A 72089-nucleotide genomic window follows, 5' to 3' on the forward strand; every position below is an offset into this window, starting at 1 on the left:
GCATATTATTATTATTATCAGAGCAGAGAGGGAGAGAGATCGCAGAAAGTGAATGTCATTGTCACGACTTCGGCCGATGCTGCCTCTCCTCCTTGTTCGGGCAGGCTTCGGCGTTCGTCGTCACCGGCTTACTAACCACTGCTGCCCCAATCATCATCACAATTGTCTTGTCTTGTCAATCACACACACCTGGTTCCTATCCCCTAATTAGTCAGTGTATAAGTGTTCCCTCTACCCCCTTGTCCTTGTGGGGGATTGTTAATGGTGAGAGTAGTGTAGCTCGGTGGAGCTACTCATAACATTGTGTTGCCAGGGTAGATTTCCCCCCTGTGCCTATGTATTATTGAATTCCGTTGCAGTGTATTTGCCAGGGATGTTAGTTTGCCCTGTGCCTGTTTCGTTGATCGCTATTGGAGCGCATTTGTGTGTCAACGAAGGAATAAACTCTGTATTCGGTGATTACCCTCCTGCGCCTGCCTCCTTCCACCACACACATCACAGTCATTCTAGTTATGTGAGAGATACAGGCGTGCTTCTCACACAGCCACCGTCACGCGTCGGCCACGCGTCTGTCTCCAACATATACTATGCCCACATACTCTAGTGTAGCTGTGGGGCTTACAAGTCTGAATTTCTTACAGCCTAATTTTCAAGACATCAATATACAGCAACATTTTTAGGTGTCACTGCAGAACACCCTCCATATGCATATGAACACATACTCAGAGGTGGGGCTTACAAGACTCACATTTCATATACTCAGAGGTGGGGCTTACAATACTCAAATTTCATATACTTTTCAAGACATCACTGTAGTACAAACATTTGATTTGATATCAGAATATACTTCAAATAAAATAAATCAATGTAGGCTACAGCAGAACATATATTATAGTATATAGGCCTCCTGCCTATGTGATAATATGAAGCGCATATTCAGATTAACTTCACAGTACAGAACAAGTTTGTAAAGTTTTCCAGAACCTCCCACAACACGGCCATTTCCTGGTGAGTCTTCTCCTCCCTATCTCTTGTTTTGCTCCTGGTGTCTGTGACACATCTGGGTCCATTAGCAATCCATGACCTCACATAGGGGACTGGGTTGAATTTGGTCAGGGGTGGGCCAACAAGGTTCAGAAAGAGTAGCCCTGATATGGTGGAGGTATGCAGAGAGGCGCGGGTTGAGGTGCAAATCAGATTCATTTGAGAAAATCCCTGCTGGCCTTCTGCACTGGAGATGAGGATGGTGCTGACCACCATCAACATCTCTTTAAGTCCATCTGGAGATGGGGATGGTGCTGACCTCCATCAACATCTCTTTAAGTCCATCTGCAGATGGGGATGGTGCTGACCTCCATCAACATCTCATAAAGTCCATCTGGAGAGTCTCCTTTATCATTACCATCAGTGTCCCTGTACTGCCTGTAGGCCCGTATGACCGTACGTGGACTGTCAATGCCAAACCTCTGGCAGAGAGATTATATCACTGTTTCTCCATACAGTGCTCCTGAATCCTCTGGCCAGTATTGAGCATAAAGCACCTTCAGCTCCTCTATGAACTGGCTGTATCCTCTATTGTCCACTGGTGACTGCCCTGTGTGCAGTAATAACACCCTCACTTCCCTGGTGACTGCCCTGTGTGCAGTAATAACACCCTCACTTCCCTGGTGACTGCCCTGTGTGCAGTAATAACACCATCACTTCCCTGGTGACTGCCCTGTGTGCAGTAATAACACCCTCACTTCCCTGGTGACTGCCCTGTGTGCAGTAATTACACCCTCAATTCCCTGGATCCTGCTATGTGTGCAGTAATAACACCCTCACTTCCCTGGTGACTGCCCTGTCTGCAGTAATAACACCCTCACTTCCCTGGTGACTGCCCTGTGTGCAGTAATAACACCCTCACTTCCCTGGTGACTGCCCTGTGTGCAGTAATAACATCCTCACTTCCCTGGTGACTGCCCTGTGTGCAGTAATAACACCATCACTTCCCTGGTGACTGCCCTGTGTGTCTCTCTTTTGGAGCTCGAGTGACAATTCAGATATGTGCGATGCACTTCAACAACTAAGACCTAGATTGTTAACAAACGCATGCGAGGATATCCGCATGGCAAGGCCACTATAGCTCTGACGGGTCACGCCGTCGCGGGAGGCATCCTCAGATCATCATTATTTGGTCCGTAAAGGTTAATGAGCCATATTTGTTTATGGTCCAATAACATATTTAAAATAATATATCTACCTTGCGTATCTGTTTGGACAATTTGCACATTCAGATCGAAATTACTGTTAATTAATATCATCACCCCTTTTGAGTTTCTTAGCTCATGGGAGAAGTATATTTCGCCCCCCAGTCCTTTTTCCACCCAACTTCATCTAGAATTGTTGAATGGGTTTCTTGTAAACAATAGATATTATATTCCTTCTCTTTGAGCCATGTAAATATTGTTCTTCTTTTGTTAGTATCTGCTAAGCCATTACAATTATAACTGGCTATTACAATTATAAGCTTTGAATGTTGCTTGACAAGCCAGGGGTTATACGTTTGTTTGGTCTTGAACTGAGCCTCTGTCCAAATTGCACCTGCTCCGGGCACTGCCCCCCCGGGCACTTCGTCGGTGGATGGACATATGTAGAAATAAGAGAGCAGGTCTGAAATCAATGGGGAAGGATTAGGATGATTGCACAGAAGGATCAACGCGCTTTTACATGATGGTTTTTCTGGGAGGCTGGAGAAATAACCAGGAGGCAACTTGATTTAACTCTGATCGCTTTTTTAAATGTTTACAGTGCAAACAGTAAACAAATTGTATAAATAATGCGTGAGGTACCGGAGCCGGGCAAATAGGTGCTGGAACAAATGAGGTCAAATCTGAGAGGTGCCAGATCCGGCTCAAATTAAGCACTGGAACCCAGGTCTGGAGTATATGACGTTGGTGTATTGGTACTGAATATACCATAGATGGAGACAAGACTGATTGGAACAGAACCAGTGAGACCCAGACCAAGACTCAACCACTAGAGACCTCTAGACCCATGTGTCCAACCTGTAAGGAGACCTAGACCAGTTTAAATGTGTCTCACCTGTAAGGAGACCTAGACCAGTTTAAATGTGGACAAATGAGTCCCAGAGTGTGAACATTAATGCTAGTGTGATGATGATGCTGTCAGTACAGCATAGTGTGGTGAGTTTCAGAGTTGGTCATTAGTCCTCATAGGGGATGGTTTCATTCTATGGAGTAGCAGTGGTCTTCATGACATTGTGCATGTTTTAGATCAAATCCATTGCAGTCAACTGCACAGACTCACTCATCTACAAATCCCCTTGCATCTTAAATAATGACTTTCACACTAAATTGGTTTGGAGCTGGGGTTTTTCGAACTTGTTTGGACTGGTGTGAACACTATACGCACTCGGGAGCACACCAAACAATGCACCTAGGTTGGCTCAAAAGGAGTGGTCTCGTTCCGTTTCCATTCATACCCCTTGGTGCTGTAGTACCGTGGTGTGATTTGCTGCAGGTGTCAACGCAGTCCGGACCAAACACAGGAAAAGATCCAAGCGTACAGTATTATTGGTTGTTTGACTGTGAGCATTTGATTAAATGCACGCATTATAATATCTTGATATCTCTGAAACATGTTGTGAATAGCAGTACATTTATGAGCGCATCTGTAAGGGGCTTAATACAGTTGTATTCCTGACACTAGGTGGCAGCCCATGGGGGATAAAGAAGAAAAGTTAAAGTGGACTGGGGGAGAGGAAGAAAAACTAACAACAAATGCTGTTACAGTATCTCACAAAAGTGAGTACACCCATCACATTTTTGTAAATATTTGAGTATATCTTTTCATGTCACAACACTGAAGAAACGACACTTTGCTACAATGTAAAGTAGTGAGTGTACAGCTTGTATAACAGTGTACATTTGCTGTCCCCTCAAAATAACACAACACACAGCCATTAATGTCTAAACCGCTGGCAACAAAAGTGAGTACACCCCTATGTGAAAATGTCCAAATTGGGCCCAATTAGCCATTTTCCCTCCCCGGTGTCATGTGACTCGTTAGTGTTACAAGGTCTCAGGTGTGAATGGGGAGCAGGTGTGTTACATTTGGTGTCATCGCTCTCACACTCCCTCATACTGGTCACTGGAAGTTCAACATGGCACCTCATGGCAAAGAACTCTCTGAGGATCTGAAAAAAAGAATTGTTGCTCTACATAAAGATGGCCTGGGCTATAAGAAGATTGCCAAGACCCTGAAACTGAGCTGCAGCACGGTGGCTAAGACCATAGAGCGGTTTAACAGGACAGGTTCCACTCAGAACAGGCCTCGCCATGGTCGACCAAAGAAGTTGAGTGCACGTGCTCAGCATCATATCCAGAGGTTGTCTTTGGGAAATAGACGTATGAGTGCTGCCAGCATTGCTGCAGAGGTTGAAGGGGTGGGGGGTCAGCCTGTCAATGCTCAGACCATACGCCGCACACTGCATCAAATTGGTCTGCATGGCTGTCGTCCCAGAAGGAAGCCTCTTCTAAAGATGATGCACAAGAAAGCCCGCAAACAGTTTGCTGAAGACAAGCAGACTAAGGACATGGATTACTGGAACCATGTCCTGTGGTCTGATGAGACCAAGATAAACTTATTTGGTTCAGATGGTGTCAAGCATGTGTGGCGGCAACCAGGTGAGGAGTACAAAGACAAGTGTGTCTTGCCTACAGTCAAGCATGGTGGTGGGAGTGTCATGGTCTGGGGCTGCATGAGTGCTGTCGGCACTGGGCAGCTACAGTTCATTGAGGGAACCATGAATGCCAACATGTACTATGACATACTGAAGCAGAGCATGATCCCCTCCCTTCGGCGACTGGGCTGCAGGGCAGTATTCCAACATGATAACTACCCCAAACACACCTCCAAGACGACCACTGCCTTGCTAAAGAAGCTGAGGGTAAAGGTGATGGACTGGCCAAGCATGTCTCCAGACCTAAACCCTATTGAGCATCTGTGGGGCATCCTCAAACGGAAGGTGGAGGAGTGCAAGTTCTCTAACATCCACCAGCTCCGTGATGTCGTCATGGAGGAGTGGAAGAGGACTCCAGTGGCAACCTGTGAAGCTCTGGTGAACTCCATGCCCAAGAGGGTTAAGGCAGTGCTGGGAAATGATGGTGGCCACACAAAATATTGACACTTTGGGCCCAATTTGGACATTTTCACTTAGCGGTGTACTCACTTTTGTTGCCAGCGGTTTAGACATTAATGGCTGTGTGTTGTGTTATTTTGAAGGAACAGCAAATTTACACTGTTATACAAGCTGTACACTCACTACTTTACATTGTAGCAAAGTGTCATTTCTTCAGTGTTGTCACATGAAAAGATATACTCAAATATTTACAAAAATGTGAGGGGTGTACTCACTTTTGTGAGATACTGTACATAGTACTGACATTATGAAAATTAAAGTAAAGAGTACCTTTCGCGTTGGAGTTTATAGAGAAAGAAAAACAAACAAAAATGTAGAGCCATAGTAAAGCCCAGTATGGACTATCAATACAGGTACTGTATGTAGAACCATAGTAAAGCCCAGTATGGACTATCAATACAGGTACTGTATGTAGAACCATAGTAAAGCCCAGTATGGACTATCAATACAGGTACTGTATGTAGAACCATAGTAAAGCCCAGTATGGACTATCAATACAGGTACTGTATGTAGAACCATAGTAAAGCCCAGTATGGACTATCAATACAGGTACTGTATGTAGAACCATAGTAACGCCCAGTATGGACTATCAATACAGGTACTGTATGTAGAGCCATAGTAAAGCCCAGTATGGACTATCAATACAGGTACTGTATGTAGAACCATAGTAAAGCCCAGTATGGACTATGAATACAGGTACTGAAAGGTGTTGAGTAGAGAGAGAGAGAGAGAGAGAGAGAGAGAGAGAGAGAGAGAGAGAGAGAGAGAGAGAGAGAGAGAGAGAGAGAGAGAGAGAGAGAGAGAGAGAGAGAGAGAGAGAGAGAGAGAGAGAGAGAGAGAGAGAGAGAGAGAGAGAGAGAGAGAGAGAGAGAGAGGGGACATCAGGTAAAGTTCTGGAGATGAGGGAATATGTGTGCAGAAAGAAATCCTCAAGTATGGTTAAGCATAGTTAGGCCCAGTATGGACTATCAATACAAGTGACCATTTAGAATGTGACCCAGTTCAATGGGTCTTAACAGAACTGGGGTATGTCAGCCATTAAGTTGTCTAAACACAACCGGAATATAATTTGTTTCTGATTCATTGTTAATGGATTTTCCATTAGGAACACAGGGGGAAAACCTAACACAACAACACACAACACACAACCAGTGGCGGCTCCTGAAAAAATTCTCAGGAGGGGCAATTTTTCTGATGATTTAGGTGACCTACACACATTTTAAAAAAGATATGTCCAGCAACAACATGAAGACAGGGGCAGCATATAAGTCAATACCAGAAGCATTTATTGACTGATCTGGGGAGATGGATTCCAGTTTCTGTGACAGATTATAAATAATCTCTGATGCCTTTGTTATATTAGCTTTTGGTTGAATGTACTGTCGTAGTAAATATATAATGTTATAGCTTGGTCTGACTAAAATCTTGTGCATGACCCATTTTGTGTTGGGCCTTTGTATTCAATACAATGAACAAGAGTCCTATCTTGTCAGCCTTGTCAGCAGGTGGCTAAGGATAACACCCACGCCATAGGTCTCTCAGTTCTTCCAACTCACGAGTTCTTGCCCTGAGGACACACACACACACACCCACACACACACACACACACACACACACACACACACACACACACATCATCACTGATAAACACACACACACACACACACACACATCATCACTGATAACAAACACACACACACACACACACACACACACTGATAACAAACACACACACACACACACACAAATCCTCTTCTCTTAGGCTGAACATCTGAAGACAGAGAACCCGACTCAGAGCCAATGCAACAGTGACACTAGCCTGGAGGTGACCTCGCCCAACTCATCAGGACCAATCAGAAGATCAGAACTACTAGATTCAACCTACTTCATTTTATTGTATAAAATGTCAGCACACAATGTTTAGGGGCTCTTCTGATAAACTCCCTACGAGTTTGACGAACGGGTCCGTGCACGCGATTCCAGATATCTTTACCTCTGAATAAACTGCCTTATATTATACAATTATCCACCTTGTCCAAAAGTCTCTACTTGGTCTCCGTTCTCCAGTAAACTTGTTTTATCAACAATAGTAAGGTTCAATGACACAGAAAGCAGTTCAATGTCGGGGTACAGAGTCGCTCTCTTACCAGGATCGCGGTCCGCTCTGACCAGGGTGAAGCCGGCGGCTCCACCTCTCTGTCCGGGACTCTGTCATCCAGCCAAGTCTCCCAGCTGTATTGGGATTCCGCTGCCAGCAGCGTTTTCATTATTTAGTCCGTTCGTAGCGGGTATGTACACGATCAACAAGATCAGTCCAAAACCGAAGATCAGTCCAAAGCAGAATGTTTGCAGAATGTTTGTAAACTAAGTCTACAAATTAAAAACATAAAATAACGCCACACTGCAGGTCGCAACATAGACGCTGCTAGCCGCCATTGTCTTAGTTACGTTCAACGTTACGTCACGTATGACGAAAGCGCATAAGTGCATGCCCACAGACACCCATAGAGAATGTATTGAAAGCTTTGAAATGTGAACAAAATAGATTTTACATGACAGGCTATGAGAGACTTCTGGGCGATTTTCAACCTGACTGAAATCGCCCAAAAAACGGGCGGGGCCATTTGAAGCACGACTTTAGCCTGATTTGACATTTAGTGGCTGGCAGATCAGACGTGAACACTGATAACTGCTGTTGCCGTGATATAATTGATTAGAAAAAAAATCCCTTCCTTTTCCCGTTTGGCAGTGCGTCGCCCATATCGCCCTATTGAACAAGCCGTCCCTGCACACAACCAATAAAAACAAAGGGGGAGGAAACCACTAAAGTCATTACCATATTGTCATTTTCTAATGACAGGGAGAAAACATGTAAAATCTAGAAGACTACTTTAGATCTGGTCAGAAGAAGCCTAGTGCACTATGCAGGGAACAGGGAGAGATTTGGGACAGAGACAGTAACTCCTGTATGGAAATCTTCATTCTAATGACAGTGAGCAAATCTCCACCCTATTCCCTATGTAGTGCACTACTTTAGATCTGGTCAGAAGTAGCCTAGTGCACTACGTAGGGAACAGGGTGTCATTTGGGCCAGAGTCAGTAACTCCCCTGGGTATGAATTCTCTCTCTATCTTATCTGTCTTCTATATTATGTTCTCCTCTCCTCCTCTCTTCTCTCCTCTATTCACTCTATTCTATCATCCACACCACATGCCAGCTTCAACACAATCCATTTACAAGTTAAAGACACACCTTGGAATAAATAGCAAAGGAAAACTACTACTAGATGGATTTTTTATTTCCCATCACCATGAATCATATTTAATAACTGAACAGTAGCAGACCTAACTTAATCTGTTCCTGACTCTGGGTAGGGGATTAAAAAGACCATCAATCTCCAATGATATTAAAGTACAATTCTGAACATTACTGATATACTGAGTGACAAGTCAAGATAGCTGATGTTTTTATTGTTTGGTTAATAGCACCACCTGCTGGACAGGTTTAATGTTGCTTGACTGAGCAGTACGAGAGAATAAAAGATGCCAAATTTAGGGCCGGTTTCCCGGACATCTCCATTGAACATGCTTTTTAGTCTAGGACTAGGCTTCATCTGTGTCCGGGAAACCGGCCCATATAGTTCAATTAGCAAGTAAGTAACACTACCTGTTCCATGATACTGAGGAAAATTACATTGAGACAGAGAACCAATTGAGAAAACATTTCAATGGTTCTGAATGACAACCAACATACATTAACAGCATACATCATGATTAATGTGAATATATAAGATTAAAACATTGCACTTACAAAAAATATGAACGCATTGAATTGTAATTCATAACATCTTCTGAAGATCAAATCAATCAAATCATTGTACATAAAAACAGAGCAGAATGAATCATCACATCTGGGGACCATCACCACCAGCATAACTAGTATCTATGTGGACCCTACTACAGTTTAACCAGCTCAGCTATAGACTACACCAGCATGACTAGTATCTATGTGGACCCTACTACAGTTTAACCAGCTCAGCAGTACCATTGAGAGAAACCCCAGGATAGAGGGGCTGAGTAAATGTGGTCTGGACTCTGTGGAGGAGGGTCATTGTGTCAGAGACACTGTAGAAGGACAGAGTACCTGCCTTGTGATCCAGGTACACTGCTACTCTGGAGGACTGAGGGCCTGATACTTTAGTCCTAACACTATTGTGTATGAACAAATAACCACCTCTATAACACAGTAAACTCCAGGACTTGTCATTGTATCCAAATGCACCATCTGTCTCTGTTCTGCTGATGTCTTTATATGAGACTGCTGTAACAAACCCCCCCCCCCACTCCACTCCACCTCCCAGTAACAGCGTCCAGACAGACCCTCTCTACACAAAACCATCAAGTAGTTTGTGAATCTGTCTGGATGATATGGTTGGACTTGGCCTGTACGTTTCACCTTTCTGTTCCCTTCAGACAGAGAGAGGCGTGTGTGTGCTGTGTTTGGGTCCAGTGTGAGCTGACAGGAATCTGGGAGAAGAGCAGAGCAGAGACCAATTGTCACGCTCGTCTAGAACAGGAGACCAAGGCGCAGCGTTGCGAGTGAACATAGTATATTTATTAAATGCTCACACGAGCAAAACAAACAACGAAACCGTGACGTCTGTGGTACAACACGCACACACACGAACACAATCCCACAACCCGAAAGGAAAACAGATAGATTAAATATGGCTCCCAATCAGAGACAAACAGCCGACAGCTGACACTCGTTTGCCTCTGATTGGGAGTCACACCGGCAAACATAGAAAATAAACCACCTAGAACACCCACCAGAGAAACCGAAAACATAGAATGAACACACCCTGGTTCAACATAATGAGTCCCCGAACCAGGGTGTGACAGTACCCCCCCCTAAAGGCGCGGACTGTGACCGCGCCTAAATACGAGCAAAACAGGGGAGGGCTGGGTGGGCATTCTTCCTCGGCGGCGGCTCCGGCTCCGGGCCTGATCCCCACTTCCTCTCCAACCCCCCAAAGTACTCCTGGTCCTGTCTAGCCCCGCTGGCCGGAGCCGGACTGACGACACGCGCCCCTGGCTTGGTGCGTGGAGCAGGAATGGACCGGAATGGGCTGGCGACGCACACCACTGACTTGGTGCGGAGAGCAGGGACGAGCCGGACAGGGCTGACGAGACGCACCACAGACTTGGTGCGGGAAGCTTGGATGGGCCGGACTGGGCTGGCGACGCGCACCGTATCCCTGGTGCGAGTGGCCGGAACAGGCCGGGTCGGGCTGGCGACGCGCACCGTATCCCTGGTGCGAGTGGCCGGAACAGGCCGGGTCGGGCTGGCGACGCGCACCGTATCCCTGGTGCGAGTGGCCGGAACAGGCCGGGTCGGGCTGGCGACGCGCACCGTATCCCTGGTGCGAGTGACCGGAACAGGCCGGGTCGGGCTGGCGACGCGCACCGTATCCCTGGTGCGAGTGGCCGGAACAGGCCGGGTCGGGCTGGCGACGCGCACCGTATCCCTGGTGCGAGTGGCCGGAACAGGCCGGGTCGGGCTGGCGACGCGCACCGTATCCTTGGTGCGAGTGGCCGGAACAGGCCGGGCTGGGCTGGGGACGCGCACCACAGGCTCCATGCGAGGAACAGGAACAGACAGGACCGCACTGAGGACACACACCCCTGGCCCTACACGGGGATCAGGAACGGGCCGGACCGGACTGGTAACACACCCCAGTACCCTTGGCCGTGCCTCTACACCTTCCTTCCCCTTCGTGACCAGTGGCCCCCTTAACCTGGCGGCCCTATCTGCCAACCTCCTGCACTCCTCCAACCCGTACACCTGCTGCCCCGACGTCGTGAGCCCCCCCCTAAAAATTTCCTGGGGGTCTCTCCCCCCCGTGGACCAGGCCTCCATCATTCTCGCCCACTTCTCGCTCCTCTGTTTCCAATTATCGCCCTTCAGCTCCTGTACACGCTGCTTGGTCTGGTCTTGGTGGGATTTTCTGTCACGCTCGTCTAGAACAGGAGACCAAGGCGCAGCGTTGCGAGTGAACATAGTATATTTATTAAATGCTCACACGAGCAAAACAAACAACGAAACCGTGACGTCTGTGGTACAACACGCACACACACGAACACAATCCCACAACCCGAAAGGAAAACAGATAGATTAAATATGGCTCCCAATCAGAGACAAACAGCCGACAGCTGACACTCGTTTGCCTCTGATTGGGAGTCACACCGGCAAACATAGAAAATAAACCACCTAGAACACCCACCAGAGAAACCGAAAACATAGAATGAACACACCCTGGTTCAACATAATGAGTCCCCGAACCAGGGTGTGACACCAATGAGGGGAGTTAGAACAATAAGTTAAGTCAGATACTGTATCTACCCTGTCTTTGATTAGAGCACAGCAGAGATCAAATCAGAGAAATATGAGGAGTCAGATAGATACCCAGTCTTTGATTAGATCAACTATTGCTATATATTTCTAGAGGGATTGTTAGGAGTGTCAGTAAAAAGAGACTGTTAGTTACTTCAGAATAAAGAGACTCACATTGTAAGAACTGTTCTCTGGTCTTGGGCTCTGGAGGCAGTACAACCTCCACTATATTCACTACAGACACACAAACACATTCACAGAGAGAGGGAATGTTATCATCACACCATATTCCACATGTATATGACTAGTAGGGAACTTTCAATGGTCTAAAGTTGATGTTCTTATTATTTTCAACACACCTGTAGTGGAGATCTTGGTCCATTCTCCTTTAAGGACGTCTTCTAGTTTTTCTCTCAGTTCAGACACAGTCTTACTCACATCTCCAAAGTACTGAAGAGGACGGACAACGATGCTGGGTAAGTCTGAAGATACACTGGTACTGGAGAGAGACTGATAACCCTGGAGAGAGAGAGAGAGAGGGAGAGAGAGAGAGAGAGAGAGAGAGAGAGAGAGAGAGAGAGAGTGAGAGGGAGCATAACCAAATGATTGAGAGTTTTAATTTCATATCACATGTATCAAGGCAGTTTAGTTACCTGGAGGAAATGGATGTGATCCTCTGTGTGTGAGAGCTGCTCCAGCTCAGTGCTTCTCTTCCTCAGCTCAGCTATCTCCTGCTCCAGTTGCTCCAGGAGTCCTTCAGCTTGACTCACTTGAGCCTTCTCTTGGGCTCTGATAAGCTCCTTCACCTCAGAGCGCCTTCTCTCAATGAAGCGGATCAGCTCGGTAAAGATCTTATCACTGTCCACCACTACTGCCTGTGCAGAGCGCTGTTAAGAGAGAGAGAGAGAGAGACTGACTTGTCTTACTTTAATGAGCCATCCTCATTACACTAACACCCCCACCCCTAATAACACATTGCGTGCCACCACAACCTCCACAAAATCAAATTCTCCAGTACCCAACACCACAGTACAATACACCATCCAGCACCACATTACAACTGTACATCCATAATTTCCCAGACCTTCCAAAAGAGACGGCAGCTGATAGTTTGTGAAAGGCCAGGGAAATGTCAATTTGATTTCTCTGTGACAGAGAGAGTTTGGAAAGGTCTGTGAGCAGAACCTGAGAACACCCAGGACCACAGAGTTCTGCCCTCTATAAATCAGAGTACAACTCCACAGCCGCATCTCCCCACAACAGAAGTTACCCACCCATCAGGCTCCCTCATCTCCCCACAACAGAAGTGACCCACCCATCAGTCTCCCTCATCTCCCCACAACAGAAGTTACCCACCCATCAGGCTCCCTCATCTCCCACACAACAGAAGTTACCCACCCATCAGGCTCCCTCATCTCCCCACAACAGAAGTTACCCACCCATCAGGCTCCCTCATCTCCCCCACAACAGAAGTTACCTACCCATCAGGCTCCCTCATCTCCCCCACAACAGAAGTTACCCACCCATCAGGCTCCCTCATCTCCCCCACAACAGAAGTTACCCACCCATCAGGCTCCCTCATCTCCCCCTCAACAGAAGTTACCCACCCATCAGGCTCCCTCATCACCCCACAACAGAAGTTACCCACCCATCAGGCTCCCTCCTCTCCCCCACAACAGAAGTTACCCACCAATCAGGCTCCCTCATCTCCCCCACAACAGAAGTTACCCACCCATCAGGCTCCCTCATCTTCCCATAACAGAAGTTACCTAACCCATCAGTCTCCCTCATCTCCCCACAACAGAAGTTACCCACCCATCAGGCTCCCTCATCTCCCCCACAACAGAAGTTACCCACCCATCAGGCTCCCTCATCTCCCCACAACAGAAGTTACCCACCCATCAGGCTCCCTCATCTCCCCCACAACAGAAGTTACCCACCCATCAGGCTCCCTCATCTCCCCCACAACAGAAGTTACCCACCCATCAGGCTCCCTCATCTCCCCCACAACAGAAGTTACCCACCCATCAGGCTCCCTCATCTCCCCACAACAGAAGTTACCCACCCATCAGGCTCCCTCATCTCCCCCACAACAGAAGTTACCCACCCATCAGGCTCCCTCATCTCCCCACAACAGAAGTTACCCACCCATCAGGCTCCCTCCTCTCCCCCACAACAGAAGTTACTCCCCCTTCTGCTGTCCCCACCTCTCCCAAAAGCCTTGAAAGCTTGAGCAAAAAGTGACATCTTGGAAGAGCTTTACATGGAATTTCCAATAGGACACCTGCCTGGGCCCTGGTGAAACAGAGAACTGAGCCCTGTACTAGGTGCAGACACATTTTGGAAAGCAAAGACAAGGTCATTGATTTTGGCTCTAACCACTAACAACCTACCCTTACACATCTCTTTTGCTACCCCTGCACTAAGATTTGTGCCATGGCTCAGCACCTGCGCCCCCTTACACCAGACCCCCAATACACTTAATTAATCACATCACTGTCACGGTCGTCTATGTCGTCTAAGTATGACCAAGGCGCAGCGTGTCCAAGAAACATGACTTTATTAATTAAACGTTATAGAACTACAAAACAAAAAGACGACTCAATGAAGTCCACGGTACACTGACCGAAACGGAACAAAAACCCACAACACCCAAAGGAAAACATACAGATAAATATGGCTCCCAATCAGAGATAACGAGCCGACAGCTGACACTCGTTACCTCCGATTGGGAGTCATTGACCAAACCTAGAAATGAACCCCACAGAAATGCAAACATAGAAATACACCCAAATACCCAACATAACCAAACCAAAACCCAACAAAACAAAATACACCCTGGCTCAAATACAAACGTCCCGGAGCCAGAGTGTCACAGTACCCCCCCCTAAAGGTGCGAACTCCGGGCGCACCAGCATACAGTCTAGGGGAGGGTCTGGGTGGGCGTCTGTCCACGGTGGCGGTTCTGGCCCTGGTCGTGGTCCCCACCCCACCTTAGTCACTATCCGCTTCCGTAGCCTCCTACACATGACCACCCCCCAACTAAAACCCACTGGATTAAGGGGCGGCACCGGACTAAAGGGCAGCACCGGACTAAGGGGCAGCACCGGACTAAGGGACAGCACCGGACTCAATGGCGGATCCTGGCTGGCTGGCTCTGGCGGGTCCTGGCTGGACGGCTCTGGCGGATCCTGGCCGGACGGCTCATGGCTGGCTGAAGGATCTGGCTGCTCATGGCTGGCTGACGGATCTGGCTGCTCATGGCTGGCTGACGGATCTGGCTGCTCATGGCTGGCCGACGGATCTGGCTGCTCATGGCTGGCCGACGGATCTGGCTGCTCATGGCTGGCTGAAGGATCTGGCTGCTCATGGCTGGCTGACGGATCTGGCTGCTCATGGCCGGCTGACGGATCTGGCTGCTCATGGCTGGCGGAAGGCTCTGACTGATCCTGTCTGGCGGAAGGCTCTGGCTGATCCTGTCTGGCGGAAGGCTCTAGCGGCTCCGGTCTGGCGGACGGCTCTAGCGGCTCCGGTCTGGCGGACGGCTCTGAAGGCTCATGGCAGACGGGCGGCTTTGCAGGCTCAGTCCAGACGGGCAGTTCAGGCCCCGTTGGGCAGACGGCAGACTCTGGCCGTCTGAGGCGCACCGTAGGCCTGGTGCGTGGTGCCGGAACTGGAGGTACCGGGCTGAGGACACGCATCTCAGGGCTAGTGCGGGGAGAAGCAACAGGGCATGCTGGACCCTGGGAACGCACATAAAGCCTAGTGCGGGGAGAAGGAACAGGGCATGCTGGACCCTGGGGACGCACATAAGGCCTAGTGCGGAGAGCAGCAACAGGACGCACAGGACTCGGGGAACACACAGGAGGCTTGGTGCGTGGTGTAGGCACTGGTGGTACTGGGCTGGAGCGGGGAGGTGGCGCCGAAAATACCGGACCGTGCAGGCTTACTGGCCCCCTTGAGCACTGAGCCTGCCCAACCTTACCCGGGTTGATGCTCCCCGTCGCCCGACCAGTACGGGGAGGTGGAATAACCCGCACCGGCCTATGTGGGCGAACCGGGAACACCATGCGTAAGGCTGGTGCCATGTACGCCGGCCCGAGAAGACGCACTGGTAGCCGGATGCGTTGGGCCGGCTTCATGACATCTGGCTCAACGCTCACTCTAACCCGGCCGATACGTGGAGCTGGAATGTACCGAACCGGGCTATGCCTGCGTACAGGAGACACCATGCGCTCTACTGCGTAACACGGTGTCTGCCCGTACTCTCGCTCTCCACGGTAAGTCCAGGGAGTAGGCGCAGGTCTCCTACCTGACTTCGCCACACTCCCTTTAAGCCCCCCCCCAAGACATTTTTGGGTAGTACCCACGGGCTTCCAGCCTTGACTCCGTGCTGCCTCCTCATACCGCCTCCTCTCGGCTTTAGCTGCCTCCAGCTCTTCACGAGGGCGGCGATATTCTCCCGGTTGTGCCCAAGGACCCTTTCCAGCCAGTATCTCCCCCCATGTCCATGAATCCTTAGGAGCAGGGTCCTGTTGCCGCTTGACACGCTGCTTGGTCCTATGATGGTGGGTTTTTCTGTCACGGTCGTCTATGTCGTCTAAGTATGACCAAGGCGCAGCGTGTCCAAGAAACATGACTTTATTAATTAAACGTTATAGAACTACAAAACAAAAAGACGACTCAATGAAGTCCACGGTACACTGACCGAAACGGAACAAAAACCCACAACACCCAAAGGAAAACATACAGATAAATATGGCTCCCAATCAGAGATAACGAGCCGACAGCTGACACTCGTTACCTCCGATTGGGAGTCATTGACCAAACCTAGAAATGAACCCCACAGAAATGCAAACATAGAAATACACCCAAATACCCAACATAACCAAACCAAAACCCAACAAAACAAAATACACCCTGGCTCAAATACAAACGTCCCGGAGCCAGAGTGTCACAATCACTGTGTGTCTCTTGCAAAAAAATCACGTTTAAATATTTTTGTTTGACATATTCCCCCAGTCTCTGCTGCCGTTCATGTTAAGGAAGTCTAACCGTGAAATCTCCATAAGAGGTGGGAGGGAAATCACCACAATCAGAAACCAGTAGAGAAGCCCATAAAGCCACCATGCCAGAAAAAACCATCCATTTAAGCAGATTCTGAAGACATGCCCTTAAGAACCCATGACCCATTTTCTCAGCCTATACCGCTTCCTGGGTGAGAGGACACTAAACCCCTCATTCTTCATCACGTGTTGTACTGACCTTACAAACCTTCCAGGATCAATCAAATAAGACTCCAGCAGAACCTTCCTTTTCCCCTTTAGTCTCCATCAGGAACCTAGAAAGTTCTCTCAGCATATATACTGGGCCCTCAGCCTGACTGGCTGTCAGCGCTGGATCCAATGAGCCATCTGAAAATGAGACCGCCTTGTCCTCCTCTCCCGCAGACTCACCTCCCCCCTCTTCCTCCTCCTCCATTGGCTCGGTACCGTCCTCCTCCTCCCCAGTCTCTGCCCCCCTGCACTTCCCCCCTGATCAGTGCCTCTTCCCCAATGACAGGCAATATTTCCTGGGATGAGCCCACCAATCCTTCACCCACCGGAGTCTCTGTTACTACAGAAACCTGCCTCAGCTCATGTAGCCCAGCTGCAACCCTCCCCACCACCGCTTTCTCCACGGCCTGCGCACCACCACTTGACCCTGCTCTACTCTCCTCCTTCCTGGTACCACCACCACTTGACCCTTCTCTACTCTCCTCCCTCCTGGTACCACCACCACTTGACCCTGCTCTACTCTCCTCCTTCCTGGTACCACCACCACTTGACCCTGCTCTTCTCTCCTCCTTCCTGGTACCACCACCACTTGACCCTGCTCTACTCTCCTCCCTCCTGGTACCACCACCACTTGACCCTGCTCTACTCTCCTCCTTCCTGGTACCACCACCACTTGACCCTGCTCTACTCTCCTCCCTCCTGGTACCACCACCACTTCACCCTGCTCTACTCTCCACCCTCCTGGTACCACCACCACTTGACCCTGCTCTACTCTCCTCCCAGCCTCTGCCCCCTGAGTCCTAGTAGGCTGGACAATAGAACAAGTCAAAATTCACTGAAGGCTGTAAAACGGCCAAAGAACATTGGCTGAGCTGGAACACTAGCCTGAGGCCAAAGCGTCTTAATCTAGCGGTTAAGAGCGTTGGGCAGTAATCTAAAGGTGGCTGGTTCGAAATCCCCGAGCCGACTAGGTGAGAAATCTGTACCCTTGTACATCGTCAGATTTAGGCACTTAACCCTAGTCGTTCTGAATAAGAGCGTTTGCTAAATTACTCACATGTAAATGTAAACTAGGCCTCTGTGAAAGCGTGGCAATAACTTATTAACTTTACATTATTCCCAGACAGACTCCTCTGAAGGCAGGCAGGCAGCACACTCCTGAAAACTAACTGCTCAGCAAAGCAAAGGCTCTTTTGAGAGCTACCAGATTTATATAAAAAAAGCTTATTTTCAGTGTGTCCAGTGTCTGTTTATATGTTAAGGGAGTGTTACTTTGGCATATAATGTCACCCATCTAAATATATATATTATTTTTTAGATAATTAACTAAATGTATGGTGTTTTTGGTTTATGTCAGTTTCATTGTTTGTTATGCTATGAATTGTTATTTTATGGTTGTAAGTGATCAAATGAACTATAACATTTTATATTTAGCAATTTTGAGCAATTACTACTTTAGTAAGGATACACTTACAGTTTTTTACAATCACTTTGGCATTAATTTCAGAACCTTGACGTCATTTTTCAAAACTCTAGACACAAAACTGAAAACGGTCATCACTTGTAACACAGGCTGTCCAAAGTTCAAACATTGCATTGTGCATTCATATCTTTAAAGAAATATTGCACTTGCACAATCATTGGTTCAAAAAACTAATGTATTGTGTAATACCAATGAAACGTTAATTTAGATCACCCACACACAAGCAACCGATAGTTTCACTGTGTCATTGTTCGTACGATCATTAAATATTGTAGTACAAAACAGGTGATACATGTTTCATTATGGTACTACATGTAAATACATCCCTGTAAAAGTACTGCAGTAATAGAGAGAATACTACAGACACAGTGGAATCATTGAACAAAATCTGAAATATATTGATGAAAAACAATACAGTACTGTAAAACATCAAATGCAGTGTTCCTCATCTTGCTTGCTTATACTGTAAAAAGCAAAACATAGGAGTGATTACTGTACTTCTACATTTTCATCAACTCTGTCTTGTGGATTTGGCCACAGGTTCTCATCTACATCACAATGGATGCTTTCATTAGCCAAACATCTTGGAAAAAACCTTCGGGCATGGCGAATCCAGGCCTGACACTGGTCTGCTGTGACGTCATTGCATGCGTCATCCATGGCCTGGAGAAGAGTGACTTGTTCATGAGGGCGCCTATCATAAACCTTCCATCTCCATGTGGAGAGAAATTCCTCAATCGGGTTAAGGAAAGGAGAGTATGGGGGTAAATACAGGGTGGTAAATTGTGCATGGGCCTGAAACCATGCTTGCACCATATGAGCATGGTGGAACCTGACATTATCCCACACAATGACATAGGTCACACCATCAGCTCTACAGACCTGATCGAGCTCATCAAGGAAGGTTACAAGGAGAGCTTCATTATATGATCCAATACGAGGTCTGCGTCCCACCACACCATCTTCTGATATAGCCGCACACATGGTAACGTTGGCCCCACGTTGTCCAGGTACTTGGATGGTTGCCCGCTGGCCAATGAAATTCCGACCTCTTCTCATTGTCTTGGCCAGGTTAAAGCCTGCCTCATACAAATATATGAATTTGTGATGGTTGTCATCAGCATCCAGCTCCATCACCCTCTAAAAATACATTTTGGAAAGAGATTTACTGATTACTGTACAATGTAGAATTATTAGGGAATTTTATTACAACAGCCATCTTGAATCTGAACATACCTGAACATACTCAGTCCTCATTTGCTTCACTCTGTCTGCATTTCTTTCAAAAGGTACACAGTATAGTTGTTTTAAAGACACCTGGTGCCTTTTCAGCATGTGTGCAATGGTCGGCAAACATATGGATTCCACATTGTTGAACATGTCTTCATTGTCTAAGATATGCTGCCGATTTTCTGTAAGGCGAATATCATTTCTGGCCCGAAACAAATCGACCACAGCCTGCTCTTGTTGGTCAGTCAGAATTTTGCCTCTGCCTCCCCTATTTGGCCTAGTCTCAATTCTACAGGGAACATTACAGTAAGAAGACACTTGGTCACATCACCTACTCTGTGATACACATTGGTATGCAGTCATTTGACAATTGAGAGTAGCATAATGTTTAGTGCATGCTGACGACTTACCGGTTCTCATTGCGGAAAGTTCTGATTATTGAGGCCACGGTTGACCTTCTGAGGTTTGGTTGTATCATTGTAGCCGCCTCAGTCATTGTCATGCCATGATTTATGACATGGTCTACAACTATTGCTCGGATTTCATTGCACTCTTTACTGTTGCTGCCACTGTCTTGGTCCGTGGCCTTGTCCTCTACCACGTTCCCCCACACCTCTCAAACGAGGCCCACGAACACCTCTCAGAAGTGGTGCTTGTCCCCTGCCATTCCTTTGACCAACACGTCTTCCTCCCACCACTGCTTGACCTCTATTGTGACCTGGATCACCTGCCGGCTCCATGTTACAGTACGTATCGCTATGTTGTTGCAAGTGGATCCCAATCAATTCTTTATATACTCGTTCCACAAAGTGAACTCAATCATCAGTAACGAGTTGGCAGAATTGGATAAGCAATTACAAGGGCCTGCATCCATACAGTGCAGTACTGTCAATACTGTAAATAGTCTGAAAAGGTGGTACATGGGACCATAGAAACAGTGTCTGATAAAGAATGATGATTAAATATTACATCCATAGATAATGTAGTCTAATTGGTTCATGCTCCACGCTAATTGGTGACAATGAATCTTGTTACTTTGAAACTTTCATGATCTAAACATGGAATATTGTTTGTCTGTTTCCATACAACTATGCATTAAGAGTAATGCAACAGTTACTTATCATTTTGAGCAGTTGTATCAATTGATAGTTGGATAATTGTAATGAAATGAATAGACACTCATCTGAAATGTAATGTGTGAATTGCCTTTTGAAATAGTAGTACTTTGATGTTAAGTTGTGTCATATTGAACAGGTGATTTTTGTTAAATGAACAAATGATCTTAGTTTTATGTGTATTGTATCCAAGCAATTGAAAAATGTGCATTTTGATCATTGGTTGTGAGTTTTGTGTCTAGAGTTATGAAACATGACGTCAAGGTTCTGAAATTAGTGCCAAAGTGATTGTAAAAAACTGTAATATTCTAATGAGGCAACCACTAACATTACAGTATGATATTCTAATATGCTAATGAGGCAACCACTAACATTGCAGTATGAAATTCTAATGAGGCAACCACTAACATTACAGTATGATATTCTAATATTCTAACGAGGCAACCACTAACATTACAGTATGATATTCTAATGAGGCAAACACTAACATTACAGTATGATGTTCTAATATTCTAACGAGGCAACCACTAACATTACAGTATGATGTTCTAATATTCTAACGAGGCAACCACTAACATTACAGTATGATATTCTAATGAGGCAACCACTAACATTACAGTATGATGTTCTAATATTCTAACGAGGCAACCACTAACATTACAGTATGATGTTCTAATATTTTAATGAGTACCACTAACATTACAGTATGATATTTACATTTACATTACATTTATGTAATGTGGTGGCACAGGAATCCTCATCTCTCCCAAGTGGACATTCTCAATTTTTCCCCTAACCCATCTGTCTATCTCCTCATTTGAATTCCATGCTGTCACAGTCACTAGCCCATTTAAGCTTAATATCCTTGTCATCTATCGCCCTCCAGGTTCCCTTGGAGAGTTCATCAATGAGCTTGACGCCTTGATGAGCTCCTTTCCTGAGGATGGCTCACCCCTCACAGTTCTGGGGGATTTCAACCTCCCTACGTCTACATTTGACTCATTTCTCTCTGCCTCCTTCTTTCCACTCCTCTCCTCTTTTGACCTCACCCTCTCACCGTCCCCCCCTACTCACAAGGCAGGCAATACGCTTGACCTCATCTTTACTAGATGCTGCTCTTCTACTAATCTCACTGCAACTCCCCTCCATGTCTCCGACCACTACTTTGTGTCCTTTTCTCTCTCGCTCTCCTCCAACACTACTCACTCTGCCCCTACACAGATGGTAATGCGCCGCCGCAACCTTCGCTCTCTCTCTCCCACTACTCTCTCCTCTTCCATCCTATCATCTCTTCCCTCTGCTCAATCCTTCTCCCTCCAATCTCCTGATTCTGCCTCCTCAACCCTCCTCTCCTCCCTTTCTGCATCCTTTGACTCTCTGTGTCCCCTATCCTCCCGGCCGGCTCGGTCCTCCCCTCCAGCTCCGTGGCTTGATGACTCATTGCGAGCTCACAGAACAGAGCTCCGGGCAGCGGAGCGGAAATGGAAGAAAACTAAACCCCCTGCCGACCTGGCATCTTTTCACTCCCTCCTCTCTACATTCTCTTCATCTGTTTCTGCTGCTAAGGCCACTTTCTACCACTCTAAATTCCAAGCATCTGCCTCTAACCCTAGGAAGCTCTTTGCCACATTCTCCTCCCTGCTGAATCCTCCCCCCCCCCTCCCCCCCTCCTCTCTCTCTGTGGATGACTTCGTCAACCACTTTGAAAAGAAGGTTGACGACATCCGATCCTCGTTTATTAAGTCTAATGACACTGCTGGTCCTACTCACACTGCCCTACCCTATGCTTTGACTTCTTTCTCCCCTCTCTCTCCAGATAAAATCCTGCGACTTGTGACTGCAGGCCGCCCAACAACCTGCCCGCTTGACCCCATCCCCTCCTCTCTTCTCCAGACCATCTCCGGTGACCTTCTCCCCTACCTCACCTCGCTGATCAACTCATCCTTGACCGCTGGCTATGTCCCTTCCGTCTTCAAGAGAGCGAGAGTTGCACCCCTTCTCAAAAAACCAACACTCGATCCCACTGACGTCAACAACTACAGACCAGTATCCCTTCTTTCTTTTCTTTCCAAAACTATTGAGCGTGCCGTCTTTAGCCAACTCTCTTGCTATCTAATATTCTAATATTCTAATGAGGCAACCACTAACATTACAGTATGATATTCTAATGAGGCAACCAATAACATTACAGTATGATGTTCTAATATTTTAACGTGGCAACCACTAACATTACAGTATGATATTCTAATGAGGCAACCACTAACATTACAGTATGATGTTCTAATATTCTAATGTGGCAACCACTAACATTACAGTATGATGTTCTAATATTCTAACGAGGCAACCACTAACATTACAGTATGATGTTCTAATATTCTAATGAGGCAACCACTAACATTACAGTATGATGTTCTAATATTCTAATGCCAGTGAGCAAATCTCCAATCTCCACCCTATTCCCTATGTAGTGCACTACTTTAGATCTGGTCAGAAGTAGCCTAGTGCACTACGTAGGGAACAGGGTGTCATTTGGGCCAGATTCAGTAATTCCCCTAGGTATGAATTCTCTCTCTATCTTATCCGTCTTCTATATTATGTTCTCCTCTCCTCCTCTCTTCTCTCCTCTATTCACTCTATTCTATCATCCACACCACATGCCAGCTTCAACACAATCCATTTACAAGTTAAAGACACACCTTGGAATAAATAGCAAAGGAAAACTACTACTAGATGTATTTTTTATTTCCCATCACCATGAATCATATTTAATAACTGAACAGTAGCAGACCTAACTTCATCTGTTCCTGACTCTAGATAGTGGATTAAAAAGACCATCAATCTCCAATGATATTAAAGTACAATTCTGAACATTACTGATATACTGAGTGGCAAGTCAAGATATCTGCTGTTTTTATTGTTTGGTTAATACCACCACCTGCTGGACAGGTTTAATATTGCTTGACTGAGCAGTATGGGAGAATAAAAGATGCCAAACTTAGGGTCGGTTTCCCGGACATCTCCATTGAACATGCTTTTTAGTCTAGGACTAGGCTTAATCTGTGTCCGGGAAACCGGCCCATATAGTTCAATTAGCAAGTAAGTAATACTACCTGTTCCATGCAACTGAGGAAAATTACATTGAGACAGAGAACCAATTGAGAAAACATATCAATGGTTCTGAATGACAACCAACATACATTAACAGCAAACATCATGATTCATGTAAATGTAGCCAATTAAAACATTGCATTTGATAAAAATATGTTAAGTTTTAATTACACTAAAACTTAAATCAGTCAGACAAAAATAATTGTACAGAAAAACAGAGTATTATATCTGGGGACCATCACCACCAGCATGACTAGTATCTATGTGGACCCTACTACAGTTTAACCAGCTCAGCTATAGACTACACCAGCATGACTAGTATCTATGTGGACTCTACTACAGTTTAACCAGCTCAGCAGTCCCAGAGAGCCAAAACCCAGGATAGAGGGGCTGAGTGAATGTGGTCTGGACTCTGTGGAGGAGGGTCATTGTATCAGAGACACTGTAGAAGGACAGAGTACCTGCCTTGTGATCCAGGTACACTCCTACACTGGAGGACTGAGGGCCTGATACTTTAGTCCCAACATTATTGTGTCTAAACCTATAACCACCACTAGAGCACACTAAACTCCAGGACTTGTCATTGTATCCAAATGGACCATCTGTCCCTGTTCTGCTGATGTCTTTATATGAGACTGCTGTATCAACATCCTCCCCACTCCACTCCACCTCCCAGTAACAGTGTCCAGACAGACCCTCTCTACACAGAACCATACTGTAGTTGGTGAATCTGTCTGGATGAACAGGATATGGTTGGACTTGGCCTGTATTGGTCACCTTTCTGTTCCCTTCAGACAGAGAGAGGCGTTTGTGTGCTGTGTTTGGGTCCAGTGTGAGCTGACAGGAATCTGGGAGAAGAGCAGAGCAGAGACCAATGAGGGGAGTTAGAACAATACGTTAAGACAGATACTGTATCTACCCTGTCTGTGATTAGAGCACAGCAGAGACCAAATCAGAGAAATATGAGGAGTCAGATAGATACCCAGTCTTTGCTTAGATCTACTATTGCTATATATTTCTAGAGGGATTGTTAGGAGTGTCAGTAAAAAGAGACTGTTAGTTACTTCAGAATAAAGAGACTCACATTGTAAGAACTGTTCTCTGGTCTTGGGCTCTGGAGGCAGTACAACATCCACTATATTCACTACAGACACACAGACACATTAACAGAGATAGGGAATGTTATCATCATACCATATTCCACATGTATATGACTAGTAGGGAACTTTCAATGGTCTAAAGTTGATGTTCTTATTATTTTCAACACACCTGTAGTGGAGATCTTGGTCTATTCTCCTTTAAGGACGTCTTCTAGTTTCTCTCTCAGTTCAGACACAGTCTTACTCACATCTCCAAAGTACTGAAGAGGACGGACAACGATGCTGGGTAAGTCTGAAGATACACTGGTACCGGAGAGAGACTGATAACTCTGGAGAGAGAGAAAGAGAGGGAGAGAGAGAGAGAGAGAGAGAGAGAGAGAGAGAGAGAGAGAGAGAGGGAGCAGAACCAAATGATTGAGAGTTTAAATTTCATATCACATGTATCAAGGCAGTTGAGTTACCTGGAGGAAATGGATGTGATCCTCTGTGTGTGAGAGCTGCTCCAGCTCAGTGCTTCTCTTCCTCAGCTCAGCTATCTCCTGCTCCAGTTGCTCCAGGAGTCCTTCAGCTTGACTCACTTGAGCCTTCTCTTGGGCTCTGATCAGCTCCTTCACCTCAGAGCGCCTTCTCTCAATGGAGCGGATCAGCTCAGTAAAGATCTTATCACTGTCCACCACTGCTGCCTGTGCAGAGCTCTGTTAAGAGAGAGAGTGAGACTGACTTGTATTACTTTAATGAGCCATCCTCATTACACTAACACCCCCACCCCTAAAAGCACATTGCGTGACACCACATCCTCTACACAATCACATTATCCAGTACCCAACACCACAGTACAATACACCATCCAGCACCACATTCCAACCGTCCATCCAACCCCTCCTCTCCAGCCGTACAGACAGCCCCCCTGAGCCCCCATTCCTCCTGAAACATCTCCACACTGTTGATCAATTTGTACAACTCAAACTTAACCCTAAGGCGTCAACAGTAATGGCATTACCCTGGCAACACAGAAAAAACATGATGAACAGTCTGTCATTGCAGAAAACGGAAACCCCTCCCCAACTCCCAGGTCAACCCGAGCCAACCAGCTATTGGTGTCCAGGGCTCCATGTAATACCCTCCACTGGAGGACCCCTGACCTTTCCAGCACTGGGAGCTTATAGAGCACCCTCCACCTATACCCTGCCATGCTCTCAGCCCCCACAACCCCCTGCCACTGATGCCCCTTCACTCCCGCTAAGCTCCTGATGTGTCTAACCTTGACACTGAGGGTGTACAGCACCTTACCCCCCACCTCCTCAAACTCCCCCAGGCTCAGAGTGTTAAAAGTCAGTAAGTCCTCCGGACTCTCCTGCCAGTCCCCAGTCTCTGCTGTCACTTGCAGTGGTGGAAACGGTGGTGGCCCCTGCTCAGGCTGCTCCAGCCCCCTCCTCACTGGGTCAGGCAGAGCCTCCTGGACCTCCCCATGACTCTCTTCAGCAGCCTAAGAGACGTTAGTCCCGCCTGCTGTGCCGACTCTTGGGGGGTTTTCCACCCCCCGGCAGCCGCAGGTCTGCTAGTCAGAGTACGACCCTACCTTACACAGAAAGCGGCACAGGTCCTAATCCAGGCACTTGTCATCTCCCGTATGGATTACTGCAACTCGCTGTTGGCTGGGCTCCCTGCCTGTGCCATTAAACCCCTGCAACTTATCCAGAACGCTGCAGCCCGTCTGGTGTTCAACCTTCCCAAGTTCTCTCATGTCACCCCGCTCCTCCGCACACTCCACTGGCTTCCAGTTGAAGCTTGCATCTACTACAAAACCATGGTGCTTGCCAACGGAGCTGTAAGGGGAACGGCACCTCCTTACCTTCAGGCTCTGATCAGACCCTACACCCAAACGAGGGCACTACGTTCATCCACCTCTGGCCTGCTAGCCCCCCTACCTCTAATGAAGCACAGTTCCCGCTCAGCCCAGTCAAAGCTATTCGCTGCTCTGGCACCCCAATGGTGGAACAAGCTCCCCCACGACGCCAGGAAAGCGGAGTCACTGACCACCTTCCGGAGACACTTGAAACCCCACCTCTTTAAGGAATACCTGCAATAGTATAATAGTTATCCTTCTACCCCCCCTTTACTACCACTGTCTTTTGTCTAAACTAACACCTGACTTATTTCACCTGCTAGCACTGACTTGTTTAAAGAAATGTACTTATTGTGATCGAGATGTAGTTGTCCCACTGGCTATCCTAAGTTGAATGCACCAATTTGTAAGTCGCTCTGGATAAGAGCGTCTGCTAAATGACTTAAATGTTAAATGTTAATGAAGAGCTGCTGATCCAGCCCCAAACCACCAGCCCTCCTCAACAGAGCACATGCTGGTTCCCTCCAGCCCACCTCCGTAGGGTACAGTAGCAACACACGTCCTGTCCAATAATTTCCCAGACCTTTTAAAAAAAAATCTGAGGCAGACCGTCTGAGAGACGGCAGCTGAGAGTTTGTGAAAGGCCAGGGAAATGTCAATTTGATTTCTCTGTGACAGAGAGAGTTTGGAAAGGTCTGTGAGCAGAACCTGAGAACACCCAGGATCACAGAGTTATGCCCTCTATAAATCAGAGTACAACTCCACAGCCGCTGCCTCATCTCCCTACAACAGAAGTTACCCACCCATCAGGTTCCCTCATCTCCCCCACAACAGAAGTTACCCACACATCAGGTTCCCTCATCTCCCCCACAACAGAAGTTACCCACCCATCAGGTTCCCTCATCTCCCCCACAACAGAAGTTACCCACCCATCAGGCTCCCTCATCTCCCCACAACAGAAGTTACCCACCCATCAGGTTCCCTCATCTCCTCACAGCAGAAGTTACCCACCCATCAGGCTCCCTCATCTCCCCAAAAACAGAAGTTACCCACCCATCAGGCTCCCTCATCTCCCCACAACAGAAGTTAGCCACCCATCAGGCTCCCTCATCTCCCCCACAACAGAAGTTACTCCCCCTTCTGCTGTCCCCACCTCTCCCAAAAGCCTTGGAAGCTTGAGCAAAAAGTGACATCTTGGAAGAGCTTTACATGGAATTTCCAATAGGACACCTGCCTGGGCCCTGGTGAAACAGAGAACTGAGCCCTGTACTAGGTGCAGACACATTTTGGAAAGCAAAGACAAGGTCATTGATTTTGGCTCTAACCACTAACAACCTACCCTTACACACCTCTTTTTCTACCCCTGCACTAAGATTTGTGCCATGGCTCAGCACCTGCGCCCCCTTACACCAGACCTCCAATACACTTCATTAATCACATCACTGTGTGTCTCTTGCAAAAAAATCACGTTTAAATGTTTTTGTTTGACATATTCCCCCAGTCTCTGCCGCCGTTCATGTTAAGGAAGTCTAACCGTGAAATCTCCATAAGAGGTGGGAGGGAAATCACCACAATCAGAAACCAGTAGAGAAGCCCATAAAGCCGCCATGCCAGAAAAAAACATCAATTTAAGCAGATGCTGAAGACATGCCCTTAAGAACCCATGACCCATTTTCTCAGCCTATACCGCTTCCTGGGTGAGAGGACACTAAACCCCTCATTCTTCATCACGTGTTGTACTGACCTTACGAACCTTCCAGGATCAATCAAATAAGACTCCATCAGAACCTTCTTTTTCCCCTTTAGTCTCCATCAGGAACCTAGAAAGTTCTCTCACCATATATACTGGGCCCTCAGCCTGACTGGCTGTCAGCTCTGGATGCGATGAGCCGTCTGAAAATGAGACCGCCTTGTCCTCCGCTCCCGCAGACTCACCTCCCCCCTCTTCCTCCTCCTCCATTGGCAAGGTACTGTCATCCTCCACCCCAGTCTCTGCCCCCCTGCACTTCCCCCCTGATCAGTGCCTCTTCCCCAATGACAGGCAATATTTCCTGGGATGAGCCCACCAAGCCTTCGCCCACCGGAGTCTCTGTTACTACAGAAACCTGCCTCAGCTCATGTAGCCCAGCTGCAACCCTCCCCACCACCGCTTTCTCTACAGCCTGCGCACCACCACTTGACCCTGCTCTACTCTCCTCCCTCCTGGTACCACCACCACTTGACCCTGCTCTACTCTCCTCCTTCCTGGTACCACCACCACTTGACCCTGCTCTACTCTCCTCCTTCCTGGTACCACCACCACTTGACCCTGCTCTACTCTCCTCCTTCCAGGTACCACCACCACTTGACCCTGCTCTACTCTCCTCCCTCCTGGTACCACCACCACTTGACCCTGCTCTACTCTCCTCCCTCCTGGTACCCCCTCCAGTAGCCTGCCCCCTAGCAGAGCTAGACCCAGCCTCTGTCCCCTGAGTCCTAGTAGGCTGGACAACAGAACAAGTCAAAATTCACTGAAGGCTGTAAAACGGCCAACGAACATTGGCTGAGCTGGAACACTAGCCTGAGGCCAAAGCAAATTAATTGAAGCGAACCATCACTGAGCCTCTTCTGACTGGAATGATCCTTAGAATTCAATTTTCCCTAAATGGCACCAAAAAATGTCTACCTTTTTATTTTACCACCACAATCTGTTCTTAGGACGAAACAGAAAAAAATAAGTTATAAATAACAACTGGTGTAGAAAGTAAACATCCACACCTCAATTTTGAGTAATTACTACTTTAGTAAGGATACACTTAGTAAGGATATACACTTTATTCAGTGCTACTGCAGTTGCTAAATAATTCCAATAGATGGCAGCATAAGACCACGAATGACATTACAGAAGATTAGTTTAGTTCTCTCCCTGGATACACCACCACTCCACCTCACAGGAAAACTCCTGCCTGAAATTTTTACTGTCCCTTTCCACACTGCTAACACAAGAGGGACTGAAAACACATTACTGTGAAGTAATATAATGATGATTCATGTTTATTATTACCTGTTTTTATGCTCATGTTTTAAAATTACACCTCATTACTATAACGATTATTAAAAAGCGCAAACATTAATTCAGTCACCTCTGGTCGACAAAAATTTATTTTTCTAGTACATTCATTGTCAAATCAACCAGCACAGAGCCACTCTGCCTTCTCGAACAAATAGCCAACTCAACAAGCCCCGAAAAAAGCTTGTGCCGTCAGCGGCAGCGAGCACTCTGCCTTCTAGCACAAGCGAGGGGCATGTTGAGGTACATTTTCTAACCGCGATGGTTGCATGATTTATTGGTGGGCTGGAATATATGAGATATTAAGATGATGTCATAACGCATTTTTACTAGGGTTGAGGTTAGCACATCTGACTAGGGATTATTTGGCCGGGGTTCAATACCTACTAGAGTTAATATTTTGTTGCTCTCCCAAAGGCAACACAGGCCTAATACGAGATATATAGCTAACTGTAAAGTAATGACTGACCTTTTTAGAAAATCATAGGACATAGTCTTTGGTTGCCTGCTATTTTATGCTTGTAGCCTATAACTGATGCTTTGTGGTCTTATGCAGCCATCTATTGGAAACATTTAGCAATTAAAAGTTATTAATTCACGTAAAGACATTGGTGAGGCAGCTGAGAAATGAAGTTTATTTTTCTAATTAATTCTGTAGATCAGTCTCAAACCTGCCCCACCTATGACATGCCAATTGCTGGACTTTCACATAGAGGTTACTATGTCACACCCAGTTCAAACCACATTTAAAAAATAAAACAAATGTGTTGTTTATCAAGTGTTCTGCCTTGCAATAATACATATAATAAAATGACTAATAAAAGGTTACATAGGTTTTATTAAAAAAATAACAATAAATGCTATTTAGTACTATAATGGTATTTACAAACATAAAATTATTACTAAAATAGTGTTCTAGGCTACCCTACTCTAGAATTAGGGTTAGGGTTTGAGTTAAGGCTAAAATAGGTTATAAGTAGGGTTAGAGTTTCTGTATAGCACTTTGTGACATCTGCTGATGTAAAAATGACTTTATAAACACATTTGATTGATTGATTGTTAGGTTTAGGGTATTTAAAGCAACAACAAAAAAAAATAATAGGTTTATAGCTCTCTTGCTCCTCCCTGTGGCCTTCTGTGGGTACTACATACCTCATTCACGACACTTGCTAGCCTCATTATCTGAGTTAGCAACTGTGTCAGATCTATAAATCAATGAGCTACACCTATCCATTTAGTTTACAACTCAGTGAACCTGCGCAGCATTCGCTCAATTCAATGCTTACGAACTTACAGATTTCGACGCATATCAAATTACCCAGCAGTAATATAGAAACAATAAATGTAAAAACAATTTTTAAAAGGTTATTTCTTAATTGAAAAAAATTTTTCTGGCTGTTTAAATCGGCCACATCTTGAAAAAGAGGATCGACATGCGTTTTGTTTAGGTTATACACCTTTTTCTGAAAGAAAATATGATTAACCGTGACCAGAAAATGTTTAATGTATGATTGCTATGCGCCAACCATACGTAGCACTGTGGGTCACCACAAGGTGTACCCAGGTGAACAGTGAGTTTGCTCACCAAGTAGTCATAACCTTGTTAATAATAAGTTACCTGAGGTAAAGCTACAACGTTAATACGGGCTGGTCTCATTACCAACAATAGTGAAGCTGGCATTGTGACGCAGAACAATGGGCTGGGAATAGAACTTTCATTAGGCGAGTTGGTGCCACAGAGCTCAATACAACTAATAGGAGCTGGCAGGGTGAAACATGCCCTATTATTTCTAAACTACGGCAAGCATCTGGGATATATGGTAATATTATGAAACTGGGCTCCATGGCGGATGTAATTAAGTAGTTTTGTTAGAAAAAGGCGTTAAAAATGTATTGTGTCCAGCCTAGTCCTAGCCCCCGCTGCCTGCTGGTCGCGCTTGTCTGCACTAACATTATGCCCTACATCCCCACACTAGAAACACCCAAAACTATCTGTGCTAGCAAACCCTGCGTTCCACCCCTCCCCTGTGTAACCTTGACGTTTGTTAAGAAACAAACACTTGTCTACGAAAAGAGACATGTTTAACGGTTTCCGCTTGGCACCCAGCCGAGAGCACACGAAAACCACTTGCAAAATTACCAAAACTAACCAACTACTTGCGGTCTGTTCGTAAGTAATAAATGGAGGCAGATTAGCCACCACAACTCTTGTCGAAAGAGGCGAAATCAGCACCAACACACCCCTCACAAAAATCCCACTCGCAACAAGACAACATTTTTATTAACACAACCACCGCCTTGTTCATTCTGGATGCAGAGTGCAGATGTTCCGCTCCAACCTGTTCGCCGACCATGAGCAAAACTTCCTCCACACCTTTCTCCGGAACGCACCCGAAGCGACAGCGTTTCTTCTCCACTCGGTTGAGGCCATCACGCCGCCCTAACAAACTACCCCTAATCCCCCCTCAACTCTAAACGATAAACAGTGGAAACCAATAAACAAACCCTCCACCATGAGAAAATTCATTCATAAAATACGCAAGAACCAAAAGAAAAAGAATAGTAGCCCTCCTCACGAACGATTGGTTACCGGAGTGTAACTCCAGTTCTATGAGTGGAGCGGAGCCCCATAGGGGAGCTCTGCTCCTAGTGGTTTACCCTCTGCCCTAAGGCAGCAACAGCCTGAGACAAAATTATGCACACACCTGCAGCCAATAGGAGTACAGGTGTCCCTATAAGAGGGGATGCCTCCCCTCAATCAGCCTCCCGAGATATTTATCTTCAGCGAGACTAGAGAGGGTCGGCAGGGCCTTAAGTCCTATGGGGCTCCGCTCCACTCATAGAACTGGAGTTACACTCCGGTAACTAATCGTTCTATATCGTGGAGCTCCGCCCCATAGGGGAGCTCTGCTCCTAGTGGTTTAAGGCGGAGCATAGCGCTCCAAAATGTACTCCCTGCCGAGCCTAACACTTCCCATTAAAAATGAAAAGGTCAGGTCTAGCAATGGCTGCAACCAATTCCCGCAGTACTGCAACTAAAAACCCATACGGGCGTCACAATATACCGCATCATCGATTAAAGACCCGCCCCACCTAGTCCAATGGCAATGCCAATGACTAGTGGGCAGATCACCAGAATAGAAGCCATACTAATCTGTACTAGCAGATAGATGTGCCTCAATATCCTGTGAAAACACTACCGACCACTAATGGAATGACACCAAGTGTCACTCTACATTGTGTACACGGTAGACCGCCTCACTCACTCAATGGATCCCAAAGATTAGTGGGCAGGAACAAAACATGGGTCATACTAAACTGAACAAGCAGATAGATGACCTCACATTCTGTCAAATCAATACATGCCTCTACTGTGCTGAACCTGTCAGTCAGGAGTCATGCCACAAGATATGCTTTCCTATCCAAAGCGGACCTGATGGAAACCTGTGTCCATAGTCCTGCTTTTTCCTCTCCTCCTAGCTCAAGATCTTCCTTCAGCTATGCTGAGTACAGACCGAGCCAAAGAGTTAGAAAGCATATCTATCAAAAACACGTCTTCCTAACCAAAGCAGACCTGATGGAAACCTGTGTCCACAGTCCTGCTTTTCCTCTCTTTCTTGCTCAAGATCTCCCTTCAGCCACGCTGAGTACAGATCGAGCCAAAGAGTTAGAAGACATATATAAGAGATAGAAACGGATAAATGGAGACGGCGTCGACCATGACGCTGCTCTACAAATATCCTCTACCCCTGTTCCTCTGAAAAGGGCAGTAGAAGCTGCTACTCCACGAGTGGAGTGAGCTCTGATACCCTGAGGCAATTGTCGCCCCGCTGCCTCGTAAGCTGTCTCAATGCCTTCACAAATCCAATGAGACAATCGCTGTTTTGAAAGTGGTCTACCTAGTGCAGCCGCACCGTGACACACAAACAGCTGAGGCGATGACCTAATCGCTGCTGTGCGCTCAACGTAGCACGCCAAAGCGCGCACTGGGCACAAGCAATGAAGCTTTTCCTCACTCCTCTCCCTATGAGGAGGGGGAGAAAAGCCCACAACTCCACGGTCTGTGATCTATATGAACTGCTAATAACCTTCGGCACAAAAGCCGGGTTAGGACGTAACACCGCTCTGCTCAGATCGCCATTAATGGCAAGGCAGTCGGGTCTCATCGACAGAGCACACAAATCACTGACACGCTTAGCGGTAGTCAAAGCGAGCAACAGTGCCGTCTTGATAGACAGCATCTTAAGGGGTATTTGATTCAATGGCTCGAACGGCAACTTACATAGCGCCTCGAGTACCAAAGCCAAATCCCACTGGGGCAGCGTAGCTCTAGGCATTGGCCTAAGCCGCCGCGTTCCCAATAAGAAACGTTTCACTAGAGGGTGGCTAAACACGTTCGTTCCGCCAAAACCCTCATGACCAGCTGAAATCGCCGCTGCAAACACTCTAATGGTGGAGGGCGATTTCTGCCTATCAAACATAAACTGCAGAAAAGAGAGCACACTCTCAACCTGACAGCTCATGGGGTCCACACCCTGTGTGTCACACCATCGTGAAAAAACGTTCCATCTGCTGGTATACATCCTAGAAGTGGAACCGGCTCGTGCACCCTGTATGGTTCTGATCACTGCATCAGATAACCCACGGTGCCTCAACCTGTCCCATTCAGGAACCAAGCCTTCAGTGGTTGGCCGATTATGGGCAACCGCCCTATCGAGCCCCCCGCCTGGGTCAACGCGTCCCGTCGATGTGGAATTGGCCAAGGTGGCACAATCAACATCTGACTCATCTCCGCAAACCACGGAGCCCCTGGTCGTTCGGGGGCTATCAATATTATTGGCAGCCCTCCTGATCTCACCCTGGCTAGCAGTGGGAGAATGCAAGACAGCGGAGGGAATGCATACAGAAGAACTCTCGGCCACGGGTAGTGCGCGAATGCGTCTCTTCCCAGTGGTGGTTTGTCCTGTTCCCTCAGAGAGAACCATAGGGGACATTGCGCGTTCACGCGTGACGCGAATAGATCCACCTCGGCTCTCCCAAACTTTTCCCAAATTTGGAGAACAATGTCCGGATGCAGACACTCGAGGACCCCCTCTTGACATGAGGTCTTCTCCTACGTTCAAGTAGCCCATAATATGTGCTGCTCTCAACGAGCGAAGGTGCTTGTGAGCCCACAGCCACAATTCCTCTGCCGCCCGGTGGAGAACAGGAGACCTGACTCCTCCCTGCCGATTTATGTGAGCTACTGTGGTCCGGTTGTCTGACCAGACCAGCACATCGCGACCCCGAAGGGTAGACGTGAAGTGGGTCAGAACCAGTCGAACCGTTTCCAACTCCAAGAGGTTTATGTGACGGCTCGATTGAGGCCACACACCTCCTATCGCTTGAGTCTGACATGTCCCTCCCCATCCAGTCAGAGAAGCATCTGTGAACACTGGAATGTAGGATGACACCTTGCCCATCGGGACTCCGTGCGTGAGAACGCTCGGATTCCTCCAATAGTCCAGGTCTGCTCTTAGCGAGAGAGGGACCACCACCAACCGATGACGTTGACGCACTGGGTCTAGTCTTAGTTGGGCGAACCATCGCTGTATTCTGCGCATGTGCAGAAGTCCCAGCGGAACCACAGAGTGGGCTGACGACATGAGACCCAAAAGTGACATGATCGACAGCACCGTCACCGTGTGATTCGGACGACACTTCCTCAGGGCTAGCAACAATGCTACCCTTTGAGGGTCCGAAATTCGAGCCCTCATCATTACAGTGTCTAGCTGTAACCCCAGGTAGACAATCTGATGACTGGGCCAGGGCGCGCTCTTTTTCCAATTCACAGCGAACCCCAGACGTGTGAGATGCATCACTGTCTGTGTCGTGTGAGTGAACGCCAGCTCTGCTGACGGGGCGAGAACCAGCAGGTCGTCTAGGTAGGCTAATAGCCAAATCCCCTGACGACGCAACGGTTCCAATGCCGCCTCCACACATTTGGAAAACGTTCGAGGTGCCAGGGCGTACCCGAATGGCATCCTCGTGAACTCGTACGCCACCCCTTGAAAGGCGAACCGCAGAAACTTCATGTGACGCGATTGTATCGGCACATGAAAGTACGCATCCTTTAGGTCTATGCTTGTACAAAAGTCTCCTTTCTGGACACATTCCAGTAGACGTTTTGTCGTCAGCATTCGGAAGGGCAGTTTGGTTATGCTCTCGTTGAGAATGCGTAAATCCAAAATCGGCCTCACTCCCCCCGTCTTTTTGGGCACTAGGAAGTAGGGCGAATATAGCCCCTTGTTCCTTTGCTCCCGGGGAACTACTGTGACCGCCTCCTTCGCCAAAAGTTCCGTAATCTCTGACATCAGAGCGGCCACTTTTTCCGGCGTTTTCATCACCGTCTCTACCACTCCCCTGAACGGGGGTGGGGTTCGATGGAATTGGAGGGCATAACCCTTCTGCAACGTCTGTTCTAGCCAGCGTGAGAGGGTACAGCTTCGCTGCCACTGCCAGCAATGCAGAGAAAGCGGGCGCGCACGAAGCTGTGGTGCATTCAGTAGGAAGGACCTGTATTCCTCTATGGCCCTCGCCGCCGCTATTCCCCAGCACTGGGTTGGTGGAATAGCCCAAGGCGGGCCCCCTTCGAAAGGGTAAGGAAAAATCAGCACTTTCTGAGAGAATCGGAGGCCTTGATACGTCAGTTACGTCTGTAACTCTAGTATTCCGGCCCTCCGTGAACGTAGCACGGATTTGAGCTGCACTGACTGAGGTATTAACCTGAGACAGAGCGCCTTCCCCGGATAGCAATTGCGTCGTCATGTCATTGTCTGACCGAGACTGCTGCTTGCCATGAGAGCCGTCCACTACAGTACTCATAATAGTCTGGAAAGTGTGGTCTCTAACTGGTACCACAAGGTGGCGCCACAATACCTATTTTTCACTAGTCTCATGAGATTGCTCAACTGCACACTCTAGGTGTGGTGAGCTGTACTCAGAGTAGTGGGTATTGTTACGTTCTGAATTAACCGGGGGCGCCAATACATAGGTTACACCTGTAACTCTAGTATTTCGGCCCTCTGTGAACGTCGCACGGGTCTGAACTGCGCTGACTGAGGCATTAGCCTGAGGCAAAGCGTCATTCCCAGCTAGCGGCTGCGTCTTCATGCCATACTTAGACTGAGACAGCTGCCTGCTATGTGAGACCTTTACTACAGTGCTCCTAGGAGTCTGTAGTGTAAGGTATTTATTTAGTGAGCTAAGGCTACGCCTTGCTGCCCTTTTCTCCTTCCTCTCCTGTGTGTGTTCAACTACGCACCTTCGGTGGGTTGAGCTACACTCAGGATGGTGGGAGAAAATCATGAGGCGTGAAGTACTCTGAACGTTTTGCAACGTGTCATGGAATAGGGGCTCTTTTGTGACAATGTCAGTAGGAGCCAACTCTTATTCAAACATGAACAATCATTTCCCTCCACGCCCTGAACAATGGGGTGGGGGGGGAACAGTGGGCTCTATTGCGTCCAGCGCCGAGCCGTCATCCGTCCTCTTCCCCTCGTCCCGTCATGGGCGTCGTCTTTTCTGGCTGCCCTTCTGGTGCTGCCAGGACGGTTTCATGACGAACTCTCTCGCCGGCGGAATCGTCGCAACCACTGTCGCCGCTGGGGGGGCCGAGCCCGCTCGCCTGCTGTCAGTGGTCGGCGTCTGTCGCCTGGCCCGTCGTCCCCCTGTAGTTCTACTGGGGGCGTTAGAGGGTGGTGGGTTAGCAGGCGCCTGGCTAGGCTTCCTTGCCAATGGCAGGTGTCTATCCAGGTGCTTCCTATACTCGTCAAGCTTAGCGAATCGCTCCGTCGCCTCTTTAACGGCGACCCCAAAGAGGCCTTCGCTAGAGAGGGGAGCGTTCAGCAGCGAGGCTCTGTCCGTCTCCTTCATGGCCGTCATAGACAGCCAGAGGTGACGTTCCATGACCACCGAAGTGGCCATGGCCCGGCCTGCGCATATCGCCGACGCTTGTGTCAGATGAAGAATAGTGCCAGAAATCCTGGACGCCTCTTCAACCTCCTCGCTGGTCAACTCAGACCTTCCCGTTATTAGACGGGATAGGGAGGCCGCGAGGAGAGCAATGTTATTTGCTGCTGACACAGCTTGGGCTCCCAGCGTGAAAGACTTCTCAGCCAGCTATGCTGTGAGTCTGTCCTTCTGCACTGGCAAGGTGGCTTTCTTGGAGGCCGCCCAGAGACTCGAACCCGGCACTAGATACGCCGCCATGGCGCTCTCGAGTCTAGGGATTCCCTTGGCAGCCCACTCATGTCCAGCCACTCTCATGAATGGGGAGTACACCCTGGCCGGCGAACGCGCCGCCAGGGGTGCTTCCCACGAGCCCTCGACATACTTACCAAGAGAAGGCATAGCAGGAGCCAGTGGCTCCGCTGCCTTTCTTGGTCGAGAGTAAGGGCCGCCCTCCATCATATCAACCTCCACAGGGGGGGGAACAGGGGGCAGCGCTATCTCCAGTCGATTAGCGGCTCTCTCAATGAGTCCAGGGAAGTCTGAACGCAGAGAGGCCGCTGCGAAGGACAGGGCTACTGACGTGTCAGAGCCTGTGTCGTCTTCGCCCAAGGAGCCATAAGACCTCTTACTCCCCAAAGGGAAGGGGGTCTTGAAGGTTGGCGTCAGAGGGTCGGAATGTTCCATTGGAACATCCATCTCTGCGTCTCTCTCCTTGTCATCCTCAGTCTGCACTGTCCGACGACGCCTCTGAAGCAGAGGCGAGTAGAGACAGCACATCCTCTAAAGGGATGCCCAACGCTGCTTCCTCTCCTTCATAGGAAGGAGGGCGCAGGAGGAACAATTAGGGGGATTGTCGGTCCCGTCCTTGGCATGCTGCGGCCCCAAACACACGAAACAGAGGTCGTGGGGGTCCGTAGATGCCATGGAGGTGCATCGGCACTGAGCCCTGAAAAGGGCTTTTGGGGGTGGAAAATCTCCAGGAGTGCTCATTTTAGAAGACGCCGATGGCTGGCTCATCGACGGCGGGTTCTTCCTGAGTCTTCTTTTCTTCGTCTCTTCTTGGCTTCTTCAGTCTAGTCCAGTCGCTGAAGATAAAGGGAGGCTGATTGAGGGGAGGCATCCCCTCTTATAGAGACACCTGTACTCCTATTGGCTGCAGGTGTGTGCATAATTTTGTCTCAGGCTGTTGCTGCCTTAGGGCAGAGGGTAAACCACTAGGAGCAGAGCTCCCCAATGGGGCGGAGCTCCACGATATAGAACCACAAATCTCTCACACAACCAACTTCTTCTTCTATGATATAATGGCGGTCCACAAACCAACGTTATAGGTGCATGCCGCCACCTACTGTGCTGGAGTGTGTGGTCAATCACGGTTTCCAACATTTCTAAATCCTACCTAACTCAGTACTTCTGAGAAAATAAAGAAGAGCCCTACTAACTTCTAATAGACCCTCCCCCATCCTCAAAATCCCTTCCAAACCCCCCCAACACCGTCCAACCTCAATGACCCTACACTTCAATCTTTCCCTCTCTTCAACATACTTACAACAATATAACAACACATGTTCCACCGTTTCATCGACCATACCTTCCAGACACAAACCATTCACATGCTTGCCAACCAGATGTAATGACGAGATCAATGTACAATGTTCTAAGCACAATCAAGAAAACACCATCTCTTCCTTTCTAATCTGACCTTTGAATCTTGGTCCACCGACCTTTCTTTGGAGGGCATATAAATGCTGGATCTCACTACTAAACCCATTCTCTCAATTCTCCATAATAACATGAATACCTCCAATAGCAGGTCACTCCTATTAGATTTACCAGATGATAAACTATTCAATACAGATAGAGAATCTGAGCATACTATAATTCTAACGGGTTGGACGTCCTCCACCCACTGGAGGGCAACTATTATCGCCAACAGTTCAACTGAGTATACTGACAGTTCATCTGTTAGTCTTCTACATATCTGCACATCAAATTCAGGAACGTAAACGCCTGCTCCTGTGAGCCCACTATCTGGGTCCTTGGATCCATCTGTGAAAAGCATTAAAAACGCATAAAAACTTTTACCAATGTAATTGTCAACCAGTTTCACTATATCACTGACTTCTGACCAATCTTTCCTTTTCTCTACCAAGGTTAGATCAACAACAGGGTCTGGGAGTAACCATGGAGGAACATCCCCTATCACCACAGAAGGGCCAACCTCCAACTCCCTCAAACCACTCTCATCAGCAAGCTTTCCAACTGTCCAACCAAAACCACTGCCTTGTCTACTAGTATATTCCCAACAGTCATCTAGAACAGTAGCAGTGGGATGCTCAACCTCACAGCCTTTCAACCCAATAAGATGATGACAATTTTTTACGCTGTATATCCAAAGGCATCTCACCTGCCTCCACCAGAAAGGCACATACAGATGTTGACTTAAATGCACCAATACATATCCTTAAAGCTATATACTGGATTATGTCTTTGCTGCTGTTCCATAAAATATACACTCATAATCAATTGTCGTCCTGATAAGAGCTCTATAAATATCCATCAATGATTGTCTGTCAGCACCCCACACAACCAACTACTGCAAAAGTGATGGAATGAGAGAGACAGAGTCATCGTTACAACACTGTACATAGCGTAATTTAAAATGTCTTCTTCTTTGGAGTTCAACGGCGGTTGGTATCCAATATGTTGCATTACCGCCCCTACTGGACTATAATATAAATCCATTTTACTTGGTGATACAACATGGGAAAAGGGGAAACTATAATAATTAAAAAAAAACACCCTTCCAACTAACCCTACACATTAAATACCCAGTACCCCATTCCTCTAATTTGACCCTATTTGCTCCTGCACCATGCCAACGGCCTGGGAGGACGGGACACCACCACTCAACACACCCTGTAACTCTTCTGAAGTCAAATCTTGTATGGCCAAATACTTCTCTGCAGCTGCCACCACAACATCAATTTTCTGTGATTTACGTTCCATTTCTGCGGTACAGTTGATAACCATTGCTATGAACGCTAAGAAGCTAACTTTACTGAAGCATATATCACTCGTTGGCCTATCCCTCTGTGCTGGCACAGATCTACTACTCACAGGGATCCTCTCAGGATCTCTCACCCTTGACCCATCCTCCTCTACTTTCTTCACTGTCTCAGCATACGACACCTTCTGCACTACTCTGACTCTAGCCACCTCAACCTTTCTCTCTCGCACCGGACACTTCCGATCCCCAGCAACATGGGCATCCCAACAGTTGACACACACAACTTTATCCACCGAAACTACACAATCCTCTATCCCATGCCCTCCTGCACACTTCTCACTTCTTGGAATCTCCCTCCTACAAACTGCTGCAACATGATCATAAACACTGCACCTGAATCAGTGCAGTGGATTCGGCACAAAAGCTCTAACAGGATAACTGATATATCCTACGATGACTTTATTGGGTAAAGACTCAAAACTCAAAAGGGCTGACAGTGACTCCTCTGTTTCACCACGCTCACCACCGGGTCTGCGTTGCACCAAACGACGGGAATCACAAACACCAGCAGTCTTCAACCTTAATTGCTCCACTTCTACACTTAACGCTACCCCAGAAATCACTCCTTTCAATGGTGCCCTGTTCCTAAGAGCAAAGCAAGAAACAGATCTTGACCCAAGTTGCATGACACGGAGCGCCCACTCCCTCTGGTCAGAAGAAACACAAACAAATATCACAAGTCCACTACAGGTTACCTTCACTGATTCAACTGCACCCAACTCCTTTCCCACCCACCCTGAAACCACAAATGAATCTGCCAAAAGGTATGGATCCACTTTCTACAACAATGTAACTCCTACTGCACCAGATTCTTCTTTATCATGTCCATTGAACCAGGCTCTGGTTCTGAGCTCTTCACCACACCTTCTACCTCACTTAACTCTCCCTCATTCATTTACATTTCACCTCCAGAACTCGGTCTGACTCACTCTGTTTTCACTTGAATTATAACATTTGAAATGTCTCTATTACTTCGAAACGTTTGTGAGTGTAACATTTACTGTTAATTTCTGATCATTGATTTCACTTTCGTTTATTATTTATTTAACCTGCTTTGGTAATGTAACATGTTTCCCATGTCAATAAAGCCCAATTAATTGAATTGAGAGAGAGTGAGAGAGAGAGAGAGCTCTGTTAATGTATAGCGGACATGAGTCACTCATGGTTACTCATGGTTATGTGATGAGGTAGCCCCACTTGTGACTTTAAAATCAGTGTCGGCCCAGTAGGGAATCTACTCTTGTGTAACATAATAATATATAATATGCCACTTGGCAAATGCTTTTATCCAAAGCGACTTACAGTCATGTGTGCACACATTTTTACGTATGGGTGGTCCCGGGGATCGAACCCCCAAGATGTTGGTTTCTCCCGCAGTAGACCCGGGTTCATATCCCGTCAGTTACATTAAGCCGTGTGTTCTCTGAAAGGGGTCCGGTTTCCAACAGTGGGGTCAGTGGGATTAGATAGAGGCCTGTCTCTCTCCCTCTCTCTGACAGGAGGAGAGAAGTGAAATGGTGTGTCTCCTCTGGTCAACAATACTCACCTTGAGAGACTCCACAGCCTGTTGGAGCTCCTTCAGCTCCTTCTCTCTCTCCTGGAATCTCTGCTGGACCTTCTGCTGACTCATCCCCAGCTGCTTCTGTGGAGAATCACTCTTCAATGAGCTATCAAGCTTTATTTGTCCACTAGATCAATAGTATAGTAATGTGACATAGGGCCCATAGAAGATAGGGATTAAAATGTTGAGGAAGAGTCTGTGTGAAATTATATTATTATGTTGTTATGTGAATGATTATAGTTTTATGGTAGGCGTACATGTATCAAGGGGTTGAGGCTGAACTTTGGACTCATAAAAGGGCATTCAGAATATGATAATGTTGTATGACTTTAGAAAATTGTGAAACATTTGGAGCAAACCCAATATACTCAAGGTTTGTGTTCATATTTGTTCTGCCGTGGATTGATTTCATTTGTATGATCTCATATTCAAACAGCCTTAGTTCCTTCTGTAATTATTATTTGTTTATTAGACAGTCATCAACAAGTAGTTCTGGTCTTACCTGTTTCTCAGTCCTCTCTGCTGCAGCTGACACTGTATCATGGCCTTTATGTTCATCCATTGTACACAGATAACAGATACACTGCTGATCGGTACGACAGTAAACCTCCAGCCGTTTGTCATGATGAGAGCAGATCTTCTCCTGTAGTTGTGCGGTGGCTTTGACCAGCTTGTGCTTCTTGAAAGCAGGAGATTCATAGTGAGATTGGAGGTGAGTCTCACAGTAAGAGGCCAGACACACCAGACAGGACATGAGGGCTTTCTGCTTTCTGGTCCCAGTGCAGACATCACACGCCACATCTCCAGGTCCAGCATAGCACAGAGCAGGAGGGGGAGCAGCCTGGAGTCCTGTCTTCTTCAGTTTCTCCACCACTTCAGCCAACATGTTATTTTTCCTCAGAGTAGGCCTTGGAGTGAAGGTCTGTCTGCACTGAGGACAGCTATAGACACCTTTCAGAACATCCTGATCCCAGCAGTCCTCAATACAGCTTCTACAGTAACTGTGTCCACAGTGGATGGTGACTGGTTCCTTCAGTAGATCCAGACAGACAGAACAACAGAACTGGTCCTGGTCCAGCAAAACTCCCTGCTGAGCCATTTGGACGGTTGTTCACTCTCACACAGACAGACGACACAGAGAATCAGATAAGTTTTGTCTCCACAGAAGAGAGTTTGTGGAGAGGAGGGACTTCCTGGTTCTGCCAGAGGGGTGGGGTTAGAGGGAGAGAGAGAGAGAGAGACAGAGAGAGAGAGAGAGAGAGAGAGAGAGAGAGAGAGAGAGAGAGAGAGAGAGAGAGAGAGAGAGAGAGAGAGAGAGAGAGAGAGAGAGAGAGAGAGAAAGAGAGAACTGTCCACAATGTTAATAGAGACAAAGATTTGTGTTCCTAGGTTAGGGCCCTTAATATGGAATAAATTAAATAGAGTGGTTAGAATATATAAAGGGTAACAGTTTCTATGAAGTACATATGTATAATGCTTTTAATGAATTGTGTAATGCCTTAAACTTATGTGCTATGACACTAACTATAACCATCCATAATAACTAATACGTGGTTGTAAAACTGTACAATGTGTTATAGATAATTAGCTACAATGGGGGAGGGGGGACTTGAAATGGATACAATGTACTGTAGCTGAAATGAATACCGTATGTATTGACTGATCATTGAGAATGATGTAACACTTTACATTACAGTGTGTTTATTGGTGTGTAATTATTCCTGTTAGTACAGTGGTGTAAAAGTACTGTGATGCCTCATTCTTACACTGTACTAGCAGCAGTAACCCTAGCCAGTAATAAGGCTACTGTAATGGAAAGTGTTACAGGAAATATAAAGGAAGGATTTATACATGTAATCTATGATATACTCTATGTAATGATATGTCTACGTCTTCTAGATGGTGTTCTATACTGTATGTAATGATATGTCTATGTCTTCTAGATGGTGTTCTATACTGTATGTAATGATATGTCTATGTCTTCTATATGGTGTTCTATACTGTATGTAATGATATGTCTATGTCTTCTAGATGGTGTTCTATACTGTATGTAATGATATGTCTATGTCTTCTATATGGTGTTCTATACTGTATGTAATGATATGTCTATGTCTTCTAGATGGTGTTCTATACTGTATGAATTCTGAGGACTTAAATATGAATTTATAATCATGCTTCCCTTTTCATGTCAATGTGTATTTGTAACATTCTAACCCTGTTTACAATAGTGCTTTGACGAAGAAGCTTTCTTCGGAACGCGTCAGCAAGTAATATCATTGAAGGGAATTAATCTGCCCTCCTGAACCTTATTTTACAATTTCACTATTTGAAGCCATTTCAAAAGCTTGATTAAACTTGTCTGGTGCAATGGAGCCAATAGAAAAGTGAGAAAAGTCCAAAACCCTGCCCACCCGACACTCCAGGCAGGCAAAAGCAAACACTCAATGTATTTGAAAGATTTCAAATAGTATTTGAACCCAACAGTGCTTAATTTGTAAATCGGGAGGTGCCGGAACAAACAGTGAGCTCGAGAGGGTGGTGACCTGGCGAGTTCTGAGGTACCTGAATGCATGAAGAAAAAAAATATCCTTTATAATAAAGCATTGCATTCATATCATCACATTTGCGTAGTGGCATAGAGCAGTAGAGTAGAGGCATTTACAGAAGTTGTACACATGGGGTAAATTTTTAGTAGCTGTTATGATGAGTTCCTCTGGTATCAAGTAATTCATGATGCAAGAAGATATTTAACACTTAGATGGAGAGTTGATGCAAAGTATTTAATTGATTACGGTACCGGGTTCGTATAACAAACGGCACATGATTTGCCTCTTGTCATCCGAACTCTGGACAAAGGACATCTCTCAGTTTATATACTTCATGTTCCACGTTTCTTCAACAACATCTGGTAACCATCAGTGGGCACTCCCCACTCTGATGTTATTACCTTGTACCCCAAGTCAGTATATTCCATCTATCAATCATTCTAAGATAAACCCTACTAAGCTCCCTCGAGATAATGGAATCCTTGGCATTCAGACTCTGTGGCACCATGTGGCACCAAGAGTTACCTATCTAACAGATTTAACATTGCTCATACAACACTATGACAAGACATTATATCAATCCCCCATTTCTTTTTATTTTGTTGTAAGTAAAATTCCCCTTGTATAACATTATTTAAATCCAACAATTCACACAAAACTTCATATTAACTAAAATGTTCCCAAATCAGTAGTATAGGTATATATGATTAGACCCTAAACTATGCTAGATACCGGAGAATTCATCCCCCTCTACTTTCAATTTCTAAGTTACATGTAAACTACAATATAGGTCTATGAATATATCCCAATAAAAACTGAATTCTTCATTTTCTTGATTCAGATGAACCCCAAGCTTTTCTCTGGTTACTTGGGGCGCTATCTGATCTACTAAAATAGTCACGTTCCCCGTTACGCATCCTGTAAACCTTATATTCAACGTCATACAATTCCCACATCACATTCCCAAATCCTCAATCAACATTATCAATGGACTCTACACTTGAATAAGATGATATAGATGATGAATTTGTACTTTTCCTCCCTGCATTAATATTGACTGATACATTTATTTTTATATTTATTTTATTTTTTATATATTAAACCAGGTAAGCCAGTTGAGAACAAGTTCTCATTTACAACTGCGACCTGGCCAAGATAAATGTCACACCCTGGCAATGGGACTCTAGTTGTTGAGCCAGGGTGTGTTTGTTCTATGTGGTGTGTTTCTATGTTGGGGGTTCTGGTTTGTTGTTTTCTGTGTTTGCCTTAGTGACTCCCAATCAGAGGCAACGAGTGTCAGCTGTTCGTTGGTTGTCTCTGATTGGGAGCCATATTTAAACTGTCTGTTTTTCATTCGGGTTTGTGGGATTTTGTTCGTGTTTGTTCGTGTTGTAACCATAGACGTCACGCATTCGTTGTTTATTGTTTTGATCGTGTGATCATTTAATAAATATAATATGTTCACCTTCGACGCTGCGCATTGGTCTCTCCATGACGATCGTGACAGAAAATCCCACCTAAACCAGACCAAGCAGCGTGTCCAGGAGCCATCGCTGGCAGATCTCCGTGGCAAACTCGACTGGGTCAAGCCTAGTGAGGAGCAGAGAGGGTGGACTTGGGACCAGTTGAGGAGGAGCTTTGACTGGGTCAAGCCCATAGAGGAGCTGAATGGCGGGAGTTGGAGACAGAGGAGCGAGAGTTGGGCGAGAACGATGGAGGCCTGGCCCATGGGGAGGAGAGACCCCCAGAATTTTTTAGGGGGGGGGGCTCACGACGTCGGGGCAGCAGGAGGCCGCGATAGAGCGGTCCAGCGGGTTGGCAGAGGAGGCCGCCAGGTTACGGGAGTCACTGGTCACCAGGGGGAAGGAGGTTGTAGAGGCACGGCGAGAGGTACTGGCGTGTGTTGCCAGTCCGGTCCGGCCTGTTCCTGATCCCCACGTAGGGCCAGTGGTGTGTGTTCCCAGTACGGTCCGGCCTGTTCCTGCCACTCCCACCAAGTCAGTGGTGCGTTTCGTCAGCCCGGTCCGGCCCATTCCTGCTCTCCGCACCAAGTCAGTGGTGTGCGTCGTCAGCCCGGTCCGGCCCATTCCTGCTCCCCGCACCAAGTCAGTGGTGCGCGTCGTCAGCCCGGTCCGGCCCGTGCCTGTTCCCCGCACCAAGTCAGGGGTGCGCTTCGACAGCCCGGCTCGGCCCGCTCCTGCTCCCCACACCAAGCCAGTGGTGTGCATCGTCAGTCCGGCACCGCCCGTGCCTGTTCCCCGCACCAAGTCAGGGGTGCGCTTCGACAGCCCGGCTCGACCCGCTCCTGCTCCCCACACCAAGCCAGTGGTGTGCGTCGTCAGTCCGGCACGGCCCGTGCCTGTTCCCCGCACCAGGTCAGGGGTGCGCTTCGACGGCCCGGCTTGGCCCGCTCCTGCTCCCCACACCAAGCCAGTGGTGTGCGTCGTCAGTCCGGCACGGCCCATGCCTGTTCCACCGGTGGCTGGTCCGGCACCGGTCAGAGGCTTCACGTCGGAGCTAGAGCAATCCGCTCCACCAGTGTTCAGTCCAGCTCCGGCCAGCAGGGCCAGACCGGACCAGGGGTACTTTGGGGGGTTAGAGAAGGAGTGGGGGTCAAGCCCGGAGCCAGAACCGCCGCCGAGGAGGTATGCCCACCCAGCCCTCCCCTGTTTTGCTCTTTTTGAGGCGCGGTCGCAGTCCGCGCCTTTAGGGGGGGTACTGTCACACCCTGGCAATGGGACTCTAGTTGTTGAGCCAGGGTGTGTTTGTTCTATGTGGTGTGTTTCTATGTTGGGGGTTCTGGTTTGTTGTTTTCTGTGTTTGCCTTAGTGACTCCCAATCAGAGGCAACGAGTGTCAGCTGTTCGTTGGTTGTCTCTGATTGGGAGCCATATTTAAACTGTCTGTTTTTCATTCGGGTTTGTGGGATTTTGTTCGTGTTTGTTCGTGTTGTAACCATAGACGTCACGCATTCGTTGTTTATTGTTTTGATCGTGTGATCATTTAATAAATATAATATGTTCACCTTCGACGCTGCGCATTGGTCTCTCCATGACGATCATGACAATAAAGCAAAGCAGTGCGATAAAAACAACAACAACACAGAGTTACATATGGGATAAACAAAACCTACAGTCAATAACACGATAGAAAATCTATAAACAGTGTGGGCAAATGTAGTAAGTTATGGATTTAAGGCAATAAGTAGGCCATAGTGCAAAATAATTACAATTTAGTATTAACACTGGAGAGATAGATGTGGAGAAGATGATGTGCAAATACAGATACTGGGGTGCAAATGAGGAAAATAAATAACAACATGGTGATGAGTTAGTTGGGTGGGCTAATTACAGATGGGCTGTGTACAGATGCAGTGATCGGTAAGCTGCTCTGACAACTGATGCTTAAAGTTAGTGAGGGAGATAAGAGTCTCCAGCTTCAGAGATTTTTGCAGTTCGTTCCAGTCATTGGCAGCAGAGAACTGGAAGGAATGGCGGCCAAAGGAGGTGTTGGCTTTGGGGATGACCAGTGAGATATACCTGCTGGAGCGCATACTACGGGTGGGTGTTGCTATGGTGACCAATGAGCTAAGATAAGGCGGGGATTTGCCTTATACATGTCTAGCTGTAATCACTGGCATGTTCGTAATCGTTAGTACAGATCTCAAAATCAATCCCCGAAATATGGGAAAACAACACCCCATAACTATGGCTACAATAATTACTATGGCAACACCCCATCACTATGGCTACAATAATTACAATGGCCACTAGGGGATCTAGAATGCTTGCCATCCATGTTCCTATTGAATTACCACTAACAAACCTTGAAAAGACTTCAACAGCGTTCAAATTGCTATATCCCCTTAATATTTTTGCATATCTATTCGTATTCTTAATTCCATCCTGTATTTCTCTAATATTTCCCTTAGCTTCCCAAGACCTTCCTGATTCTGATGGCAAGTATGCCCAACATGTATCTCCTCCTACAGTCGCACACACGCCCCCTTGAGCTGCTGTAATAGCATCCAATGCTATGCGAGTATCAATTACATATTGTCTAATGAGGGCCCTTTCAGACCCAATTGCTTGAAAACCCAATACTGTTAGTAGGTACCATGTTTAGTCTGAACTCTGTTCAACCCCGACTCCGTTCCAGTAATATTCCTTAGATAGAGACAAAGGATAACACTCTGGTTCCAGTCCCTGATAAATCAGGACTGCCTTGGATTAGTTAGGAGCGAGGAATTCAACCCGAGGTCAGATCAGATAAAGATAGAAAACAAACATTCCTCTTTCACATAGCAACCCCAGTGATATGAACCCATTAAGTTCTAACAACACATATGTACCAATGTTTAAACCTTTCAATGTAAAAATACACCTCAATCCCCCCTCTCTGGGACTTCATAGGTCCCATATCAATACATCCCAATATAATAAGGTATAGAGTGACCAAACCCAGTGAATCAACATGTTCCTGATATCAGGCACAATCCTTGCATCAACCTTACATGTTTCAAACAGTAATATTCCAAATTGTCTACTCGCGATAAATCATAAGTGTATCCTAACACATTATAACTAATGTAGCATTGTTTTAACCATAATATCTATTTAAGACATGTATCTTGCGATTGTACCAGCACTGCCAGGGCATGCTGAGAATAGTTTCAACATCTTTAGCTCACATAACTTCTTTACCCATATCACAATTAGTATAACAATCAAAATAATCAATATCTAATACATTAATTGCAGTGTCAACTTACTTAAATCACTCAGTCATCTTATAAATCATAACCAAAATCAAATTAATTATCCAACACAAATTTAGAATGACAATTCTTGGTGATTCACATTGTTCCTATCAGTCAAAGTTAAAACGCTCAACTTAGCACCCATTGACACTGGCAGAATGTACATTTATATTAAAATACAGTATAACTATCCAGAATTCTAGTATTACCTTCCTCATCATGATAACTACAGATCACAATGCATTCTTAGTCCAAATTACTATACATTTAGCAGTGTATATACCTTCTACATCAACCTCATACCCAAATTATCAAATTTAGAGAAGTCCAAATTAATTATGGACACAGCTGACCAACCCCTGTCACGGTCGTTGAAGAACGGGTCAGACCAAGGCGCAGCGTGAAATGCATACATGTTGAATAAACATACAAAAACAACAAAAGGCAATGAAACGTGACGTCGGAAAGCTATACACTAACAAGACAAACTCACAGAGCACAAACAAGATCCCACAACCCAGGCAGGAAAACTGACTGCCTAAGTATGATCTCCAATCAGAGACAACGAGCGACAGCTGCCTCTGATTGGGAATCACACCGGCCAACATAGAAATACACAACATAGAAAGTCCACATAGAAAAACACACACATGATATTCACACCCTGACCAAACTAACTAGAGTTCAATAGGTCAGGGCGTGACAACCCCGTCCTTCCCCGGCACTCAATCTTCTGGCGTTTCTTCATTATGTTCTTCAGATAGCTTTATATTTCAACTTGAATTTCCCATAACAATGTCCCAATTTCAATGTCTCATCCGAGCAGCTACAATCTCTACCCCCCATTCTGTCTCGTTCATTTGCCAACCCGTATACCAATGTAGTGTCTGAGGGTCTATGATTTTGCTGACATTTGCAAATGGTGTAATGGATGAACTCTACTCTGCTTTGCTGAAACATCTGGAAAGCATTACTACATAGGCTTCTTGGAATAGAGGACATTTGGACATATGTGGAAGCCGGGAATTGGTCTGTCAAAAACCACCCATCTTATGTTACATAGGATATAAATACCATGTTTTTAACAAAGGACGGGGAGGAATAACATATCAGAGATTTGGGTCCGGTTATTCTCCAGATATCTGCAGATGTCTGTAAATTGACGCTGGAATCCTTTGAAATAATACATCTTTATGATCAAAGTACAGCGTCAGCGGAATTCTTATCATCACAAGCATGATCAGCATCGTTGTCTCGGACACCACATAAATGGCGACGAGGATTTGGGTCGTATTACGTCTTTTCTCAGCATTCCATTCATGGGCTGCGAAGTGACTCCTGCTCAAGACGCCGTCAGATAAGGTGAGATTTCTCACAGTTTTGGGCACTGGTCAGTTTGTGTGCTTGTGTGTGTGTGCGTTCAGATGTACCGTCAAAGGACTTGTGTGTGCGCTTTGCTGTTATTTGCTGTGTGATGAGAATCCGTTCTAAATTTGTTTGCGTTGGGAACAACGCAAACAGGGGGGAATGTCTATAGGAATTATTAACACTGGGCACACATATTTGGCTTGAAAAAAAAATTAAAAGGAGTGTCCAGGAAAAGCATGAAGGAATAAGGCCAGGAAATAAGGAAAAAGTATACTTTTAGGACGTTGCTGATTTTAAGGAAGCCCTCAAACGAGGCGATCATTAAGATGGGCCATAAATCCTAGGAGAGTCATTAGATTGACTGTCAGGTCAGTTCTGGGAACTGAGTTTGTGGAAGATACATTCAATTGCACGTTACCTCTCGAAGTATAGTTGACGAAGTATATGTTCGAAGTAACCTCTCATTGAATAATCTGCAACTCGAGGTAGCACAAATTTAGGAAGGAACAATGAGAAATAAGGAGCAACGGTAGCATGCTTAGTGTATTGTCTGAACGGATGCATTCTTGTTTAAACTGTGTATGCGTGTGTGTGTGTGAGAGGAGGAGAGCCTATGTCTGTGTGTGGGAGAGAGAAAAAATACAATAAAATAAAGACGTCTCTGTTGTGTTTAAACTGTGTGTCGACTCAGGTTAGGATAATATTTAGGTTAGAGATATATACATATATATGTTTTGGTTGAGAACAGGGTTTTTTTGTTTTCATAAGGAAATATGTAAGTTAAGGTTAAAAAATCTTATGAGTCTCCGTTGGTGAGAACTTAATAATTGTTAACTATATATGAGCCCCCTGGAAGGACGTTAAGGTTAAAGATCTTATGAGTCTCTATAAACAGAGAACGTTTACTAACTATTAGAATATCATGAGCCTACAGGGCGGACTTTTTAAGAGTGTATAGAGATTATTTGTAATGATAAGAAAATAACTATAAATCTGCAGATTAGAATAATTGAAGATAAGAAACTTCGAGTTTGTGAGTTTTGTTAAGTGTTACTGTTTGTCTGTGTTGGAGGTGGAGAGACGGCTGCTCTGTCTACTCTGTTGTTTAGACTTGGAGAGAGCTGCCTGAGAGCTCCATCCACTCTGAAATCGCACTGGTGAATGAACTACGCACGCGTGGGATTTCATGAGTTTAGAGTTACGTAGAGCAAATATGCCACTCCCCTGCCTGCACTGAGCTGCTGTGACATGCAGACAGAGTAGAAAGGGAGAGACTTACATAAGATTAAAGTATTCTGTTTGTTAAAACGGCTGTTGTTTAACTATGAAACTATTTGATTGAATTGATAAATGAGAGATATGTTGACGGATTAAACATAATTAAATAAATAAATTAAATTAAATGTTATTGCGCTATTTATAATATTCCTGAGTTAAGCTGTTTGCTTATTTCTTAGCGCCAATGTGAACATAGGTATGCATAAAATACTAAATTCTTGTCTGTTCTTTGTTCTTCTGTAATATAATATAATAATATGCCATTTAGCAGACGCTTTTATCCAAAGCGACTTACAGTCATGCGTGCATTCATTTTTTTTATTTTTTTTTGTGTATGGACTTCTGTCATGTGAGAGACGAGAAGGAGGAGAGAGAGAGAGAGAGGAGGTGCTGACAAGTGCGTCACGCGACAGGGTGTGCTGCAACGGATCAAGTCCAATTAAGGCCAGTACTGTTCTATCCACAAAACCCACTCTCCCTTACAGGATATAATAGATACATTGTGTATGCATAGAATATTTCATGTTGTGACCATTTCACAGGAACTTGGCAACAGACTGATCAATTGATGTAATTGAGAATTGCACATTAGGGTTTTTGTGAATGAGTTGTTTTGATTAGAGTTGTGTTGGAAATCCAGCACTGACATTATTCTGTAAAATTAAGGTAATTGGGTGCTTATTAAGCAATTGGTTTGTGAGTGCTGTAGTGTTGCTGGATTACAGGTCTTTCTTTTTTGGATTGCTCTGAAGTTGACTACTTTCCTTTACTTTTCCTGACCGGATGTGGTAAGATTGCCACTAATCAATAATTTGGTAAAATAAAAAAAATAAAAAAAAATGGATATATTGATTAATTAATTAATTAATTAATTAATTAATTAATTAATTTGAATCAAAAGAAAAAGAACAAAAAGAACAAAAAGGAGGGAAACATATAAAAGAGTTGTTACAATGGGGAAAAAGGACATAAAAACTACAAAAGTAATTACTCCTGTTGATGTAGTACAAAATAGTAATCCTCTAGTTAATGGTATTGCGAGGTTATCTGGAAAATGGAATAAACGTTGGCCTGACATTGAACAACCATTGCCAGTGGAAGGGACTCTTAACCCAGACGTCATCAAGATAATGCAAGTGCTTGTATCCACGTATAAGGCAGATCAAAAGAAGGGAAAAAAAGGGGAACAACGTAAAGAAAAGAGACAAAGAGAGCTGGGTGTTCTTAAGCTATTTGAAAATGAAGGACAAAAACTGATAAAAGATAGAAAAGATAAAAGAGAAAGAGGTATAGAGAAAATGGCAAAAGAGGTGAAGATAACAGAAAAACTAATGGCAGAAGTCAATACACCTTTCTCACATATGGATTCAGCAAAAAGACCCCCATCTTACGAGGAAGAAGTAGAGTTTAAGGACGTCTATCCTCAGCTTCCAGTGATCATTCAGGAGGGTGATTATTGCATCAGAGATGAAGATGAACAAATAATAGAGAGAGGACAAGCAGAAACGACCATAAAGATGAATCCAAACTCCAAAAGTAAGAACAAAACGAGATGTATGGAAACTAAGGGTGGAGTGAGGTTCAGGAGGATGGACCTTGAAGATGATGATGATGATGATCAGAGTGATTCAGAAGAGATCATGGGTGGATATGATCCTGTGATCAGACAGAGGTTGGCCAGAGCGGAAAGAAGGGGTGATTGAAGTTGGAAGAAGAAGAATACAAGAGATTCGAGTTCTGATGAAAGTGAAGATGGAGACAGCGATAAAGATTTGGAGATTAAAGGTGCTTCATATTCAAAAGGATTTGATCCTACAATGACTAGCACAGAAGAAATAGAACAATATATAGATCGATGCATATCATGCCTGGATAAGGCCAATAATTTAGAAGAAGTAAGACAACTGGAAGAACAACTCAAGAAGCTGAAGATACAGAAGAAAAAACTGCTGAAAAAAGGATCCCAAGAATTGGAGAAGAAGTATACATTAAGGCCAAGACAAGGGAGCACAAGTAAGAAGATGATGCCAGTGATAATTTGAGGACAAAACCTGGAGTATAAGCCTTTGCAGAATACCGATATGTCAGATATACTTGAGAAGCTGCCTACTCTTCAAGATGGAGCATGTCCTTGGATTTCAAAATTGGAAGAAATTACGGTGGGAACACAGTCTGCCATAGGAGACATTAAGAGACTTTTGGCTAATCTCCTTGGGATTCCAGGTATGGAAGACATTTTTCAGAGAGCTGGACTTCATAGATATGTGGGGACTGCAGTGAATGACCCTGAATTGTTGGCTGCAAGTAGAAATCGGCTGTGGAGAGCACAGAAAGATACGTTTCCAACAAATGTGCATCCTGACAACATTCTGACCCACTAGGACAACAAGAAAATCAGAGAGCCTATGTGTCAAGAGTTCATCAAGTGTGGAGAAATATTACCGGAAATGATCCAGATATGAGTCAAATTGAACAGTCAATTTTGAGAGCTAAACTACAGATGGGACTGCCCTCACCAGTAAGGAGCAAACTGGCAGAGGTGGTTGGACTTGGAAGCATGACAAAAGGTGTCTATACAGATCATATAGCCCATCAAGTGGATCTGTACCGGAAAAAGGAACACAACCAGAACGAACAGGACCAAGAATCTCTCAGAAAACTCAATCAAATACAACTGGGGGAGAATAAGAAAGAGAAGAAACAAGCTTTGGTTATGCAGAATCAGGGTGCACCAAATCAACAATCACTGCCACAGCTTCAACCGAACCAGTTCCAACCGCAATTGTACCAGCCACCAATAGCGGTACTAGTTGTTTCATATCCACAGCCAGTTTCTGGACAGAGACAGAATTGGAGAGGAAGAGGACGAGAAGGCTTAGAAAGAGGAAGAGGAGGAAGAGTTAAGCCATACTTCCAGCAATCTTCAGAAGTGTGTTATAATTGTGGACAGGTTGGTCACTTTGCCCGTGAGTGTAATGGGCCAGGAGGAAACACCAGAGGGAATTTCAGAGGAAGATACAGGGGCCAGTCAAGATCATCTGGAGGACCGGTGAACCCTTAAAGGGACAAAGAGCAAGGATTCTAGAGGTGCCCAGAAGATCCGAAAGGGGGGTGTCAGCTGGTAGCACCAGTTAGGGAAAAAAGATCCAACAATTGAGGTGAAAATAAACAACGGACCATTGGAAGTGATGATGGATAGCGGAAAGGCTTTTACCTGTGTTCAGCCTGAAGAGGTTACACATCTCACTATGTCAAATCAACTAATTAGGACAATCGGATTTGAGGGACGAAACAGCTGATTCCTCTTACGGAACCAATTGAGCTCTGCTATGAAAATCAGAAAATTACAATACCCACACTGGTATCAGAACATACACCTATTGCATTGTGGGGAAGAGATGCATTGTGGAAGTTGAATTGTACAATAAGATGTACACCAGACGGCTGTCTGGTAGAAGTGCCAAAGGAAAATGTTTACCAATTGTTAATGATGGAAGACAATTTGGGGGATTTGGAGGAGTGAAGATCAGCGATTTCTGAAAATGATGATTTTGGCTCAAGGACAAGGAGAGTCATAAGCTGTACGGATGAGGCATGAATCTATTTGCAGTGTGAAGATGGATTGAGAATCTATTAAAGAGGAGATGTTGCAAAAAGTTCAAGAATGTTTGTGATATCAAAGTAGTACTGATATTGGACTTGTGAAATCAGCCCAATTGAGGTGAAAGTTGAACTTCAACCAGGAGGCAGACCTCCTTGGAAGAATCAGTATCCATTGAAAGATGAAGCAATCCAAAGGATCGAACCACAAATTGAAGGACTTTCAAAAGCAGGTGTTTTGAAGACAATGAAAAATCCTTAGAGTAGCAATCAATTCTTGTTTTGGGAGAAACCATGAGAGGTTGATAGTAGCGCCTCTAGACCTATTAGGTCTGATGATTCAGGAAGCACATGGGTTAGCTAATGTTGCAAGGGGGGAGGTTAGGAGAAAGATCACAAAGGAGTATGGTTTTTGGGAACCATATTTGCTTGAATAGGTTGATTATGTCATAGGCAGGTGAACAATCTGTCTGAAAAATAATGTTCGCAGGGGTATGACTGTTATTCTTGGTTACATTCCTACACCAAGAGGTGCATAAGATGTCCAACTAAGCTAAAAGATGCTCAGTCGGTTGCAAAGTTCTTGTGTAAAGAAGTCATTAGCAGGTGGGAATTTCCCGATTTAATATCCTCAGAAAATGGGAAAGGGTTTTGTGGATAAATCAGTGAAATGGTTTTTGAAAAAATTGGGAAAAAGTCAGACTAAAATGTTATGAAAACTAGGGTTGAAGTAACTCTAGGAAATGTTCAACATCTGATTGTGTGATAATTTTTACGTCTTTACATATTATTGTGATATTTAGTATTTTCTTATGAATCAAAGGGGGGAAATGGAATGTGATTCATATGTATATATATCATTTTTAGTTGATATTGATGTTTTAATTTGAATGTGTTGTTTTGCAAAAGATACTGGTTGGTGTTTTCTTTTCTTGCAGAAGTATATGGGAATGTGTAGAGGGGATTCAAATACTCAAACATGGACAATATGAATGGACTGGAGGAAGTGGAACAAGGAAGGTGTGGAAATGTTCAGATTCCATCATCAACGTTTCATTGGAAGTCGACACTGCTGAGGAGATGAAGTGTAGTGGACTACATTCCAGTGTCTGCAATGATAAATAGACATATGTGTAATACATAATTTGTGTTATATTCTTTCTGTATTAATTTTTTGAAGAATGATGTTTTCTGTTGTTGGGTACATGTGGGGACCTCAGATGTTTTTGTTTATTTAGTTGAAGCTTAGGGATATTGGGTCTAGGTAGGGACAGAGAGAATCCACAGGAGGGTCCGATGGGTCGACCAGCCTGAATGTGGACATTTTTGATTGTATTTTGTTTGCTGAGGTTTTCATGTGTATTCAATTGCATCATAGCTTAAAATGCATTGATAAAGATGTATGAATTGATCTGGAGTACTTAGGTGGTTGCCTGGGGCAGAGGGGCCGTGAGATAATTTTCCTGTCTTGATTGATTGATGGATATTTGGAATGAAAGCTGCCAGACAGGTTTTTCGCTCTTACACTCCATAACAATTTATTTACATTCCATAACAATTTATTTACATTCCATAACAATTTATTTACACTCCATACAAAAATGTGTCTATATCAACATGTGTTTACTCTCCATAAATTTTGGTTTATTGCTGAAGTTACTCAAGAACAAAAAATGTAATTTGTCATAATCCTATTCTTTTTGTTTTCAAGACTTAATTAGTCTCGAAGGGGGGAAATATGTAGTGTCTGAGGGTCTATGATTTTGCTGACATTTGCAAATGGTGTAATGGATGAACTCTACTCTGCTTTGCTGAAACATCTGGAAAGCATTACTACATAGGCTTCTTGGAATAGAGGACATTTGGACATATGTGGAAGCCGGGGATTGGTCTGTCAAAAACCACCCATCTTATGTTACATAGGATATAAATACCATGTTTTGAACAAAGGACGGGGAGGAATAACATATCAGAGATTTGGGTCCGGTTATTCTCCAGATATCTGCAGATGTCTGTAAATTGACGCTGGAATCCTTTGAAATAATACATCTTTATAATCAAAGTACAGCGTCAGCGGAATTCTTATCATCACGAGCATGATCAGCATCGTTGTCTCGGACACCACACCAACAACATGAGAAATGTTGTATTTGAACGGATCTCTCTCCATGCCCACTCCACATGGACTCCAGTCACACTCCATATGGACTCCTGTCACACTCCACATGGACTCCTGTCACACTCCACATGGACTCCTGTCACACTCCACATGGACTCCTGTCACACTCCACATGGACTCCTGTCACACTCCACATGGACTCCTGTCACACTCCACATGGACTCCTGTCACACTCCACATGGACTCCTGTCACACTCCACATGGACTGCTGTCACACTCCACATGGACTCCTGTCACACTCCACATGGACTCCTGTCACACTCCACATGGACTCCTGTCACACTCCACATGGACTCCTGTCACACTCCACATGGACTCTTGTCACACTCCACATTTACTCCTGTCTCCCGTGAGAAAAGCATGAGATAAAAGACAGTTGATAGCTTCTATTGGATGCTGTACATCGGCTGCAGGTAGAAGTGGTGCTGTACAGGAACGTCTTCAACGCCTCTGATGCTCATCTTCAGCCGGTTTAGAGGGGTTTTGAGGTTCACACTGTTCTTGACCTAATTATCTCTGCTATGCATTCCAGACGCCATCTGTAGTTACCTCGAGAGAGGACAGATCATAACAGTTCAGCTGAGTTCATTTCTAATCCAAGAAATCCATATAAGCGTTGACTATATGACACATTATTATGTTTTACCAATTATTCTTAATACCAATTTCTAATATTCTCTCCTTATCACCCTGTGGAATCAGCCAGAGCACGTAGCTCATCATTAGCCTTCCCATTGCCATCGTCTCCCATCTCCCGATTCTGATCATCCCCAGCATCCTCATCTTCCTCCTCTCCAGATCGTCGGTTTCCTCGTGGTACTCTGGTGCAGTGGTTTAGATGATACCAGGTCGATCTCCCCTCTATCCGTACAGCCGTTGGTGTGGCCTGGATGACGATGTACGGTCCCTTTAGCTCTGAACCTTCTTCCGTCACTAGGGTCTCGGATCAGTCAGAGTCCCTCTCAATCCACCGACATCGGTCTGTGGATAGTGTCCTTCTGGCAGCATACCAATAGGGAAGCTGAGAGTCACTACTGCAAAGACACACAGACACATACAGACACACAATAAAATAACGCTACCCAATGGTGAGGCCATCTTCCTCTTCTGGGGTTGGACCTCTCCTACAGTGAGAGACATGGATCTAGGTATCTCTCTCTGCTACTTTCCCCTCCATCGAATTAGCCAGCAACACCTAGTACTGACCTCTCCACCTAGGGTTCGTCCATCTCTTAATTCTGTAATCCTTTACCGCCACAAAGCCTCCAGGGTGGCAGAAAATGCCCAGATTCTCCTGTTAGGTTGGGCAAAGTTGCCTTCACCCATGGGAAGAAAGTCTTAAGAACATTGTTAGGTGAGACACAGTATGCTACTGTACCATGTCTTCTCCTCAGTCAGGAGAAACCTTGAGATTAAGAAGTGCACATCCTTAAAGCCCGTTATAGTCCACTAGTTTCAGACACAGGCCTCCTCTACACCCTGCCTCCTACCACAACTACACTTGCACATAAACATATTATCTAACCCATAACACATTAATAACTACTGCTCACATTCTTAATACAATTTGCATATTTACCAAAAAGGCCCCAGGAGACCAGTAATTCCTCCTCACATAGTGATTCATGTGTTCAAAAAACAAAACAACAACATTGCCTGTTAAACCAAAATAATAAATGAAATTAAAATGACAACCTTTGATAATATCTTAACTTACTTGTATCCCATAAAGTAATTCAAGAATAGTAAAATTGACTAGCGACAGGTATCTCTCATTCAGGGCTAGCACTCCCTCTCTGTCCTTGTCATAGTCCGAATCATATATACGATTATGAACCATAACCTTCGTCATAATTATCAGTATTACAAATTACCCTCAACTCGTTATAATAAATGACCTTAAATTCACCATCCTATGTCTCTCGGGTTTCCAGTGTGGGTGATCAAATCACACTAGAAAGTCAGGACAGAGGTCTGAGGTCAATCAAATCCTTCAAAGAAGTGCTTCATTCTATAGTAGACTAATCCTTAACAACAGTCAAAACATTTCATACATATCGTATCCCCAGTGTACAGTAAGACTTCATTACAGTTCTTATTAAAATAAATCACATATGTTTAATAAAAATTCCATGTGTGTGTCCCTTTAAGACATCATTTCTAACCTGTGAAAACCCCTCAATGAAATTAAATAGTCCACTCAGTGAGACCACATTCTCGAGAACATCTGAAAAAGATAATGAAACCCCCTTCTCCTGGAACAGAAAGTTGACTTGTTGTTAACATTCAGTTATAATCAGCAATCCCCAAAATAGTAATTACACACAAAACATGATGCAGATAATTCCACTGTACTACCTCATATCACTAATTGTTCGTTTCAATCCAATTCCTCGTTTCTACTCCAGAATAAGATGACCTAAAATCTCTCACAAGATGAAAACCACCCAATGTTCTCTGAGTTTGCAATGAGTATTTTCAACTGAGTACCCTTTAGATTCCACTTTCTGTAATTCTCGCAAGGATTATTCCACCCCAAAATCGGCTCCATTTGCTCCCATATGAAATGATACTAGTATCATTACTTGATCAACAACATAGGAAATATCTGTTTCCCCTTATATTGTTCCTGTCACCCCTCTAAATGACATATTTTATTCAGTCGCCAATATAACCAATTACTCCGCGTAAGGAAGCCGTGATATTTTATCCCAGGCATCTATTAAACAAGTTGTTTGAGACGTTGTCTCCTACTTTTCCTTTAACATATACTGGAGGGGCCTTCCATCAATCCTGGAGAAAAAAAAATCCCACTCAAGACACATCAGATAATAACACGTTTCATTAATTGGAATAAACCTATAACCCCTTTCCGTTAATTTAATCATCGCTATATGTTGCATTGATTTAGTAAAAATATAAACCTGTTGACCAACAAATCTAGAACCTTCAAAAAGTTAGTGCTGCCAGATCAGCGTAATAGTCTAAACTACCTGCCATCCCCTAATTTCAACATAACAGAAATAGATGATCGTTTTTAGAATTAATTAACTGTCTACATAACTCACTGGTGTTGCGCAAACTATAGAATTGAATAATAATAATTAAAAATTGTCAAAGAACGTTTCCTATTCACCTATTCAGATCTCTGCTTCACATTACCCTCTGAGTCCTATACATCCTGTTATAGCCCAACGAGCACGACTCTCTTTCACCCGTGGACTAAATCATGGCATTAGTCAATTCTATCCACAAACCACTACTACCTAATAACATATTTGCATTCACATTACTAGAAGGCATTATTTTAATACCAGTCTACTCAAACAATCCAATTCGACATGTCTCATTTCCCAATTAACCTACTTACTTTTTAACCCAGAAAACCCTCTTTTATTTTTATATTATTCTCTACTGCTGTCTTTCCATCCACTGTTACTTTAGCAGGTGACAAATTATTGTTAAATTATAGTCAAAACAAACAAAACTTCTATTCACAGTGAATCCACTTTAATTACTAGGTTATCCTAGGCCGCCATGGATTGGTAGGACAATCCCTTTCCTATAATCTAACCACAGCAACCAGTGCTCTGGGTCAATAGCATCAATGTAACAGTTTTGCTTCCGTCCCTACATGGGCTTGAACCAGGGACCCTCTGCACACATCGACAACAGTAACCCTTGAAGCACCGTTACCCATCGCTCCACTAAAGCCGCGGCCCTTGCAGAGCAAGGTAAACAACTACTTCAAGGTCTCAGAGCGAGTTACGTCACCAATGGAAATGCTAGTAGTTCTCACCGCTAAGTAGCTAGCCATTTCACACAGGTTACACTCACCCCCCCTTTGACTTCCTCCTTTTCCGCAGCAACCAGTGATCCCAATACACCAAACTGAACCCATTATGTCCCTTATAGCCCCCTGTAGTTCAGCGAGCCCCAGTCGCTAACACCCGCAGACAAAACCATGGAAACTCTTCCATTCTTACTAGTACACAAAAAAATTTAACCCATTCTCAAACAGCGTTCTGCGTTTACCTCTATCGTAAGGTTAAAAACTAACTTGACAACTTTCACAATCCTAGATTGCTGTTGTATCTTTATGTTTTGGTTCAGTGTCTCTGTTAGGACGCAAGGTAAATGACTTCTGTTAGCTTTCTCAGCAAAAAGTGTTTCTAGCCCTCAGTTAATGGTATCTCTCTCCCTAATATATCTTCATACTCTGCTTCTTTTCAACAATGAGTTTTTATCCCTTGTGTTTTTAATAGTCTGTTTATTCTCTTTGTCCCCTTGCTTCACTTCCCATTAAGAAAACACACTCACTTTCCTGTGCTTTGGTATTACATTCTTTATTTATCTTATCTCAAACCTATAAAACCACTTTCCTCTCCTGTGCTTAGGTATTTCCCCAATGATTTATTCAGCTTCGGGTCACTAGACCCCACCCTATTTTATCAAATATTCCTCCGTTCTGTTTTCTATCTGTGCCTACTTGCATCCCCATTACTGTAGCTCGTTTCAGAATAACCCACCTCAACACTACAGCCACTGCTTTATATTCTGCCCCTTCCCTAGAATGTTACCATGGCTACAGCTCTATCGCAATTGCCAGTCCCCTATTATTAGAAGTCAGTAGATTTAGGTAACTGTCCCATCTAATTAGGCTACAGGTAGTAAAACGAACACCTACTCTTTTTCGACGATCATACATTCAATTTATATCTACAGTGAGGGAAAAAAGTATTTGATCCCCTGCTGATTTTGTACGTTTGCCCACTGACAAAGACATGATCAGTCTATAATTTTAATGGTAGGTTTATTTGAACAGTGAGATACAGAATAACAACAAAATAATCCTGAAAAACGGATGTCAAAAAGTTATAAATTGATTTGCATTTTAATGAGGTAAATGTATTATTAATATTCAATCTATTGATTGACATTACGACGCCATTTCTCAGTCGTTTAAGCTAGCAAACCATTAGGCAACTCAAAAAAATGACTACCTCGAAATCGTCACGCTATTTCTGTGGCATAAGTGAGTCTTTCAATTTGAACCAAACAAGCTGCTAAATCTTCCAGTCTACATCACAAAACAAACACTGGCTGCAGTATATGTCTAAGCAACACATACCGACAGTTGAATTACACTCAGAAACCCAGATTTTACTCTATGCCATTGACCCAATGCTATTGAAATGACAAAGAAATCCCGCAAATAGCCCAATTACAATGGTTTGTCGTCTTAACATCTGATCCATAATGAAATTCCTTCACTTCTTCACCATAGCTCCTCAATGATAATATACACTGCTCAAAAAATAAAGGGAACACTAAAATAACACATCCTAGATCTGAATGAATGAAATAATCTTATTAAATACTTTTTTCTTTACATAGTTGAATGTGCTGACAACAAAATCACACAAAAATTATCAATGGAAATCAAATTTATCAACCCATGGAGGTCTGGATTTGGAGTCACTCTCAAAATTAAAGTGGAAAACCACACTACAGGCTGATCCAACTTTGATGTAATGTCCTTAAAACAAGTCAAAATGAGGCTCAGTAGTGTGTGTGGCCTCCACATGCCTGTATGACCTCCCTACAACGCCTGGGCATGCTCCTGATGAGGTGGCGGATGGTCTCCTGAGGGATCTCCTCCCAGACCTGGACTAAAGCATCCGCCAACTCCTGGACAGTCTGTGGTGCAACGTTGCGTTGGTGGATGGAGCGAGACATGATGTCCCAGATGTGCTCAATTGGATTAAGGTCTGGGGAACGGGCGGGCCAGTCCATAGCATCAATGCTATCCTCTTGCAGGAACTGCTGACACTCCAGCCACATGAGGTCTAGCATTGTCTTGCATTAGGAGGAACCCAGGGCCAACATTTTCATATATTCACATAATCCATGTAGAACGTTAGAAATCCTTAGGTACTCACATCAAACAATCCCTTCTTTTTTTAAACGATTCTCAACTGACACAAATCAACTTCTCCAAACATACTCCCAGCGGAACCAAAAAACAGACTGTAGTTTTCAGGACCCTGCCCTGCCTGTCATGGGATCCTCCCAGAAAATACAGACTTTTCCACAACTCTCTAAAATAACCTCACGCTCTCCATACCACTCCTTGATATTCTATGACCTAACTCTGTGATATATCGAAACTTCTTATCCAAACTTATATCAAATTATCATACACATTTATATAATTTATTATGCACCCTTCAGATTAAAAGTACTTTCTGCTGTTTGTTCATAAAATAGCCTATGTTGTTCCATTCCACTACTTAACTTCGTTAGCCGACTTTTCCTCCTAATTCATTATATTTCCAGGTCATCGTGCGCTCATTAAATCACATGCTTTATACGCCTCTTTCATATCATCTAAATCCCATTTCGAGTTGCTTACGGCGATATTGTCAATGATATATTTTCACGCCATCTGTAATTGATCCCTTTTAAAAATCCCTTCTTGAGGATACTCATTATCTGTCCATGCTGCTACATCACTGAGATGTGGTTCCCCATAGACAAATCCTAATTTACTTAACATCCATTCGCCCATTCACTGATTTTCGATACTTTTAGTACAGACTTGTTTAAAATACTGATTTGTCTGTAATAATTTCGTCATTTCCTTTCTCTCTCTCCGAGTTAAATGAAGCTATGATTTATTCTTGTGATTGTCTTGCCAGATTCCAGTCTACTGAGTTGACGCTATAGTTTTTATTATTAGTTCATGCAATATTAGTAATCAGATACTTGAATCAAATCCCCAACTTGATCTTTATTAAAATTTTGTTTGCCTGTTTTGTCATTGGTGCCATGATTCAACATGCTCGTTTTGAGTAATTCACAAAGGACTAATTCTGTACTTATTCTTATGATGATTTACCACACCAAAGGCCCGTAACCTATCTCTTTATAATGTCTCTATACACTAAGGGATACCTGCGCCCAATCTTTTTATAATGTACTTTAAACATAATGGAATAACACCCACTCTGTTTATAATGCCATTACACATTAAGGGAAGTCCTGCGCCCACTCATTCATCCTCTGTTGCTTTTTTACTCATTACTCTGAACACACCCTATTTTGAATCATAGCACCATGTCATTGTCTAATTTGATATTTCTCCTTACAGATGTTTACATACTTGAAAACCACTAATCTATTCCCCTAAAAAAAAATAGTGAATTTTAAACGTTCGTTACAGCTCAGCTTTACCACAGATAAGCAGAATTTGACAATCAATATAATGAAAGTCTGCTTCCCTGTTATTTCAGCTGTAAACTGCATCCTGTTCATTTAGACGCCAATCTGTTATGACGAGTTCCTCTGGTATCAAGAAATTCATGATGCAAGAAGATATTTAACACTTAGATGGAGAGTTGATGCAAAGTATTTAATTGATTACGGTACCGGGTTCGTATAACAAACGGCACGTGCTTTGCCTCTTGTCATCCAAACTCTGGACAAAGGAAATCTCTCAGTTTATATACTTCATGTTACACGTTTCTTCAACAACATCTGGTAACCATCAGTGGGCACTCCCCACTCTGTTATTACCTTGTACCCCAAGTCAGTATATTCCATCTAGCAATCATTCTAATTTGGAACAGAGACAGGAACTCCTGTATGGAAATCTTCATTCTAATGACAGTGAGCAAATCTCCAATCTCTAACAGATTTAACTTAGTTCCCACAGCACTATGACAAGACGTTATATCACTTTACATTAGTGTGGTTATTACTGTTAGGTCTAGGGTCATGGTTAGAGTTACTACATTCAGCAGTAACCCTAACCCTAGCCATATTTAGGACTAAAAAGAGAAGACGTTTCACAATCAGAGTTCTTTGTATCTCTTCTTAGTCAGACAGAAACCCCCTACATCTTATAGGTGGACGGGGTTATGAACATATCCCATGAATTGTTTCTGCAACCAGATGAAATGAAACTGCCTTTCAGCAGGAAAAGCTTCTCTAATAATCCTAACCATTGCTGGGTGTCTTCCGAGACTGAGGTATAGAGACACATTCTATTCTATTATAAGATAATTTATTATATCCATAGGCACCACTCTGTATAGGGTTAATGATGACTGTTTGTTCTGTACATTGATTAAATGGTTAGGACTATCTCTCTGTATTCACAGATTAAATCCCAAGATACCAGGATACCTAAAATAAGCCTTGCACCCTGCATCCCTTAATCCAGTCATAGTAAACAACCTCTGTCTGTCTGTCTGCCTGTCTGTCTCTCTGTCTGTCTCTCTGTCTCTCTGTCTGTCTGTCTGTCTGTCTGTCTCTCTATTGTGACAGATGTAGACACAGCCAACTTCTCTGCTGTGGTTGTTGTTGCTATCAGTGTTAAGGTCAAGGTACAAAGTGATTGACCTCACTCTGACCCATATACAGAGTTCAACCACTCTGATAGACCTCCATCTTGGAACAGAACTCACCAGGCCACAAATTAGAATACATTTAAAGTTGTCAAAACATGTCATGTTCTTTATCCTGTATTGTATATAGCTCTGATTTCACTGTCCTTACACAACTCTTCCTGGTCTATTGAAATGGCCATTGTGGGAAGGAGTGAGTGGATTCTGTGAGATCCAGTCGTCGTTTTTCTTGCGCTGTAAGGACCTGTGTCTCCGGGTGCTCCATGTGATGGCCTACAGTCTGGGCCTGGAGGCTGAGGTCTTCCTGAGTGCAGACAGACACATAGGGAGTGAGTACAGCTCTCTCTCAGGGGGTTATCTATGTACAATCACACCTGGGTGAAGGGCTGCTCAGTCCTAGGAATGTAAAACTGAAGTTCCATGGTAATAGAGTGACACTGACGCTCAGATTTTTCACTTTAAAATGTACGTCAAACAAAAACTAATGATTGCAAAGTTAAACAAACCTTACAACTGTAGGCACAAGGACTACTTTTAACAATATATACACAAAAAAATTACATAAACACATTGACTTGAAGAACAGCGCAGATGCAAAGTTTGGTAACAGAATGACGGCACAGTACTGACAACATTGCTGACCTGATGCAGAGGTGGACCAGTGATGTTTTCCTCTCAGTGGTGAGACTTGCCCTTCCATTTGACACACCTTTACCTCATAAGATCATACAAGATGTTACAGGCTTATTGCATGTGGAAACAGACCTACGTTCAAATACTTTTTAAAATAATATTGAATACTTGAGTTTGCCTGTTGTAATGGAACCAATAGAAAAGTCCTAAAAGTACAAACATCAAAAACTTTTCTCGTTCAGTTAGTCCCTCCCTGTTTCAGCTAATTATCTTCAGTTTGGTGCCTAGTGAATACGACTCAGGTCTCTATGGAAACATCAATGTAAATTCACCTTAGATTTTTACTCCTCACTTTCCCTTTCAGGTCTATAGGGTTTTGCTGCCCCCTGCTGGAGACTGGAGCACACGGCAGTCCCTGGCTTTCTTTGTGCAGCTGGAGGATGAGGCCCTCCTCACCTGTTGTGACAGGTCCAACAAATATCCCCTGGTGAAGGCAGGGTCCTATCTCATCCAACGCTTCAATGACTCTTATGGGAGGCAGTGAGCATTTCCCATGTTAAGCTATGGAATTAATTGTACAGCATTGGATTGGTGTTGGCATGGGGTAGAGGGAGTTTACATATACCAGTCATTTCCTTTTAAATCCATGAAGGGAAGTGGACAAGTTCAAACTTAGAAAGGAGATAATAGTTACACACCCCATGTGTCCTGTTAACTACAAGAATGAAACCATATTGAGGTTGTCTGCTTTCTATACAGTTTGATGGGAGAGAGAGAGAGAGAGAGAGAGAGAGAGAGAGAGAGAGAGAGAGAGAGAGAGAGAGAGAGAGAGAGAGAGAGAGAGAGAGAGAGAGAGAGAGAGAGAGAGAGAGAGAGAGAGAGAGAGAGAGAGAGAGAGGACATCAGGTAAAGTTCTGGAGATGAGGGAATATGTGTGCAGAAAGAAACCCTCCAGTATGGTTAACCACAGTTAGGCCCAGTATGGACTATCAATACAATTGACCATTTAGAATGTGACCCAGTTCAATGGGTCTTAACAGAACTGGGGGATGTCAGCAAGGAAGTTGTCTAAACACAACTGGAATATAATTTGTTTGTGATTCATTGTTAATGGATTTTCAATTAGGAACACTGGGGGAAAACCTAACAACACCACACATAACCAATAAAAACAAAGGGGGAGGAAACCACTAAAGTCATTACCATATTGTCATTTTCTAATGACAGGGAGAAAACATGTAAAATCTAGAAGACTACTTTAGATCTGGTCAGAAGTAGCCTAGTGCACTACATAGGGAACAGGGTGTCATTTGGGCCAGATTCAGTAACTCCCCTGGGTATGAATTCTCTCTCTATCTTATCTGTCTTCTATATAATGTTCTCCTCTCCTCCTCTCTTCTCTCCTCTATTCACTCTATTTTATCATCCACACCACATGCCAGCTTCAACACAATCCATTTACAAGTTAAAGACACACCTTGGAATAAATAGCAAAGGAAAACTACTACTAGATGTATTTTTTATTTCCCATCACCATGAATAATATTTAATAACTGAACAGTAGCAGACCTAACTTCATCTGTTCCTGACTCTGGGTAGTGGATTAAAAAGACCATCAATCTCCAATGATATTAAAGTACAATTCTGAACATTACTGATATACTGAGTGGCAAGTCAAGATATCTGCTGTTTTTATCGTTTGGTTAATAGCACCACCTGCTGGACAGGTTTAATGTTGCTTGACTGAGCAGGATGGGAGAATAAAAGATGCCAAACTTAGGGCCGGTTTCCCGGACATCTCCATTGAACATGCTTTTTAGTCTAGGACTAGGCTTCATCTGTGTCCGGGAAACCGGCCCATATAGTTCAATTAGCAAGTAAGTAACACTACCTGTTCCATGATACTGAGGAAAATGACATTGAGACAGAGAACCAATTGAGAAAACATTTCAATGGTTCTGAATGACAACCAACATACATTAACAGCATACATCATGATTAATGTAAATGTATTAGATTAAAACGTTACACTTACAAATAATATGAATGCATTGAATTGTAATTCATAACATCTTCTGAAGATCAAATCAATCAAATCATTGTACATAAAAACAGAGCAGAATGAATCATCACATCTGGGGACCATCACCACCAGCATGACTAGTATCTATGTGGACCCTACTACAGTTTAACCAGCTCAGCTATAGACTACACCAGCATGACTAGTATCTATGTGGACCCTACTACAGTTTAACCAGCTCAGCTATAGACTACACCAGCATGACTAGTATCTATGTGGACCCTACTACAGTTTAACCAGCTCAGCTATAGACTACACCAGCATGACTAGTATCTATGTGGACCCTACTACAGTTTAACCAGCTCAGCTATAGACTACACCAGCATGACTAGTATCTATGTGGACCCTACTACAGTTTAACCAGCTCAGCAGTACCATAATAGAGATAAAACCCAGGATAGAGGGGCTGAGTGAATGTGGTCTGGACTCTGTGGAGGAGGGTCATTGTGTCAGAGACACTGTAGAAGGACAGAGTACCTGCCTTGTGATCCAGGTCCACTCCTACTCTGGAGGACTGAGGGCCTGATACTTTAGTCCCAACATTATTGTGTCTAAACCTATAACCACCACTAGAGCACACTAAACTCCAGGACTTGTCATTGAGTCCAAATCCACCATCTGTCCCTGTTCTGCTGATGTCTTTATATGAGACTGCTGTATAAACACACTCCCCACTCCACTCCACCTCCCAGTAACAGCGTCCAGACATACCCTCTCTACACAGAACCTGACAATAGTTTGTGAATCTGTCTGGATGGTCAGGATATGGTTGGTCTTGGCCTTTATAGGTCACCTTTCTGTTCCCTTTAGACAGAGAGCGGAGTGTTCTTGCTGTGTTTGGGTCCAGTGTGAGCTGACAGGAATCTGGGAGAAGAGCAGAGCAGAGACCAATGAGGGGAGTTAGAACAATAAGTTAAGTCAGATACTGTATCTACCCTGTCTTTGATTAGAGCACAGCAGAGATCAAATCAGAGAAATATGAGGAGTCAGATAGATACCCAGTCTTTGATTAGATCTACTATTGCTATATATTTCTAGAGGGATTGTTAGGAGTGTCAGTAAAAAGAGACTGTTAGTTACTTCAGAATAAAGAGACTCACATTGTAAGAACTGTTCTCTGGTCTTGGGCTCTGGAGGCAGTACAACCTCCACAATATTCACTACAGACACACAAACACATTCACAGAGAGAGGGAATGTTATCATCACACCATATTCCACATGTATATGACTAGTAGGGAACTTTCAATGGTCTAAAGTTGATGTTCTTATTATTTTCAACACACCTGTAGTGGAGATCTTGGTCCATTCTCCTTTAAGGACGTCTTTTAGTTTCTCTCTCAGTTCAGACACAGTCTTACTCACATCTCCAAAGTACTGAAGAGGACGGACAACGATGCTGGGTAAGTCTGAAGATACAATGGTACTGGAGAGAGACTGATAACTCTGGAGACAGAGAGAGAGAGAGAACAGAACCAAATGATTGAGAGTTTCAATTTTCACAATCACATGTAACAAGGCAGTTGAGTTACCTGGAGGAAATGGATGTGATCCTCTGTGTGTGAGAGCTGCTCCAGCTCAGTGCTTCTCTTCCTCAGCTCAGCTATCTCCTGCTCCAGTTGCTCCAGGAGTCCTTCTGCTTGACTCACTTGAGCCTTCTCTTGGGCTCTGATCAGCTCCTTCACCTCAGAGCGCTTTCTCTCAATGGAGCGGATCAGCTCGGTAAAGATCTTATCACTGTCCTCCACTGCTGCCTGTGCAGAGCGCTGTTAAGAGAGAGAGAGAGAGAGAGAGAGAGAGAGAGAGAGAGAGAGAGAGAGAGACTGACTTGTCTTACTTTAATGAGCCATCCTCATTACACTAACACCCCCCCTCCTAAAAACACATTGCGTGACACCACAACCTCCACACAATCACATTATCCAGTACCCAACACCACAGTACAATACACCATCCAGCACCACATTCCAACCATCCATCCAACCCCTCCTCTCCAGCCGTACAGACAGCCCCCCTGAGCCCCCATACCTCCTGAAGCATCTCCACACTGTTGATCATTTTGTACAACTCAAACTCAACCCTAAGGCGTCAACAGTAATGACATTACTCTGGCAACACAGAAAAAACATGATGAACAGTCTGTCATTGCAGAAAACGGACACCCCTCCCCAACTCCCAGGTCAACCCGAGCCAACCAGCTATTGGTGTCCAGGGCTCCATGTAATACCCTCCACTGGAGGACCCCTGACCTTTCCAGCACTGGGAGCTTATAGAGCACCCTCCACCTATACCCTGCCATGCTCTCAGCCCCCACAACCCCCTGCCACTGATGCCCCTTCACTCCCGCTAAGCTCCTGATGTGTCTAACCTTGACACTGAGGGTGTACAGCACCTTACCCCCCACCTCCTCAAACTCCCCCAGGCTCAGAGTGTTAAAAGTCAGTAAGTCCTCCGGACTCTCCTGCCAGTCCCCAGTCTCTGCTGTCACTTGCAGTGGTGGAAACGGTGGAGGCCCCTCCTCAGGCTGCTCCAGCCCCCTCCTCAATGGGTCAGGCAGAGCCTCCTGGACCTCCCCCATGACTCTCTCCAGCAGCCTAAGAGACGTTTGTCCCGCCTGCTGTGCCGACTCTTGGGGGGTTTTACACCCCCCGGCAGCCGCAGGTCTGCTAGTCAGAGTACGACCCTACCTTACACAGAAAGCGGCACAGGTCCTAATACAGGCACTTGTCATCTCCCGTCTGGATTACTGCAACTCGCTGTTGGCTGGGCTCCCTGCCTGTGCCATTAAACCCCTGCAACTTATCCAGAACGCTG

The 72089-nt window shown here is 44.9% G+C and overlaps 1 protein-coding gene and 1 pseudogene across 2 annotated transcripts in view; both read right to left on the reverse strand.

Annotated features, from left to right (window-relative positions):
* Positions 1–24000: 24000 nt before the first annotated feature.
* On the reverse strand, positions 24001–43563 carry LOC311113828 (tripartite motif-containing protein 16-like; annotated as a pseudogene). Its single transcript has 6 exons — positions 42926–43563; positions 42409–42504; positions 25370–25603; positions 25078–25237; positions 24893–24952; positions 24001–24656 (listed from the first exon to the last, which is right to left on the reverse strand). The product of its transcript is annotated as a tripartite motif-containing protein 16-like (transcript).
* Positions 43564–69230: 25667 nt separating this feature from the next.
* LOC311113830 (tripartite motif-containing protein 16-like) overlaps positions 69231–72089 on the reverse strand; it is an 11440-nt gene continuing 8581 nt past the window's right edge. The window contains exons 3-6 of the mRNA XM_084189125.1: positions 70808–71041; positions 70562–70721; positions 70377–70436; positions 69231–70140 (exon numbers count right to left, since the gene is read on the reverse strand). Coding sequence (XP_084045251.1) covers positions 69626–70140; positions 70377–70436; positions 70562–70721; positions 70808–71041 — 969 coding nt within the window. The 3' untranslated portion in view covers positions 69231–69625. The remainder of the gene's footprint in view (positions 70141–70376; positions 70437–70561; positions 70722–70807; positions 71042–72089) is intronic.

Source organism: Coregonus lavaretus (assembly GCF_964263955.1).
Source record: "Coregonus lavaretus genome assembly, contig: HAP1_SCAFFOLD_502, whole genome shotgun sequence".
Taxonomy (NCBI): domain Eukaryota; kingdom Metazoa; phylum Chordata; class Actinopteri; order Salmoniformes; family Salmonidae; genus Coregonus; species Coregonus lavaretus.